General features: G+C 36.8%; 4 protein-coding genes across 4 annotated transcripts; 1 reads left to right on the plus strand and 3 right to left on the minus strand.

The window, feature by feature from the left end:
• The first annotated feature begins 1192 nt into the window (after positions 1 to 1192).
• On the plus strand, positions 1193 to 35089 carry LOC149416424 (trypsin-10-like). The gene is made up of 9 exons (XM_089641667.1): positions 1193 to 1280; positions 4472 to 4575; positions 17185 to 17299; positions 19605 to 19741; positions 19885 to 19994; positions 28634 to 28783; positions 30657 to 30768; positions 33771 to 33893; positions 34923 to 35089. Exons 1-9 carry the CDS (start codon positions 1211 to 1213, stop codon positions 35085 to 35087), a joined length of 1086 nt encoding a protein of 361 aa, XP_089497793.1. The 5' UTR covers positions 1193 to 1210; the 3' UTR covers positions 35088 to 35089.
• Positions 35087 to 36493, minus strand: LOC149416425 (uncharacterized). Its single transcript, XM_089641665.1, has 2 exons — positions 35319 to 36493; positions 35087 to 35203 (listed from the first exon to the last, which is right to left on the minus strand). Exons 1-2 carry the CDS (start codon positions 36491 to 36493, stop codon positions 35143 to 35145), a joined length of 1236 nt encoding a protein of 411 aa, XP_089497791.1. The 3' UTR covers positions 35087 to 35142.
• Positions 36494 to 37153: 660 nt separating this feature from the next.
• LOC149416426 (uncharacterized) lies at positions 37154 to 38669 on the minus strand. Its single transcript, XM_089641666.1, has 2 exons — positions 37512 to 38669; positions 37154 to 37379 (listed from the first exon to the last, which is right to left on the minus strand). The coding sequence occupies exon 1, from the start codon at positions 38667 to 38669 to the stop codon at positions 37515 to 37517; it is 1155 nt and encodes a 384-aa protein (XP_089497792.1). The 3' UTR covers positions 37154 to 37379; positions 37512 to 37514.
• A 14142-nt stretch (positions 38670 to 52811) lies between these two features.
• On the minus strand, positions 52812 to 64822 carry LOC149416427 (uncharacterized). Its single transcript, XM_089641999.1, has 4 exons — positions 64386 to 64822; positions 63824 to 63926; positions 54514 to 60585; positions 52812 to 52817 (listed from the first exon to the last, which is right to left on the minus strand). The coding sequence occupies exons 3-4, from the start codon at positions 60574 to 60576 to the stop codon at positions 52812 to 52814; spliced, it is 6069 nt and encodes a 2022-aa protein (XP_089498125.1). The 5' UTR covers positions 60577 to 60585; positions 63824 to 63926; positions 64386 to 64822.
• Between the last annotated feature and the right edge of the window lie 7267 nt (positions 64823 to 72089).

Raw genomic sequence — 72089 nt, forward strand, 5'->3', positions numbered from 1 at the left:
AGCTTTTATAGCGTGGTATTGGTAGTGTCTTTGTCCAAAGCTTGAATTTACTGTCGGAGTTTTTATGTTTTCTTTGTATGCTTGTCTAACTGGTCTGTTGGTGTTATTTTGTGTATGTTGAAATTTATTTATTTTTTGTCAAAAATGTAGTTTAGTAGTGTTTTAACGTATAATTGGCGTATATCTTTTTTTTATTTTATATTTACTCCACACAGGAGGCCCTGAAGAAAATAATTTCCCTCAGGGCCTATGTCATCTTTGGGGATGCTGTGTGGAGGGTCTTTTTGTGGAGAGGAAGGAGTGAACATGGGTCTTGAAGAGTCCCATGTTGTAGGAGGGAGGAAACACAGAGGCCGGCAGTTCGTTCCACAGCCGAGCTGTTGAACTTAAGAACGAGTCGTAGAAGCGACCCGTTCTCATGTGACAAATGTCAACCGTGTACAAATGTTGGGCGAGCGTTTGGCGTGTATTCCGACTACGCACCGGTGCCGAAGGGATCAATGACGCTAGTTCCTCAGAGCATCTTCCATTGTAATACCGATAGAACAAGGACAGCATACCTACCTGACGCCTGTGCTCTAAAGATTGCAGTCCGTCTGTTAAGATTGGGGAATCTTGATAGATTCATCATCAAAAACGGACCGCCCGTTTTTGCACAGAGTCAAGGGTTTTTTTCCAGTATTTAGGGGCTCCGGACCAGAGATGGCTGCCAAATTCGACAGTAGGGCGCACTTGCGATTTGTACAGGGTCAGCAGTTGTGTATTATTAAAGTATCTGCGGGCCCTGTACAGTACGCCCAGCTTCTGAGAGGCCAACTTTACTCTGGCTTCGATGGAGCCCCCGTACCTGAGCTGGTCACTTATAGTTACACCAAGCATATCAATGGAAGGCCTGTTCGGAAGATTGCTTCCGTTGAAGGAGACCAGATTATCATTTAGATCCTTTTTAGACGTAATCAGACAGGATTGGGTCTTTGAAACATTAAATTCGACGAGATTAGTACGTCATTACAGTTATTACCAGAATTTTTGCAATGAAACAAATACAGACTTTTAGTAATCTTGTGTTAGTGGAAACGTAACAGTAACCAAAATTAAAGTTTAATGAAATTGTATTATTTTCCAATACATCCCTTTATCTCGTGTGCTTACACTCAAATGTTTATTTGCACTGAATCAGTGTTGATGTAGTCAAACGACGAGGAGCGACATGTTTTCCTATCTGTGCATATTTGTCTGTGTTTTTATCATAATCGTAGAATTCTCCAGTGCCCAAGAAGGTATGAGTGCTTTTTATAACTGTTTTATGTGAGTGACAACTTCCCGGAGCTGGTGGGACTATCACATCCCCCATGTTTGGTGTATTTTGTTCTGCAGAAGAAAAATTAATGGGGGGAGGTTGTAAAGTACTTGGTTTCTAAGAACTGATCGCTTAACCCATTCGACCGTGCGTATTTTCTTATTTCCAATAAGAGGTGTAATTTGGATATTTAATCGTAAAAGATCAATGGTTTCGTTGCTTGTGTGGCACGTAGCGCCGTCTTGTTGAAATTAAACGTTGTCCAGATCAATACCATCCAATTCCGGCCATAAAAAATCATTAATCATCTCTCGATAGCGATCCATTCACCGTAACTGTTGCTCCAGCCTCATTTTCGAAATAGTAATGTCCAATAACTCCGCCGGAACATAAACCGCACCAAACAGTCAAAAGTTGAAGATAGAAAGGCTTTTCAACAATAACTCTTGAGTTTTCCGAGCCCTATTGCGACAATTTTGCTTGTTGACGAAGCCAACGAGGTGGAAATGGACCTCATCACTCAAGATGATTTGCATTTGATTCACTCAAGTGAATTTCAATGCTTTGTTGAAGCGTGTATCGTTCCATTTTTATTAATGGCGTAGTTTTTACTTGTCAAATGTCAAAAAATGACAGCTTCAAAAGTGACATCTACCGAAATAGCGGGCTATTCAAAATAACACCTCTTATTGGAAAACCCTATAGATTCAATTTTTTTTCCTCACAATCTGAAGCGAATAAAAACAGGTATTATTATTACAATTACTGGTATAACTGGTTTTGTACGCGAATTTTTAAATTATTTCAGGCTGTAGTCATTTTTATGTTTTGAAATGTGATATCATTATTATGATATTACTTATTTTTTTTAAATTTAACAAAAATGTTTTAACAGTAAGATTTTTTTATTTTATGTAAAACTTTCCCTCTGAGATGTACTGTTCTTTCAAATTAAATTTTACTGTACCCTGCCACGCGTTGCTGTGGCTCAGTCTGTCTCTGCAGATAGAGAAACAATAGCGCGTGTTGCTTTTTCGTCCAACAGATGGCGCTGTTTAAAAAATGTTTTTTTTTATCGATACACTTTAGGTGTATAACAAATATACGCGCATTTGAATGCAACGTGGTACCAAAATTTCAAAGCAACAATTGCACAAACGAATAATTACATCTTTATTTATATAGATTTTCATTGTACGGTGGAGTGGTTTATGTAAGATTGTACATTTACCCTGATGAAGAAACCATTGATTTATATGCAAAGTTATTTATTTAATTTATGTTTAAGGCGAAACTTAATGCCAAATCACTATTTTGATTAATCCTTATAACGAATTGGTGTACATTATGAATACAAAAAATATGCTTTAGATAAATTGAAGGTTTTCCTATCGTTTCGCTTGAGTAGAATACAAATAAATACCTAAATTACTCAATAAAAAATATAAAAACAAACTACTAAAAAAAATATTTTTTCAATAGAAATGTATGAACGCGTAAAGAAGCTTCGATTATCTGTGACAGTTTCACTTGATTAACTTTTTTGCTTTCTTATAAAATTATTTACAAAATAAAGAATAACCAGTTTTTTGCTTGAAATCGAACGTTTCTAGACTCCGTTTGTCAAGCGATTTTAATGCCTATTACCTACGATATAAGGTATACCAAGAATATACACATTTTTGGCTTGTAGCTTCCTCTTAAGATAATAAAAAAAATGTTTATTAATGTTGTCGAATTCCCATCCACGGTTATTGTGCACAAACAATATAAATAGCACTTGGTTTCAACTTAATCTCTTCAAGAAATAACTAATTTTATGATGGGAGATGGTAATCAAAGTTATGTTGAAGGTTGAAATACGCATAAATCATTAAAATAATCCAAACTATTTAGTACATGTTTAGTTGTCTCCATTATATAGAGAGTGTTGTTTGACTTGAATGCATCTTTTGCCATCTCCCACTAAATAATTAGTTATCTCTTGTATGAATTAAGTTGAACCCATGTGCTATTTATATATTTCAGCGAATTTCGACAAGTTGACCATATAATATTATACATTTTCCTAAACATAAGAAACATATTTAAAAAATAAAACAATTGAAAAGAATACATTTTGGACTTTGCCAATCAATAATAGAATATGGAATATATTGCTTGGGGAGGAGCAACAAACTCGGCTATCAATTACATAGAAACCGCACAGAAAACGATCTTAAAGGTAAACATAGACTGACTGATACAGACCAAATATTCAACAGCTGTGACGTACTAGATATACGCCAATTATACGTTAAAACACTACTAAACTACATTTTTGACAAAAAAAAAATTTCAACATACACAAAACAACACTAACAGACCAGTTAGACAAGCGTACAAAGAAAACATAAAAACTCCGACAGTAAATTCAAGCTTTGGACAAAGTCACTACCAATACCATGCTATAAAAGCTTTAATCAATGTAAAACTTGAAATAAAAATTGAGGAAAATAAAAATAAATTCACACACAAAATTACAAAATGGATTAAAGAACAAAAAAGACAATATTACCAAAATGTCATAGCATAAAATAAACATAAAACCTACACGTAACACACAAAACCAATATAAACACACATCACTCACAAACACACAAGATTACATTTTAAATGTATTATTTTCTTATTATTTTTTTTGGTAAACTAATGTTTTTAAGACAAGATTTTTTATGCATAGCACAAAGGGTAACTAAAGGGTAATTGTTCGCCTGAAACACTCATCCACATTGAAAAATCTCCTGATAAAAGATACATGACGCCAACGGGACTCGAACCCGTGTGAGCTATGGCGGCTTATAAGCCGCCATAGCTCAGTGGTCAGAGCTGTCGACCGGAAATCGAAGGGACACGGGTTCGAGTCCCGTTGGCGTCATGTATCTTTTATCAGGAGATTTTTCAATGTGGATGAGTGTTTCAGGCGAACAATTATTGCTTGTAAAATAATTGTATTATTTTCTCTTTAAATGTATTATGTAGATTATATTTTCATATTATAAAATGAAGGCCTCAGCACGGGCAAGCCACCCAGTGAGGCCAACATTACTGGAAAACTTTGAAATGTAAAAAAAGAATATTGTATTCTATAAACATCGTAACTAATAGTAATTATTTGATGGTGTTGTTCAGGAGACGGTTGCGTGTTTGAGTCAGAATGGAGCCCGGGAGTTTGCGCACCCTTCGACGCTTGCGCTTCTGCAAGAGCTGCAGCCGGCAGAGGGTTGCTTCCTAAGGTATGGATTTATTTTATAATATTAATTATTTACTAGCTCACGTGTTCCCGGCTTTGCTCGGGTGCTGAATGCTTTAGACCAAATTTTGAGGTTATGATTGTTAGTGTACCGGAAAACTGTGTGTATAAGGTGGAAATAATATTATAATAAACAATTCCTCATAGATCTATCAACTCAAATCTTTTGGAATTATGTCTGTAATTCATTTAATGAAAGATTACAAGTAGACGCAATTTATACTGATTTCCAAAAAGCTTTTGATAAAGTTAACCATTCCATCTTACTAAAGAAACTAGAACAAATAGGAATAGAAGGAAACTTATTGGCTTATTAACGGATACAAATCATCCCCTATAGTTGTAACTTCTGGAGTACCACAGGGGTCAAATCTTGGCCCACTGCTTTTTCTTATAGTCATAAATGACCTTGGCTCGAAATTAAAATGTGATTATGCTTTTTTCGCCGATGATCTTAAAATGTTTCGTAAAATTAAGTCTGTTACCGATCAAAAGGTTCTCGATACACTAAATAACTGCTGTACTTTCAATGATATGCACTTAAGGCGATCCCATACGTAGTAATGAAAAATCATGTGTTTTTGATTTGAAAATTTGGTCGCCTAGAAATGTTTCAGATGCTTTAATTAAATACTGCGAGTAGAATACATCTTGGTCTTTGAAATAATCGAGTATTTTATAGATAAGTCTTTTTATAAGCCCAGAAAAAAATAATGTATAAGGCCTATGAAAACTGCTTTAAAGTTCAAAATCTCCTACTTAGGAACCCATTTTCGGTTATTATTTTATTGTATAATGTGGCAAATTAAGTAATTTATAAAATGATAAAAAAAAAATATTTATGGCTGAACATCTACAAAATAAAATAAAAGGCACTTTTTGGTCATGTTTTTTTCTTGCATAAATCAAAACAGGCGGATGGTGTTAAGCGGGAATTTAAACCTTATCGCCATCTACGTAAGGGTTGTTATTGATAGCGGCTCAATTTATAATATTACACGACGTAGTGCATTGCCTTAAATGTTGACAAATGTTTCATTTTAAACTTCACTCGAAATAAGGTTATAAATTTTTTTCTTATGTCATTAATAAGATTATTCTTTAAAAAGTGTCTTCCATAAGAGTTCTAGGAATTACTCTTGATTCTAAATTCATATTTGATTTACACATTAATGACATTAAGTCCAGATCACTTAACATTATGGGCTCACTAACCCTTTACTATGCCTTAATTAGAAGTAAACTTGAACATGGAAGCATTATTTGGAATCCACATTATTGCAAGTGTGAAAACATTATAGAATCGGTTAAAAAAAATAGGTTTGACTATTATTTTTCATACCATCTTAGATCATACGACGCACGTCGTGAATACTTTAAGAATAATACACTTAAAATAAGAAGGCAATTGACTGACCTAATATGTTTGCATAAAATTATCCACGGCCATCTTGATACCTCATTATGTCTTAGCAATATTGAAATAAATGTCCCCAATTCCCATTGTTTAAGACACCATAGTATTTTTCACCTGAATATTTAAAAAAATAATATCACCTATTTTAGCCCTCTGACCCAAATGTGTCGACTGTATAATAAGATTGAGTGTGCTGAAGTAGATATGGATTCAGAAAAAAATTTGCTATTGTTAAATAATATGTTGCACTGATTATATTATGTATTACTTGCGTCTCTTAATTTTCTGTAATATTTGTATTTCATATATATTTTTAATTTTCAATTTTTATTTTTATTTGTTTTATATTTTAATCTTTATTTAGGTATATGAAAATTAATGTGTCTTTGTATGTGTATTTGTATGTTAACTGAGTTTTTATAACTGGATTGTTCTCACGTAAGTGAGATCGTCTATAAAAACCCAGTATAAATAAATTAAAAAATTACGAGCGTCCTCGAATTTTTCCACCATTCACTTCCACGTCATACATTCTCCTTGCATCTCTTATTTCGTTCATGACGTCATATTACCACGCGTATTTGGTTAATTTCATCATGCCATGTCTTTCTCGAGCTTCCCCGACTTCTTGTATCATTCACTTTATGTAGTATCATGAAATCCACATTGTTATTGTTGAAAAGTTACATCATTTTGACTAGGTCTAGGTCGTTCAGTGTAGCTCGGGCGTCTCCGACTTCTTCCACCATGCAAACCACTCTTTAAACATTCCTGACACTAATAAGAACAAACTTTGAGATTTTTAGCGAAATCGGTCCAGTAGTTTTGGAGTCTTTAGGGGACAAACAAAGCAACGTTAATTTAAATATACAAAGAAATCAGAATATTTGTTTGCATACGGACCATTGTCAAAATCCCATCGGGTACTTATTTTGAGAACAAATCATTTATCACCTGTCACACTCAAGATCTATTTAGAAATATTCCCGGATGATATTACATATTATACTACCTACCTACTACCGAACTGACGTTTGTCTATCATCTCCTAGTTTACTGAATATAAAAGTATTAAAATTTCAAGTAATAACAAGTGTAAAGTGCTAAATTCACTAAAACGACGATAGCGCTTCGCCTGTGGTTGGAGTTTTCTCGAAATAAAGTGTCTTTCCGGCATTATCTGCCATAAAAAAAAACATACATTCAGTTACTAATCAAGAGAATAAACAGACTTATGGTTCTCTCAATCACAAGGAAACCAACAACAAATATTAGTGAAATAGTGAATACATCACATAAGTGAAACTTTGTGCTTAATTCTATTTTTAAAGAATATCACCTTCCGGCACTATCTGCATTTAAAAATATACATTCAGTGACAAAACAAAGTGATTGTTCAATCTTATGATTCTACAAAAAACAATTTAACTCATATCAGTGAAGTACCTAGTGGACATACCATTTCAGTAGAACACATTATTCAAAAAAGAGTGCTCAAATCGATAAAATAATTAAAATTATCAAACATTTAAATTTCGAAGCGTATCAAGGCGTCATTGTTTTTGTCAACACGCAAAGTACCTCTATACGTATCTCCAGGCTGACCGATAAGTTAGCCATATTGCCTACTTGCCAGTTGACAGGCGTAAAATTTCTAAACAAAAAACTGCCCACCAGAGTTTTAATAAATACTAAATAAAGTTCATCAAAAATCAAAACAAAGTGATCAATATTGAATAATTTACAATATTCGGTGATTAAATTCACATTTTTCACCATAAAATATGGAGAAAACACGCAGTACGACCAGATCTACTTCTACTTCTAACAAAGAGAACTCTGCAATTGCAGACAGCGGTAGTAAACCAGGCTCACCTCCAGGAGATAAACAGTACTCACTCATTATGGAAGAACTCCGTTCAATTAAATCCGATCTTCAAGGATTTAAGAACATACAAACTAAAGTGGCAGCATTATTCGATGAGTTTAAAGAATTTAAGACCTCGATAATTTTTTTTAATACAAAAATGGAGGATTTTGAGGCAAATCTGAAAAAAACAATGGAAAAAATTAAAAATATTGATGTAGTCCAAAAAAAAAATTCGGAACTTGAGGCTAAAATAATGATGCTCGAGGCTAAAATGGATGACCAAGAACGACAACAAAAAAAAATTGATATCGAAATAAGAGGTGTACCAGAGATTGAAGGTGAAAATTTGCAAAATATATTATTCAACATAAGCAAAGAGATTAACACAACCACCACGACAAATGACATCGAAACCAGTTTCAGGGCTCCGGGCAGAACCATTCCAACAAAAACTAGACCAGTAATCGTAAGGTTCAAACACGTACATTTAAGAAACGATTTTTTAAACTGCACAAAAAAGTATAACATGAATGCAGTATTGAAGGAAGATAAACTTAATACCAGCTCCATTGGCCTCTCTGGACCTCGAACCCCTGTATTTATCTCGGAACACCTAACATCTACCAATAAACGATTATTCTACCTAGCGAAGAAGACGGCCACAGAGAAAAAGCTCGCATACGTATGGATAAAAACGGGACGTGTATACATTCGTCAAACCCCAGAATCGAGAGCTATACTCATCACATCAGAAAACACCCTTCTAACTCTATGACTCAATATGAAAACTAGAGAAAAACAAACAAATGGCCGATACAATTGCAAAAAAGGAAGATACTGCTCCAAAAATAGGCGACAAACTGTATCCTTTAATACTCTACTCTACCTTACAATTACCTTACCACCTTTTACCATTAAATTTAACCCTTCTGCATTTTGCTGGTACTCATGTAGGACTGTCTATGCAACTACTTGGGAATATGTATTTAAACATATATTATTCACATGCATTCATATTTCACATTCTTTTAACTTATATATAATTATGATTATGTCTTACACTCCTGTCAAAAAAATATATTATTATTTGTTCTACATACCAGTTGAATTTATTTTTAATCTGTTTTATATAGGTACTTTATTTTTTTTATTACGGTCTCTATATATATATAAAAAAAAAATTATTAACGGTCTTACCTATCAAATAAAGTTATTTTTTATTCATTCTTTACACCAGTTAAGTTTACATTCAATCAGTTTTCAATTATTGTTAAAATTAAATTTTATCTGTTATCTACTTCTACTATATTATCTTATTATCTCATGTTATTTATTAAAACTATTGATTTTCTATTCTCTATACCATATTGAATTATTTGTTACTTATTTTATATTTTATCTATTTTTTTTACTAGTTATACTTAATTATTATCTGATATACTTTCAAAACTACTCTATTAAAAAAACTTGTTATATATTTTATACACCTGCTAAAATTATTCTTCATATCATGTTACGTATAAATTATTCTTCAAACCTATTGTATTTACCTTTCAAAATTGTTGAGTATCTATCTCACATACCCTATTGTATTACATCTTATGCACTTATTTCAATCTATTTTAGTTGTTGTGCGTGTTTTCTGACAATACGGCAACTATTTAATATTATTAACTAACTGTCAAGCTTTAGTAATGAGTTCTAACTATATATATTTATTTTATTTTATTATAACCTTATGTTTCTATATGCAACAATATTTCCTGTTAACAAATTATGCTCTTGATATTCTCTTCTTACGCGCAAAAAAAACGATGTATTATTTATTATTCCCAGAATATTTAATTCTCGTGCTGTAATTGCTTAATATTCTATGGATTCTTTAATATAATATGGATTCTTTATTGGATCAAGAACTAAATGACGACAAGGAAATCAATATCAACATAGATGACCCATCAGTATGTAATGAATTTCTTAACGATTCTGCTCTCTCTATATATTGTATGAATATAAGATGCATAAAAAAAAATTTCGATGATACTATAGCTGTTCTCGACGCAATACAACATAGATTTGGCATTATCATTTTTAGTGAGGCTTGGTTGAAAGATTCAATCTATATCCCAAGTATTACTGGATATTCATCACATAGCACCAAAAAAAATTATTTACAAAATGATGGAGTTGTCGTTTACACTCGGAATGATGTCATAGTTTCTGTTGAAGAAATAACTATTCCACATGCCAATTGTCTTAAATTACAACTACCTTATAATGTGTGTGTTTTAGCAGTTTATAGATCTCCTTCTCAAGCACACATTGATACCTTTCTTGACCACCTAAATGACTTACTACGTTCTGTATCAACACATAACCATGAAGTGATTTTATGTGGTGATATAAATATAAATATTTTGGATATGAACAACATAAAAAGTGAACAATATCTTTCACTTTTGATTTACCACGGTCTAAAACCATTTATTATTACACCGACTAGAGTAACATCAAGTACTGAGAGTTGTATTGATCACATTATGGTTAAGTCAAAAGACGATCCTCAGAGTGCTGTATTCAGGACCAGTATTACAGACCATTTTGCTACATTATTGAAATATCCTAAATCCAGAGTAACAAAATCAAAAAAAATAGACGTAAAGCTTAGACTAACTGTGGATAATGACCTACTAAATTCGACACTGAAAGAGGAAACATGGGATACAGTCTTATCTACCAGTGATGTCAATACTGCAGCTGATAATTTCATAAGGCGTCTAAAATTACATATTGGAAATTGCTCATATACTAAGAGAATCCATTGTAATAAAAAGCACTTGAAACCATGGATAACTTCTGGAATTGTTAACTGCCTCATTAAACGTGACAAATTACACAAGAGTTGTCGTAAAGAACCAAATAATATCGAACTGTTTGCACATTATAAAAGATACAGAAATTGGTGTTCTAAAATTATAAAAACGACCAAACAGACATATTATAAAGGGAAGCTTCACGAGGTAAAAGGAAACATAAAGCAAGAATGGAAAATAATAAAACAAGCATTGGATTTGCAAAAGGAATCAGTGCCCATAAATAAACTGAAAGTAAATAATAACATTGTATCCATAAATGATAATCCAACAGTCATTACTAACCATGTGAATAATTTTTTTAGTGATATAGGTCAAAATTTTGCTGATCTTTTGTGTAGTGCAAATAACACCAGTCAAGAATCTTTAGTAAAAAATTATAATCCAACACAATCTATTCAAAATGCCTGCTTTGAATTCAAACCAACGAATTGTAATGAAGTTTTAAATGTGATTAATGAACTAAAATCAGGTTTTTCGAGTGGAAATGACAGTATAAGTGCAATGGTCTACAAACAAAATGCTTCTGAACTAGTTATACCTATTACACACATTGTAAATGTTAGTTTTGAGAATGGCTTGTTCCCTAATCATTGCAAAAATGCCAAAGTTATTCCTTTATTTAAAGAAGGAGATAACAAAGATGTAAATAACTATCGACCTATCTCCTTGCTAAATACGTTATCAAAAATAATAGAAAAATTAGCTAAAATTAGGTTGATGTCTTATGTAAAAAGATATGAAATTCTCTCAGATAATCAATTTGGCTTCCGAGAGAACATGGGAACAAGTGATGCTGCATTAAAAATGATCACCACAGTCGTAGAAGCTCTTGATACTGGCAATAAAGCAATGGCCGTCTTTTTAGACTTGTCTAAGGCATTTGATACCGTATCCCACGGTTTACTCTTAAAAAAACTCAGTTCAATGGGTATTGTTAATAAATCTTTAGATTGGTTCAGAACATATCTTGAAAATAGAACACAGAGAGTAATAATTAATGATCACATTAGCTCAAATAAATCAATTGTATATGGTGTTCCTCAAGGTAGTGTTCTGGGTCCAATTCTATTTTTGTTATATATTAACGACCTCTGTAAATTGAAATTTTCTGGATCTTCAATTGTATTTGCAGATGACACTGTCTTGGTGTTTGCTGCTGACACATGGAATGAAACGTATGCTAAGTGCGAGGCAGGATAAAGGGCAGTCAAAAATTGGCTTGATCAAAACTTGTTAACCTTAAACATGAACAAAACTAAATATATTACTTTTAGCATTTCCTCTGTAAATCAACCATCTTTGGAACGTTCATTAAAAATACATTGTTGTGTGCAGGAGTGTAACTGTCAATCTTTGGAAAGAGTAGACAACATCAAATACCTGGGTTTAATTATTGATAAAAATTTAAAATGGAACAATCACATTACTATATTAAGAAACAAAATAAGAAGGCTAGCCTACATTTTCAAAAATTTAAGAAACATTTTGGACAAAGTTACATTAAAAACTGTATATTATGCTCTTGTTCAATCAATGCTTTCATATAATGTTGTCTGTTGGGGTTCTTGTAACAAGACTACCTTAGAGCCTTTGAATGTTACGCAAAAATTAATTTTAAAAATTATGTATAAGAGAAATTTTATGTATTCATCAAAGTTATTATATAGTGAAAGCAAAATTATGACAATAAGGCAGTTGTACATAATACAGGCTCTCTGTAAATTTTTCAATAACACTTTTACTGCTAAAAGATCTCAACAAGTGCGCAGCACTAGAATGGGTTCTTCTTTAATGTATCAGCCGGTGTATACCAGAACATCCTTCGGACAAAGGAGTTTTTCATATAAAGCTCCGTTGCTATATAATATGCTTGGAGAAAATATAAAAACTATAGGTACGTTAAATTCATTCAAGAAAATGGTCAAAATCTCCGTACTAGCTGAGAGTGATGATTCTGGATCACCCATGTTGTCGCTTATATCATAATTCCTTGTGGAAGCTCTGTTTCGATACAATCCTTATTTACTTACTGCGCATGTACTTATATACTTCTAAAATAACTTTTGGTTATTTATTATTATGTTACTTATTATTATTATTATCTACTTAATTCTCGTATTATTATTTACTTTAATTATTGTCTAGCTAATTTATTTACTTACTTACTTTTTATTATAATATTATTTACTTACCTATCGGTTATTATTTACCTAGTTTTATTTAGTTATTTTATTTTTTCTCATAATTTATTATTCATACTATCCATGTTGTAATTGTTAGTATGGTTACCCTATGCTTGTGTCTGATAAGCCAGCACAGGTACCTTGTACTTTAGTTAACAGAAGAATATTATTGTTGCCAACTTACTTACCAATGCTTCTTTTGTTGACATTTTTGTTTTTATTTTTTCAACATTTTTTCAACATTTTTTCAACATTTGTTACTAAAATTTTGTTTATTTTGTCTACCGGTCTCGAAACGAACGTGTCATAAACTTTTCTTTTTTTAGTTTAAATTTAATGTTGTTATTATTTCAAGTTTACATATATGTATTTTTTTAAATGATATTATTGTAAAGCTGCACATCTTGATACAGGAATGCCCTAATGAGATGTGCAGAGTATGTTTTTTTTATGTAAAAACTGTTTTTTGAATAAATAAATAAAAAAAAAAAAAAAAAAATATTCATTTTTGAACGCATCCCAAAATAAAATTTAAACACAGATGTTTTCGAAGGCAGAAAGACGCTTTCAGATTTTAATATTATGAACGAAATATATTGAAATTTTTTTAAATTAATCAATTCTACGGTATGGAATAACCACTTGGGAACATTCTTGTAAAACTACCTACTATCAGCTCAAAATTCTATGATTAAATTACTAGTTAAAAAAATATTTTTACGTAACATTTCATTGTTGTATCGAAAGTTAAATATCTTGCCTGTGCAGACCTTACTATGGGACACAATATTGCCGCATAGTGACGCATAGTAAGGTCTGGACAGGAAAGTTAAATATCTTGCCTGTGCAGACCTTACTATGGGACACAATATTGCCGCATAGTGACGCATAGTAAGGTCTGGACAGGAAAGTTAAATATCTTGCCTGTGCAGACCTTACTATGGGACACAATATTGCCGCATAGTGACGCATAGTAAGGTCTGGACAGGAAAGTTAAATATCTTGCCTGTGCAGACCTTACTATGGGACACAATATTGCCGCATAGTGACGCATAGTAAGGTCTGGACAGGAAAGTTAAATATCTTGCCTGTGCAGACCTTACTATGGGACACAATATTGTCCCATAGTAAGGTCTGCACAGGAAAGTTAAATATCTTGCCTGTGCAGACCTTACTATGGGACACAATATTGCCGCATAGTGACGCATAGTAAGGTCTGGACAGGAAAGTTAAATATCTTGCCTGTGCAGACCTTACTATGGGACACAATATTGCCGCATAGTGACGCATAGTAAGGTCTGGACAGGAAAGTTAAATATCTTGCCTGTGCAGACCTTACTATGGGACACAATATTGTCCCATAGTAAGGTCTGCACAGGAAAGTTAAATATCTTGCCTGTGCAGACCTTACTATGGGACACAATATTGCCGCATAGTGACGCATAGTAAGGTCTGGACAGGAAAGTTAAACATCTTGCCTGTGCAGACCTTACTATGGGACACAATATTGCCGCATAGTGACGCATAGTAAGGTCTGGACAGGAAAGTTAAATATCTTGCCTGTGCAGACCTTACTATGGGACACAATATTGTCCCATAGTAAGGTCTGGACAGGAAAGTTAAATATCTTGCCTGTGCAGACCTTACTATGGGACACAATATTGCCGCATAGTGACGCATAGTAAGGTCTGGACAGGAAAGTTAAATATCTTGCCTGTGCAGACCTTACTATGGGACACAATATTGTCCCATAGTAAGGTCTGGACAGGAAAGTTAAATATCTTGCCTGTGCAGACCTTACTATGGGACACAATATTGCCGCATAGTGACGCATAGTAAGGTCTGGACAGGAAAGTTAAATATCTTGCCTGTGCAGACCTTACTATGGGACACAATATTGTCCCATAGTAAGGTCTGGACAGGAAAGTTAAATATCTTGCCTGTGCAGACCTTACTATGGGACACAATATTGTCCCATAGTAAGGTCTGCACAGGAAAGTTAAATATCTTGCCTGTGCAGACCTTACTATGGGACACAATATTGTCCCATAGTAAGGTCTGGACAGGAAAGTTAAATATCTTGCCTGTGCAGACCTTACTATGGGACACAATATTGCCGCATAGTGACGCATAGTAAGGTCTGGACAGGAAAGTTAAATATCTTGCCTGTGCAGACCTTACTATGGGACACAATATTGTCCCATAGTAAGGTCTGCACAGGAAAGTTAAATATCTTGCCTGTGCAGACCTTACTATGGGACACAATATTGTCCCATAGTAAGGTCTGCACAGGAAAGTTAAATATCTTGCCTGTGCAGACCTTACTATGGGACACAATATTGTCCCATAGTAAGGTCTGCACAGGAAAGTTAAATATCTTGCCTGTGCAGACCTTACTATGGGACACAATATTGTCCCATAGTAAGGTCTGCACAGGAAAGTTAAATATCTTGCCTGTGCAGACCTTACTATGGGACACAATATTGCCGCATAGTGACGCATAGTAAGGTCTGGACAGGAAAGTTAAATATCTTGCCTGTGCAGACCTTACTATGGGACACAATATTGTCCCATAGTAAGGTCTGCACAGGAAAGTTAAATATCTTGCCTGTGCAGACCTTACTATGGGACACAATATTGTCCCATAGTAAGGTCTGCACAGGAAAGTTAAATATCTTGCCTGTGCAGACCTTACTATGGGACACAATATTGTCCCATAGTAAGGTCTGCACAGGAAAGTTAAATATCTTGCCTGTGCAGACCTTACTATGGGACACAATATTGTCCCATAGTAAGGTCTGCACAGGAAAGTTAAATATCTTGCCTGTGCAGACCTTACTGTAGGACAAAATATTGATTCAACATATATCTGACTCTGAATATAAAAAAATAAATTGTAACATGAACACAACACTAGATTCACAAAGAATTAAGGTATGCTTGTTCCAAAATACAATAATAAATACCAACTACGAACCCTAGAATATAACGTGCCCAAAATATTTAAAATGTTGCCAAGTAACATTAAACATTGTACATTCATAAATAGATTGAGATTTATACTGAAAACATGGCTCATAAGTAGAAATACTTTATACTAATCATCACTATCAATCAATAGGTGTTATTTATTAGCAAGTAGATTTAGTGTTATTTTAAATTACGTGTGCCAATAATAATAATCTGAATATCTAATAAGTAACAACAACATTATGTATATATATAATCAGTAGTAATATTATGTATAAATATTAACATTGTAATTAAACATGTAAATTTTGTTGACAAACTGAATAATTGTGGTTTAACGGAACTATGATTTTTTCTTATAAACAGTAAAAATAAAAATAAATATATGCCAAATTGAATTTTGTATTTTCCTAAAACAATTAACGTCCCATGTGATAATCATTTCTTTTTTTAGTAAAAAGATTCCCTTCCCTTGCCTGCCCAACAACCGGGTGGCGGTATAGTTCCTCTGTCTTTACATTGTGCAGACAGGGGCACCCTTGTGAGGTATTACACCAAATGAAAATGAAGCAGGATAAGCAACGGGAATTTCTTTCTGTAGCTGGCTCTACAGAACTGCCCCTTAAGTTCTTTGTCAGTGCTTATTCCGGTCAGTTCTTCTTGTCACATGTTTTCCGATTCTTCAACGTTCCATTTCCATAGTCTAAATGTCCTCAAACTTAGTTTTGAAGTCTGTGTGAAGTGCATTTAAATGTTGAACGTCATTATTAGCCTGGACGTTTTTCAAACACAAGTTCGCGGCTTCCAATGTGCAATGTTTTGATTGAATATATTAATTCTGGCGAGAAAATGAACGTAGACTCTATCTATATACCTACCTCAATTAACAACTTTACGAAATATAAAAATGCAAATATCAAATAAGTAATTTCTCAGTCTATTATATTTGTGTAAGGTCTATTGTGTCATTTACGGAACTCCTAAATGTTGACTTGAGGTAAATGGAGGTCCCCTCGGATGTACCCCCGTTTGAATCTCGTGGACCCCCAAATATTTTTTCTCGCTGACATAGACCCCCAGCAAGCCGATATGTACCTCTGGGGGTTCATATAGACCTCTTTGGGAACCTCTGATGTAAAGCGATCGTAATCCATTTCCCTTGTTTCTCGTCACATCCAGAATATCGTTATGTTATTATAAACTTGTTCAGTTTTATCATTTTGTAAGTAATTCATTGCGTTTCACTGTCGCTAAAAATCAATACATTTGTTTGCAGTTATGTTCCTACAATGGATTGAAGAATCCGCTGGTGTGCTGCAAGGGCTTCACATGCCCCGCTCTACCCTACGGAACTGTCAACGTCAACAAGACCGGGAGTAAGGCCATGGATTGTAAGTTGATATTTGACGGTTGACAGTCGATAGAAAATAGGTAACAAGCTTAAAATCGCTTGGCAAATTGATTTTTTTTAAACATTAACCCTACACAGAAGACTTTCCCTTAGGGCCTATGTCAAATTTTGACAAGGTGCATGGCTGCAAAGGGTCTCCCCAAACTAGCCAATCCCCAACCGGTGGGAAGGCACATCCTGAACACACCTCGCCCGATGAACCCGGACACCCCTGCTAAGTCACCAAACGAAGCGAACCACTCGGGGTGACCTATAGCAGAAGTGTTGGTTATCCAATGAATGGTTCAGAATCATAATTATTTTTAATTTTTTTAATCGCAAAACTTTCACAAAATGAGTGAGGTGGGTAAATTATAACACTTTTGTAAAAGTGTCTAACTAAATAGTGTAACAAATATTCAGTTTTGGAAACAAGCCCGAACTTTTGCTCACCCGATTTGTGATTTATAGTTAAGGCCCCGTAGTAAGCGTTCAAAGATGGTTTGAAAGGGAAATTAGTAAATACGAATGTTAGAGGGAGCGCGCTTATATTAAACAAAAAAATAATAAAAGCGAAAATGGTGAAAATATTTAATAAAACACGATTCCTTTGAAATAGAGCAAAAATCTCTTAACAAATGTTTTAGTTGCATTTAAAGATACACTTTGAATGCCAATAACATATTAAATAACAGAAAAAAGCGTGTTTTTAAGAATTTTCGGAGCTTACTTTACGATTTTTTTCTACCGATGGAATTTCATAAAATTAACGTTTCGGCGTAACAAATGTATAGATATTATCTTCAAAAATAACAAATATATTTTTTGGAACTTAAAAACTTAATGAGTTAATGATATACTTATTATCAGGGGGTTAAGTTTTTTGTACGCCATTGTATTCGCAAGCATATTTTGTTATCTGAACTAAATAATAATAATACAATGCGAGGTTCCTGTATACTCTCAGATTCATTTAATAACAAAATAATGAATGGAACACGCTCACGTCACTCCCACTTTGTTTATGGGCAGGTCTGTCTCTTCCTTACTTCAATGTTTAACTAAAACACCGTTTAACGGTTGAGTAGTGTTTTTTTTCAATACACCTTTTTGACGAGAGATCTTGGGTTCGATTCCTAGCTGTAACCGTTATCTTCTTATTCAATTATATACGTTACATGTATTCGAGTTCACTTTTGTTCTCGGAAATGAATTAATGCAAATCTTAACCCGCTTTCCGACATCCGATCTTGCTGAAACTCGGCAGATAGGCTCGTTGTCGATGACAATACAAAGTTTTAACCAATGAATTATGATAATTATTTCGTTAGTAAAGCTGCACTAATTAATTCAAGTACCAACAGATGGCACTGATTGCTACATTGCGATATATATCAAAAGGCACAGCCTTTTCAAATATATCTATTTAAATTTCTAAAATATTTTGAAGTGGAAATTTACCCCCTTCCCGATATCCGATATAGCTGAAACTTGGCAGATAGACTCGTTGTCGATTACAATGCATACGTTTAAGTTTTGGTGGAAATCACGTGCGCACACGCAGACATATACGCATTTCTGTGAAATTGAATGACATTGCAGCTATTTATATGTAAAATAAATATCGGTCCTACCCGATCGGCATTTGGCGAAGTTGGTAGAATTGTCGACTCTAGTACATGGGGTTTTAAGATTTAACTTTTAAGACTTTTTTAAATATTATGATTGTAAAATACTGTTTTTTACAAGTTGATTGTTTTTATTAGCAAGTCTGTAGGTGCATAATAATATTGGTGCTAAGTTTGGGGCTTTATCTTCAGCCAGCAATGACTATTTAGCTTCCGGGGAATTAGTTCCGACACAAAACCTTAATTGATTGGGCTACTAGGATTCTTGCTGCAGAGTCTCCATCTTCTATGTTTGTTTGAACGTCACAGCGGTGCTGCCAAGGTCTGTTATCTATGTGAGGATATGGTGTCAGCGCTCTATTAGCAGCAGACACATACCTGGATGGATGACGAACACCGCGCTGGCACTGTTGGTGGACGCGGTGCACTCTCTCGCTGCAGCAGCTGGTCCAGTTTCTTCACAACCAAAGATTCTTGCTGCAGAGTCTCCATCTTCTATTTTCATGTCACCTGTTCCTTTTCATTATTAACTTAACTTTACTTTAATTTTGTAATATTCATATTTTTGTAATACCTGCATTAACTGTTAAGCGCCCTGAGATGATATCTCACAAAAGCGGCGTTATACAAATTGTCCAATATTGTTAATATATTATTATAACATGGTTTTTATTGCAGACTGTTTGGGTCTTGCGGTCTTGGCGTATCCCTGTGTGGAGACGGTGGAAGGGTGGACCAGGGGAGATATGTGTCCCACAGACCCCAGAAGGAAGCCAGCTGATGGGCAGATATCCAAGGGAGACTTTCCTCACTTAGTACGTACATTTTACTCCCTTTGCCTTGCAGCGCCTACTATACCTTTTCATTTTATAAAAGCTAGAAGCTAAAAATGCACAATGTTCTATTATTAACAAATGTCAAACTCTAGTAAATTACTAATAATTTCTTTATTTTCCAGGCTGTTGTTGGTTTCGGTGAATATGAATCTACAAAATGGGATACCATTGGTGCACTTATCACCAATCGTTGGGTCATTTCTGATGCATTCTCCATATCGGTACACAAAGGGTGAGTGCCAACCTCCGATAAGCAACTAAAACAGGCACCTAAACACTTTTGTAAATATTTTATACATTTGTTTATAACCGTATACGTGAAAAGCTTACTAATAGAAGATATACATTGTTTATACAGCCAGAGAGGATTGTTTATCTGTCGTATAAACTATTAATAATTATAATAATTCCTCACAGAATTTCGGAATTTTTCCAATGTATTTTAAATATTATATGTATTTCTTCTTTTTGAAGATTTAAAAAAATACGATTGTTGTTTTTGAAATGTAATTTGCTATACTTTAATTTCAAATATGAAAAAGTTGAATAAAAGCATTTTTAATCTCAACTTCATTGAATTTTGGAGAATACACAATTAAAATAAGGAATTTGCAAGAATGCTGTAACTTCACTTTTTATCTCGTTCATACAATAAAAAAAAAACAATTTTTTAAAGTTTGCGCATGCGGCAGTACCATACTTGGTAAAGTTTGCGCATGCGGCAGTACCATACTTTGTAAAGTTTGCGCATGCGGCAGTACCATACTTTGTAAAGTTTGCGCATGCGGCAGTACCATACTTTGTAAAGTTTGCGCATGCGGCAGTACCATACTTTGTAAAGTTTGCGCATGCGGCAGTACCATACTTGGTAAAGTTTGCGCATGCGGCAGTACCATACTTTGTAAAGTTTGCGCATGCGGCAGTACCATACTTTGTAAAGTTTGCGCATGCGGCAGTACCATACTTTGTAAAGTTTGCGCATGCGGCAGTACCATACTTTGTAAAGTTTGCGCATGCGGCAGTACCATACTTTGTAAAGTTTGCGCATGCGGCAGTACCATACTTTGTAAAGTTTGCGCATGCGGCAGTACCATACTTTGTAAAGTTTGCGCATGCGGCAGTACCATACTTTGTAAAGTTTGCGCATGCGGCAGTACCATACTTTGTAAAGTTTGCGCATGCGGCAGTACCATACTTTGTAAAGTTTGCGCATGCGGCAGTACCATACTTTGTAAAGTTTGCGCATGCGGCAGTACCATACTTTGTAAAGTTTGCGCATGCGGCAGTACCATACTTTGTAAAGTTTGCGCATGCGGCAGTACCATACTTTGTAAAGTTTGCGCATGCGGCAGTACCATACTTTGTAAAGTTTGCGCATGCGGCAGTACCATACTTTGTAAAGTTTGCGCATGCGGCAGTACCATAGTTTGTAAAGTTCGCGCATGCGGCAGTACCATACTTTCTAAAGTTTGCGCATGCGGCAGTACCATACTTTGTAAAGTTTGCGCATGCGGCAGTACCATGCTTTGAATGAGAGCTACCAACATTATCTTTAATTATTAATTCATTTGCTTTATTATTCTTTTTTTCATTTCAATTCTGTTTAAGATTTATTTTCAAAAGAATTAATTAATTTATCTTTATTTTCATCTTTTTCTTATTTTCAGTTAAACCTATTAAACCTATATGTATTTTAAAAATACATTGCATTTCACAAAATAATATAATAATAATAATAATAATTCGATGACTTGTATAGCGCCTTTTTTGTGCAAAATCACCTCAAGGGCGCTGTACAAACTTATAATACATTTCTACAGTGATCTATGTTATAAATTAACTATTTATGGAGATAATATACAGTACAATACTTACCTGGTAGGTCACTTGAGATTAACACTTATTTAACATTAGCTAATTGTTTATTAGCGAAATTTAGATACAGGATTTAGGACATAATTGGAAAATTGAATATAACTGGACTTTCTCTTAGGAATGGTATATTTAATTTAAGGGTACGACAGCTTAAAAAGGTAAGTTTTTAGTTTAGACCTGAATTCTGTTGGACTTGTTATGGATCTTGTAATGGACCTGTTTGGGGTAAAAGAACGTAAAGAATTTTTTTTTATATAAATTAAAATACGTTCAGAGAATAGGGAGAAACGAACAGACTATGGACATCTTTGGGACATCCTAGAAGCTTTATTATAGAAACCTACGTCGGTAATAGGTGTTAACCACGTAATAATTGAAAAGGGGCGCGTTGGGTTTCAACGAATCAGACCATTCCCAAAATCAATTAAATAATTTTTCGCCAATCACGGAGACTAAGGGCGGTCTAAAGACACGAAACACTCTAGGTTGATTTACTGTTGAGCTAACCTTGGGATCCGGTCTCACGATGCGTGTAAAGGCACTTGGAATTCGACGATAAATTTGCATTCTAAGGCAGAAACGAAGCGATACCCAACCATCGATAACGAAAAAGGGGGGTGACGGTTTGGTGGGAGAAGAGGGGGTTTTTAGAATGTTTTGGTCCAGAAGACATATTACAAGTTGATCCTCGTAGAGAGAATTGTTTACGTTCGCTGAACTTCTGAGTGCTCTTTCAAGTGGCCACAGTGAACACAAATTTTAACTTAAGATAGGACGTTTGGCCGAAATTGCCTAATTATATTAACACGGGGGAGATGCAAGTTGGGTAATTAAGAAAAGACATAAAAGTTAATGGGTCACGAAGTCTTTGATTAACGATCAAAATTTTACGACCTTTTTTGCGCGTAAACAAAGTTACGAGGATAATATATTGAAATTCCTGGATGAAGCGAGAAAAGAGTATATGGGTTGGGCTAAAACAAGACGCAAAAAACTGTAAAAACAGGGATGTACTGGGCGTAGATCACCGAAAAGAAAGGACCAGGAATCGAAAAGAAACCCGAAAGGTAGTTTAGCTCATGATGGAAGAGGTTTCAACGACTCGGGTAGTGGACAGCGATGGGTTACGAAAGATTACCAGAAGATATGCGGCGGATATCACGAAAAGAGTCAAAACAGGTAGGCGAAATTACAAAAACGTGTCGAGTCCAATTTCGGAACGAATGCCTACGTATGTCATCACCGAGAGGAAGGTATATGTGTCCTGGGATCACCCACGGATCGTGTAGACACCAATCAAATGCTAGAAGGCAGCACACAAGGAAGGATACTGTATTGCGCAAGCGCTGGACATAATAGGTGAAAAGCTTCCGTTAGTTGGGATAATTTATTGATTATATTATCCATATCAATAGCGCATTTCTCGGAAAGATTTCAAAAACAACGATATAGAAATGAGCTACACTTAGTCTAAAGGCCGGAAATCAACCAATATTACGGGCACAACACGTGTACGAGGAAAAATAATCTAATAATTTTACGCAATAATCTACATCGCCGTATATCATTTACGAGGGGGCGCTCGGAGGTCAGGACACCGAGTGCGGGCCTGCACCCGCCTCGACAGGTTGTTAGGTGTCTATCTCAAATCGGGAGGCGGGAACAAAAAACCCTGAAACGGGATTATGCAATTCTAAACTTAACAGGAAGTGAAACCTCGAATGCATAAAGGCGAAAGTCGCACAAATTTTAAGTCGATTTATTCGAAAAAACATTATTAAATAGCGTTGTTTGGAGAAAATCGGGGCTTTTTTCGTTTTAACTTGGTTGGAGTCGGTCTTCGAGAACTTAACGTCGCGACAGTTTGGTGTGCTATCTTTAAACTAAACTGATAGAGTTTTAAATATAGTGAAGTTGTGGTTTTAATATTAATTGAAATAATTGAAGTGTTTTAAAATTTAATTAGATTCAACCAAAAAAAAAGGGTAAACTCATAATTAGACGATACTAAATTCACGGGTTGGAGTCTCTTGGTTCAGACTAATATAAAACGATGAAACTCGACTGCGGTAATGTTTAATAATAACGCGTGTGCCATTAGAGGAGGAAAAAATAGAGAACCATAATAATTATCAAATGACCAGACGAAAACGGCTAAGTCAGAGTTCCAAATTTATTGTGAAATTGAAGAGACAGTGTTTTCCTTGCGAGCACGGGAAGGGATTTTAACGGTTTACACGATATAATAATTTAGTGAAAAAACCGAAGTGAACGTGGCAAATAATATATGAAAGGTTCTAGGGAGGGGGAGGGGGTCGGTGACTCTCCATAGGAGAACGGCGCTATATAGATTACCGATAGTTCGCAATAAAACACGGCTGAAGCTACTCCCGTGTTTTACACGCTCATACTCAAAGGGGTAATGAAAGGCTAGCTAATAACCTTCGAGAGTTGCTTACGGGAAATAAAGACAGGATAGATCTCGGCAAATACTTACTTAGATACTCTGAAATACAGATAGGGAGAGATATCTAGACTAGGTACAGTGGAGGCCAACAAATACCTATGCATGTCAACTATCAACTTACGGTTAGGGAGGAAGAGATCTTCTATTGAAAGAAATGATCCGCTTAAACATTCCGAATTCTAGTATCCGGTAATTTATGTGCTATCTACGGGGCGGCGTATGAAAGTAGAAATTTAGCTAGAAAAATTAGATCCAATATGGTTATAGTCTCTACTGGCGAGTAGACGGGTGACATAGAGAATCGATTTCGAATTTAATACGAACCCTTAACGGCTTAGGGGCTTCTACTCATACCTACAGTTCCTGGACGCGGATTAATGTACATGTCGTCGATATCCCGACTGGATTGGTAATATTACGCTTTTGGGGTAAGTGAAATTGCATGTATATATATTTCCAGAACATTAAAATTGCGACGAAGATGGGGCTGCAACCAGCAGCTCGGACAGGGCTGCGATACTGGTAAAATAGTATCACATTTAGAACTGTTTGCTTGCTTCTAACAGCTGTGTTTAGCACGAGGCCAATGACCTACTTATTTGTAAGCAGTTAGGGTCGACGCACGGCCCAAAAGGAAGAAAAGGGACCCCATAAATCACTTGACGTCCGTGTCTGACGACAAAAGTCGTACACTCTACTGAGTTGGCAGCCGCGCAGGGGCACCCCAAATCAACATGGAAGCGACTAGCTGCAACCAACTCATGCTCAAAACAAATAAAAAAATCAAATTAATAATATTTGTATAACCTTATATGTTCACTAACAAATTCCCAAATACCTTTGGCCTCGGCTTAGAACTCGCCGTTGGAGTATGTTGTCCGTAAGCTGTCTTGGGAAAGCACACAACTTCCTCAGCTCAGAAGATTCTCTACTTTCCTCATCACGCGATTTCGGGGCGTCAACGTTGTATGGAGAATCACGAAGAGTTCGGGAGGTCATCCCTTTTCGCGGAGCCGGGTCGGGTGAGAGGACACGAGAGGCAGTATGAAAATTAATGTCAAGTTGGAATGTTTGGGCCTTGGTTCGCTGCGAAGGCGTTTAATTGAACGGGCTCCAAGTCTTTCAAAATCGCGTGGAGGGGACGTCGGCGTGATGAACGAGGGTTCAAAATCGGAGGACGAACACATACTAAAGCGGGGTTTACCCGGAGGTTGATGCAACTCGACTGGAAAACCCTCGAGATCCTTTGCAGCAACCTTCGTGAGGTGGATAGTAGGCCTGGCGGCTAGTGGACGTTGAAAGCCTCACCAGAACAAACCTATTTGAAACATGCACGCGTTTAGCATCATGACAAGGGAAGCAATGAAAATTCCCCTTTTACAGTCAGTAAAGTAGTCCGTCGGAGGAAGCGGGGCGGGGTGATTTGGGATATTCCAACAGGTGCATTACCTCTCCCTCTGACGTGAGCGGTCCGGAGGTGTCAAGGCGACTATAAGAAGAAGTTAGACCAGACCTCGGGGAAAGCCAGACACGTATTGGTTCTTGGGGTTGTGCATTTGGAAGAATAGCGACCATTTCATTTGGGGCAGTGAGGTGCCGACCCAGTTTGAAAAAAAAACCTTTTCTCGTCATTCAATCCGTTCCCATCTCCTTTTCTCTCTCGTTTCCACTTTCCATTCGCAACACCCAAAGTTTACTAACCACAGCTAAATCCATCTATCTAGTTTCAGTACACCATTACAGAGGTCGACGAGGGAGTCCCAGTACTTATGCGGAAACAACACCCCACTCAACGAAGGGTTTAGTAGCACGTACACAAAGGGAGGGGGGGGGTACGGTTCTATGTCACAATCTAGAATTTATAAACACGGGGACATTAGGTAAGGGCGGGGATACAAGGAAATTGTAGAGATATGATAGAAACTACTAGGTCAATTAGCAATAGGGTCCAGTATTCGAAAGTTAGGTGAGACACGTACTCGTTTCTTGTAGTACTCGCTGAGGGTCGATGGACGTTTTCCCCACACTTTTGGCTAAAAAGAACCGGGAGTTACCATGGAAAGGAGACATTAAATACCTACCACCCCATAACGGTGGGCTTCGAATTAACAAATCACACAACGTGAAGTTAAGGGATTTATTGTAGATCAACCCCAAAGCGAAGGCCTTATTTTACTGTGTGCAATCACAGGGGCGGGGGATGTTCAGAGTTAGCTAGGCTCAGCACGATATCATTTTGCAAAAGCGAACTGAACGCTGGGGATAAAGAGGTATAAAAACCTCATTCAAGCGAGTTAGGACAATTAGGAGGTCGAGTCAACACAATCTTAGTTCCGGAGGGAGTTTATTCCAAGCCTTCGGCCCAGATACTCCGAAAGCGCGATCACCAAACATAGTATTTGGCTTGCGCTTAGGTTCCATCAGTCTGCCTACAGCTGATGATGTTGCTGATCTAAGAGTTGACTGCCTCAGACCAGTGTTTTCCGGGACGCATAGTTCAGAGATGTAGGGTGGGGCCATTTCATTGATGGATTTAAACACCATCCAGCACAGTTTGTACTGGATTCTTTCAGGGCACTTGAGCCAGTGAAGGTTACGAAGGTGTTCTGAAATATGCGAATATTTTGAAACCCCGGTTATGAGCCGTGCTGCTGCATTAAACACTGATTGAAGCTTGTCAATTTGATATTTTGGAAGACTGGCATAAATGCCGTTGCAGTAATCGAGACGTGAGACTACGTAAGAGTTGATAAGTAGTTTTTTGTTGCTTCTGTAGGAAGGTTTCTTCGGACAGACTTGAGTTGTCTTAGGTGAAAAAAACCGGTGCTTACAGTCCTATTTATTTGACTTTTAAACGAAAAGTCTGAATCTAAATGAATCATGTATTACATTTATATAATTGTACACAAATTTTGACTACCATAAATACGGAAATGTGTCTAGTGTGGTAGTCGAAAAGCATGTTAAAACCTGTACTCAAATATATTTTATGAATAAAGAAAAAAAAAAAAAAAAACTTTCTTAGCGCATATTTTTTAGCTGCCATCTTTAGGTATAAATTAAGAATGTTAAATTGAATTTAAATATCCCTTGTCAATTTCAGACATTAAAGTAAAATACAATTTACAAAAGGGCATTAATTAAATTAATAATTATTTTACTAAAAGTGACCAAAAGGACATTATTGTATAATTATTTTACTAAAAGTGATCAAAAGGACATTATTGTACAATTATTTTACTAAAAGTGATCAAAAGGACATTATTGTATAATTATTTTACTAAAAGTGACCAAAAGGACATTATTGTATAATTATTTTACTAAAAGTGACCAAAGGACATTATTGTATAATTATTTTACTAAAAGTGACCAAAAGGAAATTATTGTATGATTTTTTTTCTAAAAGTGACCAAGAGGACATAATGGTATAATAATTTTACTAAAAGTGACCAAAGGGATATTATTGTATAGTTATTTTACTAAAAATGGCCAAAAGGACATTATTGTATGATTATTTTACTAAAAGTGAAAAAAATAAAGTAAATAAGAATCGAGTGTATCGCAAATTAGACAAATATAATAGTTAATTAGTCCTTTTTAAAGAAATTTTGATCAAAAAAACGAATTACGAAGAGAACCCAAAACTGAATGAAATACAAATGATAAAGAACCTAGGAATAATATTGATCAAAACCTAAATTGGAAATCCCAAGTTGAAAATATCAACATTTAATTAAAAAACTAACCTATTTTTTTCAATACAATAAGAAACATTTTAGATAAAGAACAACTACTTAAAATTTATTACGCCTTAGGCCAATCTTATCTACAATATGGTCTTATCGGATGGGGAAGTTCATGCGATTACAAAATTATATTTACAGCCCCCATCAGAACCTCTCCAGACTATGTTTCCAATTCTCTGAATGTAATGTCGCTAAAACAATTATATTTAAAAGATATTTTAATTTATGCATTAAAAAACCAGGATAACTTTGCACACACAAACTCCTGTCAATTCCCAAGATCCTCAATACAACATACATTTCACCAACCTACAACAAAAACGAATTTTGGCCAAAGAAATTGCAAAATATTTCTCTATAAAAAACTATTTGACATCCTCATTCTTGCAATAAAAACCATTACAAGAAGTATTAATATATGGATTGTGGACACATGAAGGAAGAATATAGATTAAATGTTGCAACATAACAAAGATTAATGTTATGTTTTTCTTCTGTATATGTTTTTCCACACCCAAACAACGCGCGTGCGCTGCGACGCCCAAAGCGACGATGCCAGGATAGAATTTATTTCAACAGCCCAGTCAAAGAACTGATTTTATTAGTACAATTTCATAACAGAACTATATAGTCTTTATTCAAGGTTAGGTTATATTAGGTCATAAAGCACGATGCATGTTCAGTTTTCTGTTATTTCTGAAGCCATGGTGGTAGTTGACAGTAAACGATAATTTCTAGATAAAATTGAAGTTGTTGTTTTAATTATGGTATTTTATTTTGCAGTGGAGCGAAGCGCGTGAGGCTGGGCGGGTTTGATGATAGTGTTCATGAGGACACGAGGAATATCTATAACATTGTCTCCACGAAGGTACCTCCGGATTATATCAGCTCCAAGATCTACAACAACGTAGGACTGGCCCAACTTGACCGAGTGTAACTAATCTTCACTACTTTCTACACTTGTGTTCAGATTGCAATGTTTTCTGTGTATTTTAAATGCGCTATACAGGATGTATCGGCAAGTACCCGACAAACTTTAACCAGCTATTCCTCAGCACATTTGGAGTAAAAAATGTTATGGGCGCTTTGCTGTCCGGTAACATTTTTTTTTATTAAAAACAAAAAATAAATAAAAAATCCACACTCCGTCACTGTCATTTGCATTGAATCTCGTGTTCAACAGCTGTTATTAGCAAGTGTGTCAAAAAGTGTCCTCGCTCTTTCGTACACACTAAATAATAATAGTAAAAAATGAGACGAATGGTGTCGTGCCATTTCGTTGTGATTGTAAAAGCGCGCCAACGTAGGTACGTACGTACATTATTCAACGAAACTCGAACAAAATATTGCCAGACGGGTTTTCAAACTTTGACAAAGGATAAAACATTGGTGACATGTGGTGAAAATATGAATAATACATTTTTTATTAAAAAAAATGTTACCGGACAGCAAAGTGCCCATAACATTTTTCACTCCAAATGTGCTAAAGAATAGCTGGTTAAAGTTTGTCGGGTACGTGCCGATACACCCTGTATACATCTAATTTTTTAATTTTTTGTAAAATACTGTTTGTTTGTTTAAATACTGTTTTAGAAAGTAGATAAAATTATCTTTCCGATTTAAGCATTAAAAATAAGTAAAATAAACATTACTATTTCTAAATAAAAAATTTTTAATATCAAACTTGAAGAATGTTGTCAAAAACACTAAACTTAATTTTTTACTCCAATCGTAGAGAAATTGAGAGAATTATATCAGATATTTCACATAACACATTCGTTTTGTTTGGAAATTGTTTTAAGTAACTGTACCTTCATTTTTATCTCGTTTATATAATAAAAAAATCATTTTTAAAGTCAAACCGATTGTTACGATAGCAAAATATTAATTTGTGATTTTTTATGATTTTATTAATGGCATCCAGTACATATATATTTTATGCACATGAAAGAATTATAAGTCAAAAAATACTCATACATCTAATTTTTTAATTTTTTGTAAAATACTGTTTGTTTGTTTAAATACTGTTTTAGAAAGTAGATAAAATTATCTTTCCGATTTAAGCATTAAAAATAAGTAAAATAAACATTACTATTTCTAAATAAAAAATTTTTAATATCAAACTTGAAGAATGTTGTCAAAAACACTAAACTTAATTTTTTACTCCAATCGTAGAGAAATTGAGAGAATTATATCAGATATTTCACATAACACATTCGTTTTGTTTGGAAATTGTTTTAAGTAACTGTACCTTCATTTTTATCTCGTTTATATAATAAAAAAATCATTTTTAAAGTCAAACCGATTGTTACGATAGCAAAATATTAATTTGTGATTTTTTATGATTTTATTAATGGCATCCAGTACATATATATTTTATGCACATGAAAGAATTATAAGTTCTCTTTCTAAAGTCAAAAAATTTACGTATTTCCGCATGATAGAAAAAAATATAAAAAAACTTTTATGATATATGGACGCCCGGTTATATATGACCCTAAAATGCTGGAGAGGTTAACGTAACTACAAATACCCAGTAATCTAATGGAACAAGTCGAAGGATTGCTACACAGAATAAGTAAGAGAAAGAACAGCCCATAGAGGCATTGAATCTTCCAACAGGTTAACACCTTTCCATCAAGGAAAGGGGAACAAACAAAGTTGCGCAGAGCGTGGAGGGGGCGCTACCGTATCCATTTCAGTAATTTGTCAATAAATTAATCTGACAGTGTACAAACAACTCGCAGTAATTAGTACATATTATCTTCTTCTTCCATGGTAGATTTTAATTTAATTATAATTTCAGGGTAATTTTCTCAAAGCTGATTTTCCCCGTGTGTCTTCATGTCTACGCAGGAAGTTCTCTACCAGTAGACAACCTCACCTATCTGTTCAGAGATGGACTATTTTATCAAAAAGTGAGTATTTCACTAGGGTTTTTGTAAAAGATTTGTGATTCACTCAAGCGATGGATGTTTGCTTTTTGATTTGGCCATTCGATTTAATTAATATCATTTTTCAAAATATGAATATTGAAATGTATGAACTGTCCACTGCGGTTAAAAGCCAATGAATCCACCTACAAATCAACGTTCATCGCATATTTTGATAAGTTCTATAAATTTGGAACATTATGGTAAGCCATCGCTCAAGACATTTTGTAAAACTTCCATAATGCGCCTAAAAACCGTTCAAGTGGTTATATTATAAGGGGGTAAATTTCAACTTCCTAGATTTTTAGAAATTCTATTAGATGTATTTGAAAATGCAGTGCCTTTTGGTATAAATCAGAAATGTAGCAATCAGTGCCATCTATTGGTACCTGAATTAATTGGTACAAATTTACTAATGATGATCACTTGCCCCGCTACCCTTGGGCCGAGTTTGTTGTTCTGGGGGACTTCAATGTTCAAAACGAACCATGGTTGAAGTTCTCAGGCCCAACGGACTCGGCTGGCCGACAGGCGGAATCCTTTGCCGTTTGCTACGGATTAGAGCAATTGGTTCAGGAGCCTACAAGGTTCCTGATGTCCAGACTCACCGCTCCAATCTGTTAGACCTATTCTTAACTACTGTGCCACACGGTTATAAGATTGACGTCACAGCGCCTCTGGGATCATCTGACCACTGCCTAGTGACGACATCAATCCCCGTTAGCCTCAGACCAACCAATAGAGGGTGAGGAGAAAATTGTGGCACTATAAGTCAGCAGATTGGTTCGGTATGCGGGCCCATTTCAACGCTTTTCCGTGATCAGCTGTTTGTTTTCGGACTTCGGACCCTTCAAGATGTGCCCAGGAGATTGGTGAAGTCATCAAATCGGCGATGGATGGCTTCATACAATCGACTACTAAAGAAACTGGTGTGGGCTCAAAGCCGTGGTTCAGTCGACAATGCTCCGAAGCAGTTCGACGAAAAACTACGCGGGATAGGTCGATTCAGGCGGTTGCTGACGGTTTCACCTCTTCCTCGCACTCCATAAATGCTGGTGTCCCACAGGGATCGGTTCTATCTCCGACTTTGTTTTTGTTGCACATCAGTGACCTTTTGAAATGTGCACCGATTCATTGTTACGCGGATGACAGTACAGTTCATGATAGCTTTTTGTTTGACAAGCCCCCAAAGGGCACCCAAACTCCAACGGCTCGGAGGGCTTTGAAGCAGAGAATGGACGGTTATCTCGAGAGTATTTCCTCCTGGGGTAAAAATAATCTCGTCGAATTTAATGTTTCAAAGACCCAATCCTGTCTGATTGCGTCTAAAAGGGATCCAAATGATAATCCAGTCTCGCTCTACGGAAGCAATCTTCCGAACAGGCCTTCCATTGATATGCTTGGTGTAACTATAAGTGACCAGCTCAGGTATGGGGGCTCCATCGAAGCCAGAGTAAAGTTGGCCTCTCAGAAGCTGGGCGTACTGTACAGCGCCCGCAGATACTTTAATAGTACACAACTGCTGACCCTGTACAAATCGCAAGTGCGCCCTACTGTCGAATTTGGCAGCCATCTCTGGTCCGGAGCCCCTAAATACCTGAAAAAACCCTTGACTCTGTGCAGAAACGGGCGGTCCGTTTGATAGATTCCCCAATCTTAACAAACGGACTGCAATCTTTAGAGCACAGGCGTCAGGTAGGTATGCCGTCCTTGTTCTATCGGTATTACAATGGAAGATGCTCTGAGGAACTAGCGTCATTGATCCCTTCGGCACCGGTGCGTAGTCGGGATACACGCCAAACGCGTGCCCAACATTTGTACACAGTTGACACTTGTCACATAAGAACGGGTCGCTTCTACGATTCGTTCTTAAGTTCAACAGCTCGGCTGTGGAACGAACTGCCGGCCTCTGTGTTTCCTCCCTCCTACAACATGGGACTCTTCAAGACCCATGTTCACTCCTTCCTCTCCACAAAAAGACCCTCCACACAGCATCCCCAAAGATGACATAGGCCCTGAGGGAAATTATTTTCTTCAGGGCCTCCTGTGTGGAGTCAATATAAAAAAAATAATAATGAAATAAATATCACATGATGTTGGTTTTCTTTCATGCAATATTGTTCGGTCGAAAAGTTGTGGAAATTTTACAATATTTAGTATTTGGTTTCTAATGCTGTAATGTCATCCAATTTCAGAGATATGTATATTTCCGCGTGTGTATGCGTGATTGCCATCAAAATTTGACAGAATCCATTGTCATCGACAACGAGTCTATCTGTCGAGTTTCAGTTTCGGTTTTTGTATTTGGTACTAACCTAGATCATTTAACACGCTGTCTGTCGCTCTTACACTCGCTTGAACTTGTATATCGTTATCTCATTCGAATTTCGTAATCTTGTTTTGCATGGAAATGTAGTCCGAAATTGGGCCTCTAATTGGATCAGGAAACACGCCCACAAGGCACTTTTAGTGTTATTACTTTTTCTATGGTTTCTTGAAAAATTTTATAATTTTTAATATGTTTAATAGAGTTAGGTAGGTTAGGCAGTTCTTGTGCCTATATAGACATACCGTATTAAATTACTAAATTTGTTTTATATTACTACTACTGGAAGTAAACCAAAGGTAGGTATAGAGATAGAAGATATTTACAATAAAAAGCGTTGAGCGCTGGAGATTTTTGGTTTTTAATTCGTCGCGCTCATTATAAAAATGATTCCTCCGAATATTAATACAAATCAGAAAAACTGTTAGCTGTCGTTTAAAGCCAATGAATTTACCTATATTTCGTAATTATCTTAAGTTTGTAGGTTTCATAAAAAAATATTAAAAAATCATACTACAAATTGGGTACATTTTGGCCAGCGTTATCTGTAAGTCGGGGGTTTGCAAATTGGCCTAAATGTGGTCAAATAAGCTCCAGTGGTTAAATAATATAACAAGGTATTGTAAACTAAATCAAATGTTATAAATATAGAGTTTTTTAGGTAAACGTGAAGGTTCTGCCGCATGCAGAGTGTGATAACGTCTATAAACCTACTTTCCCAGGAGGAATCAGGATTGATTCACAGCTGTGCGTCCAACGGACCAACGACTCTTATTCACTCAAGGTATGTCCTCAATCACTGCACAATCAGCATTATCTCAATATAATGGTTCATTTCCTATTATTAATTCATACATTATTAGATGAGTGGGTCAGTGTGTCCAGAAGTGACGGACCTATAAATCCAACCTCCCAATGCGATGGGTCGAGGGAATGGTGCAGGAATGTTAATAATTCATTGAGAGATGCGCCAGTGTTCCCAGTGTATATCGATTCTGATTTATTGCGTTACCAACACCGGTCTGTATATCAATCATCACGACCATGCTCGGGAAATTGATATAAAATCGTTGGTAGTTACGCCTATCGATCCGAAATAGTAAAGTAATCGATTTTACTGTTTACTCGATGGTGAGTAACGTGAAATCCGCTTCAGTTTCCGTGGTGGACAAGCCTCCTCCACTCTATAAAAATACCTACTACCCAACCGTTAAACGGTATTTTAGTTACACATTGAATAATGACTCTGTGTTGAATTCTTTCCAATAAAAAATGTCTTTAACCTTGCTGTTGTTTGGCAGACTGACGCATGAGATTCCCGCCTTGAAAAAGTGAGGATATTTCTGACATATTCTTTTTTAATTGACGGGTTTTTGTAATAAAATAAAATGCCTTAAAAGATAAAAAGTAAAGTGACAGTTTTCTTGCAGATTCCCTAAATAAAGGGAATGTGTTTTGAAAATTTCGTATTTTGTTCAATTTTTCGACATTTTAAGTAAAAATATAAATTTTTTCGTCAATATTTAAACCAGTCTGTAAAATGATTTTTGATGATAAAGAACATTTAAATTCCTTGGAAATATTCCGAAATTCGAGTAAAAATGCCAAGTTTATACAACAGATAAACTACCGTCTTCCGCTGTATAAACAATATGTATAACTATTTATGAGTGTCAGTTTTAGTTTATTAGTAAGTAGTAAGGTTGTACGCGGTTACATGTTTTTATGTACACGGTTGTTTATCAATTGTATAAAATTAACATTTATTATAAGGCTCTTGCTGTGTCATTAATTGAGTGTTTTCCATTTGCAGGATGGTTTAGGAACCCCGCTGCAGGTGCCTAACGGGGGCCAGGTTGCTTGCACTCAACTGCTGGTCGCTATCCACTCCGTACATCATGAAGACACCAGCAGATACTCGCTGGCTGCAAAAGTAGTCCCCTTCATACCGTGGATAGAGAGCGTGGTCTGGCCGTAGAGTGGATGTGCTGCATTACTTCCGGCATCTCTTGTAGATACCACCAAATACCCTATTATATAATTATACCTCCGACTATTCTCATACATTCTGATGGTAACATGTTACACTGGCACCTTCTAGCAGCATGAGTCAGTAGCAGTGTCTTTCTCGGGCGTGTCGGACTTCTTCCACCATTCACTACTGTGTACCACAATGTTACTGTCCATTAACAACATGTTACACTGGCACCTTCTAGCAGCATGAGTCAGTAGCAATGCTTCGCTATTGCTAGTGTCTTTCTCGGGCGTGTCGGACTTCTTCCACCATTCACTACTGTGTACCACAATGTTACTGTCCATTAACAACATGTTACACTGGCACCTTCTAGCAGCATGAGTCAGTAGCAATGCTTCGCTATTGCTAGTGTCTTTCTCGGGCGTGTCGGACTTCTTCCACCATTTACTACTGTGTACCACAATGTTACTGTCCATTAACAACATCTTACACTGGCACCTTCTAGCAGCATGAGTCAGTAGCAATGCTTCGCTATTGCTAGTGTCTTTCTCGGGCGTGTCGGACTTCTTCCACCATTCACTACTGTGTACCACAATGTTACTGTCCATTAACAACATGTTACACTGGCACCTTCTAGCAGCATGAGTCAGTAGCAATGCTTCGCTATTGCTAGTGTCTTTCTCGGGCGTGTCGGACTTCTTCCACCATTTACTACTGTGTACCACAATGTTACTGTCCATTAACAACATCTTACACTGGCACCTTCTAGCAGCATGAGTCAGTAGCAATGCTTCGCTATTGCTAGTGTCTTTCTCGGGCGTGTCGGACTTCTTCCACCATTCACTACTGTGTACCACAATGTTACTGTCCATTAACAACATGTTACACTGGCACCTTCTAGCAGCATGAGTCAGTAGCAATGCTTCGCTATTGCTAGTGTCTTTCTCGGGCGTGTCGGACTTCTTCCACCATTTACTACTGTGTACCACAATGTTACTGTCCATTAACAACATCTTACACTGGCACCTTCTAGCAGCATGAGTCAGTAGCAATGCTTCGCTATTGCTAGTGTCTTTCTCGGGCGTGTCGGACTTCTTCCACCATTCACTACTGTGTACCACAATGTTACTGTCCATTAACAACATGTTACACTGGCACCTTCTAGCAGCATGAGTCAGTAGCAATGCTTCGCTATTGCTAGTGTCTTTCTCGGGCGTGTCGGACTTCTTCCACCATTCACTACTGTGTACCACAATGTTACTGTCCATTAACAACATGTTACACTGGCACCTTCTAGCAGCATGAGTCAGTAGCAATGCTTCGCTGTTGCTAGTGTCTTTCTCGGGCGTGTCGGACTTCTTCCACCATTCACTACTGTGTACCACAATGTTACTGTCCATTAACAACATGTTACACTGGCACCTTCTAGCAGCATGAGTCAGTAGCAGTGTCTTTCTCGGGCGTGTCGGACTTCTTCCACCATTCACTACTGTGTACCACAATGTTACTGTCCATTAACAACATGTTACACTGGCACCTTCTAGCAGCATGAGTCAGTAGCAATGCTTCGCTATTGCTAGTGTCTTTCTCGGGCGTGTCGGACTTCTTCCACCATTCACTACTGTGTACCACAATGTTACTGTCCATTAACAACATGTTACACTGGCACCTTCTAGCAGCATGAGTCAGTAGCAATGCTTCGCTGTTGCTAGTGTCTTTCTCGGGCGTGTCGGACTTCTTCCACCATTCACTACTGTGTACCACAATGTTACTGTCCATTAACAACATGTTACACTGGCACCTTCTAGCAGCATGAGTCAGTAGCAGTGTCTTTCTCGGGCGTGTCGGACTTCTTCCACCATTCACTACTGTGTAACACAATGTTACTGTCCATTAACAACATGTTACACTGGCACCTTCTAGCAGCATGAGTCAGTAGCAATGCTTCGCTGTTGCTAGTGTCTTTCTCGGGCGTGTCGGACTTCTTCCACCATTCACTACTGTGTACCACAATGTTACTGTCCATTAACAACATCTTACACTGGCACCTTCTAGCAGCATGAGTCAGTAGCAATGCTTCGCTATTGCTAGTGTCTTTCTCGGGCGTGTCGGACTTCTTCCACCATTCACTACTGTGTACCACAATGTTACTGTCCATTAACAACATGTTACACTGGCACCTTCTAGCAGCATGAGTCAGTAGCAGTGTCTTTCTCGGGCGTGTCGGACTTCTTCCACCATTCACTACTGTGTACCACAATGTTACTGTCCATTAACAACATGTTACACTGGCACCTTCTAGCAGCATGAGTCAGTAGCAATGCTTCGCTATTGCTAGTGTCTTTCTCGGGCGTGTCGGACTTCTTCCACCATTCACTACTGTGTACCACAATGTTACTGTCCATTAACAACATGTTACACTGGCACCTTCTAGCAGCATGAGTCAGTAGCAGTGTCTTTCTCGGGCGTGTCGGACTTCTTCCACCATTCACTACTGTGTACCACAATGTTACTGTCCATTAACAACATGTTACACTGGCACCTTCTAGCAGCATGAGTCAGTAGCAATGCTTCGCTATTGCTAGTGTCTTTCTCGGGCGTGTCGGACTTCTTCCACCATTCACTACTGTGTACCACAATGTTACTGTCCATTAACAACATCTTACACTGGCACCTTCTAGCAGCATGAGTCAGTAGCAATGCTTCGCTATTGCTAGTGTCTTTCTCGGGCGTGTCGGACTTCTTCCACCATTTACTACTGTGTACCACAACGTTACTGTCCATTAACAACATGTTACACTGGCACCTTCTAGCAGCATGAGTCAGTATCAATGCTTCGCTATTGCTAGTGTCTTTCTCGGGCGTGTCGGACTTCTTCCACCATTCACTACTGTGTACCACAATGTTACTGTCCATTAACAACATGTTACACTGGCACCTTCTAGCAGCATGAGTCAGTAGCAATGCTTCGCTATTGCTAGTGTCTTTCTCGGGCGTGTCGGACTTCTTCCACCATTCACTACTGTGTACCACAATGTTACTGTCCATTAACAACATGTTACACTGGCACCTTCTAGCAGCATGAGTCAGTATCAATGCTTCGCTATTGCTAGTGTCTTTCTCGGGCGTGTCGGACTTCTTCCACCATTCACTACTGTGTACCACAATGTTACTGTCCATTAACAACATGTTACACTGGCACCTTCTAGCAGCATGAGTCAGTAGCAATGCTTCGCTATTGCTAGTGTCTTTCTCGGGCGTGTCGGACTTCTTCCACCATTCACTACTGTGTACCACAATGTTACTGTCCATTAACAACATGTTACACTGGCACCTTCTAGCAGCATGAGTCAGTAGCAATGCTTCGCTGTTGCTAGTGTCTTTCTCGGGCGTGTCGGACTTCTTCCACCATTCACTACTGTGTACCACAATGTTACTGTCCATTAACAACATCTTACACTGGCACCTTCTAGCAGCATGAGTCAGTAGCAATGCTTCGCTATTGCTAGTGTCTTTCTCGGGCGTGTCGGACTTCTTCCACCATTCACTACTGTGTACCACAATGTTACTGTCCATTAACAACATGTTACACTGGCACCTTCTAGCAGCATGAGTCAGTAGCAGTGTCTTTCTCGGGCGTGTCGGACTTCTTCCACCATTCACTACTGTGTACCACAATGTTACTGTCCATTAACAACATGTTACACTGGCACCTTCTAGCAGCATGAGTCAGTAGCAATGCTTCGCTGTTGCTAGTGTCTTTCTCGGGCGTGTCGGACTTCTTCCACCATTCACTTCTGTGTACCACAATGTTACTGTCCATTAACAACATGTTACACTGGCACCTTCTAGCAGCATGAGTCAGTAGCAGTGTCTTTCTCGGGCGTGTCGGACTTCTTCCACCATTCACTACTGTGTACCACAATGTTACTGTCCATTAACAACATGTTACACTGGCACCTTCTAGCAGCATGAGTCAGTAGCAATGCTTCGCTATTGCTAGTGTCTTTCTCGGGCGTGTCGGACTTCTTCCACCATTCACTACTGTGTACCACAATGTTACTGTCCATTAACAACATGTTACACTGGCACCTTCTAGCAGCATGAGTCAGTAGCAGTGTCTTTCTCGGGCGTGTCGGACTTCTTCCACCATTCACTACTGTGTACCACAATGTTACTGTCCATTAACAACATGTTACACTGGCACCTTCTAGCAGCATGAGTCAGTAGCAATGCTTCGCTATTGCTAGTGTCTTTCTCGGGCGTGTCGGACTTCTTCCACCATTCACTACTGTGTACCACAATGTTACTGTCCATTAACAACATCTTACACTGGCACCTTCTAGCAGCATGAGTCAGTAGCAATGCTTCGCTATTGCTAGTGTCTTTCTCGGGCGTGTCGGACTTCTTCCACCATTTACTACTGTGTACCACAACGTTACTGTCCATTAACAACATGTTACACTGGCACCTTCTAGCAGCATGAGTCAGTAGCAATGCTTCGCTATTGCTAGTGTCTTTCTCGGGCGTGTCGGACTTCTTCCACCATTCACTACTGTGTACCACAATGTTACTGTCCATTAACAACATGTTACACTGGCACCTTCTAGCAGCATGAGTCAGTAGCAATGCTTCGCTATTGCTAGTGTCTTTCTCGGGCGTGTCGGACTTCTTCCACCATTCACTACTGTGTACCACAATGTTACTGTCCATTAACAACATGTTACACTGGCACCTTCTAGCAGCATGAGTCAGTATCAATGCTTCGCTATTGCTAGTGTCTTTCTCGGGCGTGTCGGACTTCTTCCACCATTCACTACTGTGTACCACAATGTTACTGTCCATTAACAACATGTTACACTGGCACCTTCTAGCAGCATGAGTCAGTAGCAATGCTTCGCTATTGCTAGTGTCTTTCTCGGGCGTGTCGGACTTCTTCCACCATTCACTACTGTGTACCACAATGTTACTGTCCATTAACAACATGTTACACTGGCACCTTCTAGCAGCATGAGTCAGTATCAATGCTTCGCTATTGCTAGTGTCTTTCTCGGGCGTGTCGGACTTCTTCCACCATTCACTACTGTGTACCACAATGTTACTGTCCATTAACAACATGTTACACTGGCACCTTCTAGCAGCATGAGTCAGTAGCAATGCTTCGCTATTGCTAGTGTCTTTCTCGGGCGTGTCGGACTTCTTCCACCATTCACTACTGTGTACCACAATGTTACTGTCCATTAACAACATGTTACACTGGCACCTTCTAGCAGCATGAGTCAGTAGCAATGCTTCGCTGTTGCTAGTGTCTTTCTCGGGCGTGTCGGACTTCTTCCACCATTCACTACTGTGTACCACAATGTTACTGTCCATTAACAACATCTTACACTGGCACCTTCTAGCAGCATGAGTCAGTAGCAATGCTTCGCTATTGCTAGTGTCTTTCTCGGGCGTGTCGGACTTCTTCCACCATTCACTACTGTGTACCACAATGTTACTGTCCATTAACAACATGTTACACTGGCACCTTCTAGCAGCATGAGTCAGTAGCAGTGTCTTTCTCGGGCGTGTCGGACTTCTTCCACCATTCACTACTGTGTACCACAATGTTACTGTCCATTAACAACATGTTACACTGGCACCTTCTAGCAGCATGAGTCAGTAGCAGTGTCTTTCTCGGGCGTGTCGGACTTCTTCCACCATTCACTACTGTGTAACACAATGTTACTGTCCATTAACAACATGTTACACTGGCACCTTCTAGCAGCATGAGTCAGTAGCAATGCTTCGCTGTTGCTAGTGTCTTTCTCGGGCGTGTCGGACTTCTTCCACCATTCACTACTGTGTACCACAATGTTACTGTCCATTAACAACATCTTACACTGGCACCTTCTAGCAGCATGAGTCAGTAGCAATGCTTCGCTATTGCTAGTGTCTTTCTCGGGCGTGTCGGACTTCTTCCACCATTCACTACTGTGTACCACAATGTTACTGTCCATTAACAACATGTTACACTGGCACCTTCTAGCAGCATGAGTCAGTAGCAGTGTCTTTCTCGGGCGTGTCGGACTTCTTCCACCATTCACTACTGTGTACCACAATGTTACTGTCCATTAACAACATGTTACACTGGCACCTTCTAGCAGCATGAGTCAGTAGCAATGCTTCGCTATTGCTAGTGTCTTTCTCGGGCGTGTCGGACTTCTTCCACCATTCACTACTGTGTACCACAATGTTACTGTCCATTAACAACATGTTACACTGGCACCTTCTAGCAGCATGAGTCAGTAGCAGTGTCTTTCTCGGGCGTGTCGGACTTCTTCCACCATTCACTACTGTGTACCACAATGTTACTGTCCATTAACAACATGTTACACTGGCACCTTCTAGCAGCATGAGTCAGTAGCAATGCTTCGCTATTGCTAGTGTCTTTCTCGGGCGTGTCGGACTTCTTCCACCATTCACTACTGTGTACCACAATGTTACTGTCCATTAACAACATGTTACACTGGCACCTTCTAGCAGCATGAGTCAGTAGCAATGCTTCGCTATTGCTAGTGTCTTTCTCGGGCGTGTCGGACTTCTTCCACCATTCACTACTGTGTACCACAATGTTACTGTCCATTAACAACATGTTACACTGGCACCTTCTAGCAGCATGAGTCAGTAGCAATGCTTCGCTATTGCTAGTGTCTTTCTCGGGCGTGTCGGACTTCTTCCACCATTCACTACTGTGTACCACAATGTTACTGTCCATTAACAACATGTTACACTGGCACCTTCTAGCAGCATGAGTCAGTAGCAATGCTTCGCTATTGCTAGTGTCTTTCTCGGGCGTGTCGGACTTCTTCCACCATTCACTACTGTGTACCACAATGTTACTGTCCATTAACAACATGTTACACTGGCACCTTCTAGCAGCATGAGTCAGTAGCAATGCTTCGCTATTGCTAGTGTCTTTCTCGGGCGTGTCGGACTTCTTCCACCATTCACTACTGTGTACCACAATGTTACTGTCCATTAACAACATGTTAAACTGGCACCTTCTAGCAGCATGAGTCAGTAGCAATGCTTCGCTATTGCTAGTGTCTTTCTCGGGCGTGTCGGACTTCTTCCACCATTCACTACTGTGTACCACAACGTTACTGTCCATTAACAACATGTTACACTGGCACCTTCTAGCAGCATGAGTCAGTATCAATGCTTCGCTATTGCTAGTGTCTTTCTCGGGCGTGTCGGACTTCTTCCACCATTCACTACTGTGTACCACAATGTTACTGTCCATTAACAACATGTTACACTGGCACCTTCTAGCAGCATGAGTCAGTAGCAATGCTTCGCTATTGCTAGTGTCTTTCTCGGGCGTGTCGGACTTCTTCCACCATTCACTACTGTGTACCACAATGTTACTGTCCATTAACAACATGTTACACTGGCACCTTCTAGCAGCATGAGTCAGTAGCAATGCTTCGCTATTGCTAGTGTCTTTCTCGGGCGTGTCGGACTTCTTCCACCATTCACTACTGTGTACCACAATGTTACTGTCCATTAACAACATGTTACACTGGCACCTTCTAGCAGCATGAGTCAGTAGCAGTGTCTTTCTCGGGCGTGTCGGACTTCTTCCACCATTCACTACTGTGTACCACAATGTTACTGTCCATTAACAACATGTTACACTGGCACCTTCTAGCAGCATGAGTCAGTAGCAATGCTTCGCTGTTGCTAGTGTCTTTCTCGGGCGTGTCGGACTTCTTCCACCATTCACTTCTGTGTACCACAATGTTACTGTCCATTAACAACATGTTACACTGGCACCTTCTAGCAGCATGAGTCAGTAGCAATGCTTCGCTGTTGCTAGTGTCTTTCTCGGGCGTGTCGGAAGCACCATTGCGGAAGCACCATTCACTACTGTGTACCACAATGTTACTGTCCATTAACAAGTCAAGTCTGAGAGTTTTAATAATTTTAATTCTCATCAAGTGGTTGTAATTTATAGTTTCTATAGGTGGACCAAGTTTGTAATTTTTATATGAATATAATACTTAAGCAGAGTTCGTATGATTTTCCCTACTAATATTATTGTATTGAACCAAAGTGCAAAAATACATTCATGAGCTTATAAACAATTTAGGTGTATCAACACTAACATATAATCTATACAAGGTGTACCAACACTAACATATAATCTATACAAAGTATACCATCACTAACATATAATCTAAATCTATAAGGTGTACAAACACCAACATAATATAATCTATACAAGGTGTACCAACACTAACATATAATTAATACAAGGTGTACCAACACTAACATATAATATATACAAGGTGTACCAACACTAACATATAATTAATACAAGGTGTACCAACACTAACATATAATCTATACAAGGTGTACCAACACTAACATATAATTAATACAAGGTGTACCAACACTAACATATAATCTATACAAGTTGTACCAACACTAAAATATAATCTGTACAAGGTGAACCAACACGTACTTGAAAGATTTTAACCAGTGATTCCTAAGCACATTTGAAAAAAAAAATTATAAAATAAAGTCGCTCTCCGCGTCTGTCTGTTTGTGCGCTTAGTTCTTCTAAACTCCGCAACAGATTAGAAAGAGTTTTCACTATCATTTAGAGAATTTCTTCCGGAATGTTTATATATATAATACATGCATAATGTGTTTATAGAAAGTAGAGAAAAGACGATGTTTATAATCCTAGAATTCTCAAACTCATAACTTTACTCCAAATCATTTACAACCCCGAGCAACTCCGGGGACATGTCAGCTAGATTGAAATAAAAATGAATTCAATTTAATGAATGAAGTGGAAATTAACCCACTTCCCGACATCAAATCGAGCTGAAACTTGGCAAATAAACTCGTTGTCGATGACAATGCATTCTATCAAATTTTGATAACATTCGACAAGTATTTTTTTTTTTTAATTGGATGACATTATATTTAAAAACTTACACCAGTCAATATACGAAGGCTTAAGTGTTAGCAGTGTGGAGTCTCCCTGGGGAGGAAGATTCAATCCTCAGTCAAAAAGAGAAGAAAAAAAATCGTTGAAATTTGCTTTGAGATTGCCCAACTAGATCGAAAGTTGAAAATAGATTTATTATATTTAAAAAAACAGTTTTTTACACTTTGATATTTTAAAAATAAAAACGACATCAAACAATTTTCAATATCACACTTCGCCACTGGGTACAGCCTAACGTATTAAGTGACACGCACTCTGTCTCATTTCAGCAGAACTGCACAGACGAGACAGAGCGCGTATCACATGATCCGATAGACGTGAAAAATGTAACTAATTTTAAAAAAAAATGTTCTTTTAAATGACAGAGAACGTCAACAGTTGTTGAACCTACTGTTACTATGCCAGCTGCTCTAAACTGTTTATGTTAGTCACTTTTCTAGAATCGTCTGTTTATTTGCTTGCTCTCTTTTACTGTATGTCTATAAACAAGTCTTTTTTAAAAAAAAATTATATTAACTCCACACAGGAGGCTCTGAAGAAAATAATTTCCCTCAGGGCCTATGTCATCTTTGGGGATGCTGTGTGGAGGGTCTTTTTGTGGAGAGGAAGGAGTGAACATGGGTCTTGAAGAGTCCCATGTTGTAGAAGGGAGGAAACACAGAGGCCGGCAGTTCGTTCCACAGCCGAGCTGTTGAACTTAAGAACGAATCGTAGAAGCGACCCGTTCTCATGTGACAAATGTCAACCGTGTAAAATAGTTGGGCGCGCGTTTGGCGTGTATCCCGACTACGCACCGGTGCCGAAGGGATCAATGACGCTAGTTCCTCAGAGCATCTTCCATTGTAATACCGATAGAACAAGGACAGCATACCTACCTGACGCCTGTGCTCTAAAGATTGCAGTCCGTTTGTTAAGATTGGGGAATCTATCAAACGGACCGCCCGTTTCTGCACAGAGTCAAGGGTTTTTTCAGGTATTTAGGGGCTCCGGACCAGAGATGGCTGCCAAATTCGACAGTAGGGCGCACTTGCGATTTGTACAGGGTCAGCAGTTGTGTACTATTAAAGTATCTGCGGGCGCTGTACAGTACGCCCAGCTTCTGAGAGGCCAACTTTACTCTGGCTTCGATGGAGCCCCCATACCTGAGCTGGTCACTTATAGTTACACCAAGCATATCAATGGAAGGCCTGTTCGGAAGATTGCTTCAGTTGAAGGAGACTAGATTTTATCATTTAGATCCCTTTTAGACGTAACCAGACAGGATTGGGTCTTTGAAACATTAAATTCGACGAGATTATTTTTACCCCAGGAGGAAATACTCTCGAGATAACCGTCCATTCTCTGCTTCAAAGCCCTCCGAGCCGTTGGAGTTTGTGTGCCCTTTGGGGGCTTGTCAAACAAAAAGCTATCACGAACTGTACTGTCATCCGCGTAACAATGAATCGGTGCACATGTCAAAAGGTCATTGATGTGCAACAAAAACAAAGTCGGAGACAGAACCGATCCCTGTCTAAGTCTGTCTCTTCGATGTGTTCTTTTTTACAGAAAATGAAAACTTCGTATGGCCAATTTATACCAAAAATAAAACTCCATGTGTGCTCAGAAATCACAAGTATATAATGATATACAGAGTGTTATGTTTAAACTTTATGGCACTTATTGAATCAGTTGTTTGCGCTGAGAACTGTGGCAGTTGGGATGTAAGACAGATTGAACTATCAACTCGATACACTTCATACTGTCTAATTGAGCACACAGTATTGTAGGAGTCAAAGATATTAGAAGAACGAGATATGCTATGTTGGCCGCCGGACCGTAGCCGGAGTACTACCTAATTAGGGTACTTTGAACGGTATCGGGACGTGTACGCACAGAAATCTGTTCTATGTATTAGTGCGGATACCTTAGCGTAAGCGAAGGTGTGCAGTAGTATTGGTGAACAAAACCGGCGACACTCGGCAAAACAATTCCACACAGTATGAACTGCTCATAGCACATCTCGTTCTTCTAATATCTTTGGTAGGAGTCAACTTCTGTTATTATCCTACAGGCAAGTACTTGATTTACTTTAACCAGTAATTTTTGACATTATTTGGTGTAAAAACCAATGACTTTTTTGTGTGTGTGTTTTTTTAACCAAGCAAAAACAACTGGTCACTGTAATAAATATGCCTAGGAACCGAGCAACCTCTCAACCAGATCCCAACTGTCCAATACATGATTTTTAATGTTTTAAGTTGAAAAAATAATAATTTTAAAAGTCACCAAATAATGTCAGGAATCGCTGGTTTAAATTAGTAAGTCAAGCACCCTGTATGTACAGTGGCGGATCCAGGGGGGGGGTCACGGTGGTCATGACCCCCCCCCTGGGCCCCAGCCCAGGGGGGGTCATGACTACCTAGGTCCTTGGCCCATCCAGGACCTAGGTGGACCACTAATTAAAATTGTTAAACATAATGTTTTTATATATTTTTTGTCACAATAAAAATTTTATTTAAGTACTTTCAATATTTAATTAATTTAATATAATACTTTGTTTGACAGCAAACGCATTATTCGGGAACGAACGCATCGAAAATTCGAATGTTACCGCGTCACCGCGCACCGCCACCGGCGCGCGCTTCGGCCGCCACCTTTCATATTATTATGACACATTTTGTGTAACCACGTGTGACGCTTGCGCGCGCTTTGTTTCGACTAACGTCTAGCGTCTAGCAAAACCTAACCTCAATCGGAACGACTAAACTTTATTAATAAAGTGTTTACTTTTATTTGTTTACTAAGTTAAAAAAAATAAGTTCCAATATAAGTAATAGTGTTCTTAAAAATTGTTGCTGCAAATTCAATTCATTACAAGAAATGGTAAGTAATCTAATCAGTTTCTTCATTATGCCAGTGTATGTGTGTTTAAACTCAAATGTTATTTGTTAATGTTCTAAGGCTGGGGTTAGACTCGTAAGTTTTTTTCCTGTAAATCGCTCTTGAAGGCGAGTTTGGCCAAATTCCCAATGTAAACGACACCAAAAGTCACTTAACGTAATTTTAGTAAGTTACAGAACTTATTCTTTCGGAAGTTCATTTGAGAAATTTTAGGTTGACGAATATAATGCTTAAATTCAGTATTGGTAGATCAGAGTTAATATTTTATAAGAATAATTTTTAAATATATGTAGCTGTGAGATGTTCCTTGAAAATGTCTAATACTGAGATTTGTTTGCCGGGGTTCGAACCCGCGATATCTATTGTATTTGTTTTAATTATGCTCTTTTAGGATAAATTCAGAATAGCTAGATGCAAGTTATTTATTTTAACCTTTTTTTTTAAGTGTATGTATCCATAAATTGATGCATCTATTGTAGAATATATTTAAACCTAGCTGTGAGTTGTTCCATCATCATTTCTAATATTGAGATTGGTTTGTTGATTTGTTTCCAAAAAATTTATTTGTAAATAAATTTTACAAAAATTTTAGATGTGGAAATTTGATAAAGTGTATGTAAATTTGATAAAAGTACATATACCTAGTTTTGTAAAAGAACGTATTAGTTACATTTTGTTAATATATATACATATTATATTTAACTTAATCAAGTTTCTTTTTATTAATATTTATATGTACCTATTAATAATTCACTTTCAGAATATTTTTGTTTGGATTATAAATAAATAAAATCAATTCAAATTTTATAAATATTTACTTTTATTAGCGTTCCCCATAGTTTGAGGATTGTCGATAATATTGACTACGCTGCCAGCTCGGCCGCTGCTGGCAAAATAGAATGGACGGTATTCATCCACCAAGTAACAAGGTATTAACAAGCGTATGGAAGCATCGGCGAACGGAGATCTCGCTGGGCGCTTCTTACGTATTGCAAGCACCGCGTCATGGCAACAATATTTATTTCAAATTACTTGCCTCGTGCAAATCAGGCCAAAATATGACGGTGCAAGGCGCTCGGTTTTAAAATTTATAAAGCACAAGAATCAAAATATTTCCAGCGTTTATATTCCTCTTAAATATGGAAGTACAGTACTTACATTTATTAATAACATTTGCTGCACACGATTGGTCCTAAAGGAGTTCAAATTTTTAATTCATTCGGCCTCACTATTGAGAAGAGCACGCTGGAAGGCATTATTCTACTCTTCGATAGACTGGATAGACACTTCATACCTACAGTGAATATTACAGTGGAACGATTCAAATTCTTTACCAGGAAGCAAAGAAATAACGGTCAACAAGCTGTTATTATTTGTCTATTTTGTCGTGACAAGCAAAGTGTTACAATAATAATGTCGAGTCAAATTCTGCAAATGCAGAATGCTACGGATATGGTTGGCGAGTGGAAACGTTTTAAGCAATCATTTCTTTTATATATGATGGCGAATAACTACAACGAGGAAAAGGAAATTCAAAAAGTTGCAAGATTCCTACACACAATACTATGTTGAAGACACACCTGACACCATGATATAGTGTGGTGAAATAAGAACACGATTAATAATTGTAATCTGTACTGTATTGGTTGACAATTGACATTACACGAGCCTACGCCGCCCGGGCTTGCGGAGCAAAAGACAATCTTAATGATATACCTAGTGTTACCATATCCAACAATACCTACTTTTTACTTGTATATATTATACAAGTAAAAAGTAGGTAACTGACCGGACCTAAGTCCTCCATCACAACACAAGCAAGCATTTTCGGCTTTCTGTGGTGGTGGTAGGAGTTATTGTTGGGTTATTCGTAACCCGGGAATGTTTGTCTTTCTTTAAAAAAAAAAAAAAAAAACTTGACCACGACTACGTGACCCCCCCCTGGCGCCAAAGCTGGATCCGCCCTTGTGTATGTACCTTTTTGATTAAATAAAAAATATTAAATAAGATTTTTTTAATTTCTTTTTATCATCTGATTGACCGCCTGCGCGGTCGAGGGGAAAGGCTCTCGACTAGCAAGCTCAAGGTTGCGGGTTCGAATCCCGACGTGCGCAAGTAAATTTTATTTTGATTTATTTGTGTTACTCCACAATTTATTCATTTAAAATAATATATAGTATACTTGCAGCACATTCCATAATGGAAGATACTCTCAGTATCGCCCTGGTGTAATTGCATTGTTGCTTGAAACGGTTTCAGCCTTGTTTGGTGACCAGATCTGAATAGCCAGGTACCTCCCCACCTTCCTCTTTCCCATCACCTTCTCTCCCCACTACCTTCAGCATCACAACATACCCCAGTTGGAGATGCCATAGCCTCACTGGCTCCAGACGGTTGAGAGCTGTTGGGACTCTTGTGTGAATACATTATTTTATTAATTTTAATTTGCTGTAGATATTCAATTATTTGGTTATCATTATCAGAAAGCTGATATCAGTTATCAGTGTTATTGTGAAAAATACAAACGAAAATGTGAATTAATAATACTACAAGTAATTAATAATACAAGTAATATGAAAAATATACTAAGAAAATAAAAGTATTTTTTTAATTAATTAACTATAATCACATCTAATTTAAAACTAAAGAAATATATAAATTGGTTTATCCGACGATTGAATCGTCCTATTCAAGAACTGCAGTCGAGAACTCTACTGACCTCTCCAAATCCCAATCGGGTAGGACCTATATATATTTAGTACATTAACTACTGTAATGTCATCCGATATCAGAGTAATGCGTATATGTCCGTGTGTCTGTACGTGATTGCCACCAAAATGAATAAATACTTTTGTCTGTATAAAAACTCAATCCAATATTGTATTTATATGCCTTGTAGAATTCATTTTTTTTACGAACAAAACTATTTATTCATATTCATATTGCGTATGTACGTACGGGTGCAAAGAAATAATTTGTCTTAATACTTAAATCATAACGTGCAATCAAACTGTAATTATTATTAAGTTTATACTTAAAAGAATCCATAGATGGCGCTAATGTAATTATTTTAGTAAAAAGCACTTTTTGCAAGTTATGCTTTAAAATAAAGATATATTGTTCATAAAGATACATCAGGTCCGCTCGATAGATTCCCTTTATTAACAAACAGATTGCAATCTTTAGAGCACAGGTGCCAGGTGGGCGTGCTGTCTTGTTCTGCCGGTATTTCAATGGAAGATGCTCTGAGGAACTAGCGTCATTGATCCCCTCGGTACCAATGAATAGTCGGGAAACATTTGTACACCGTTGACATTTGTCACATGATAATGGGTCGTTTTTATGGCTGATTCTCAAGTTCGACAGTTCGGTAGTGGAACGTTTTGCCGGCCTCTATGTTCCCTCCCTCCTACAACACGGGTCTCCTCGAAAATACCCTCCCAAAGATGGCAAAGACTTTCTTCAAGACCGTCGGTGCGGAGTTAATGGAACCTGTGAAGTCTGCATCCTTACCAGCTCCATCACGAAGGAAGTCAAATCAGGTTGGTACTATAATTGAGGTAGGTCAAACGATCTCGAAGTAGAAATTGGATTTATAAAACACATAGTTCACCATTTCAAATCCTCAACCAGAGCTGCAGGGAGTCATTAGCAATAAGGAAAACTTTTTGTTGTTGAAAAATACAATTTATTAAAATAAATTCTCATTTAGTCAATCAATAAGTTATACAACATCTTTAATAAATGTTTTCCTTTTGAATATGGTAAGAGATATAATATTGTATTACATTGATAAATGTTAATTAAAATCTACTGATACGCAAGAATAGGAAAAGCAAAACAAATAAATTAGTTTTTAACACATTAACGGACACTTGCCTTCATCACATGACATGTTCCGTGAAATTGATGAAAACCATCTTTGGGCGTGATACTATCACGTATAGAAGTGTTTGGGTTGAGACCCAAATAAACAGGTACATACTACACCATTGCGTAACACTACTTCCCAGTCCATTGTGTAGTATCGCGTCCCAGAATAAAAGACGCATACATTGTACATTGTTTCTATCACATTTTTTCTAAAACAACATCAATAGACGTTGTGTCATATCACATCTCCTCTAAAACAAAGTTGTTTCTATCACATCTCTTCTAAGATGACATAAATAGACATATCAAACAACTTCAAGAGATCTTGTATCATATCACATCTCTAAAACCACGAAAATTGTTGTTATGTCAAATCACATCACCTATAAAACAACATCAATAGACAATGTATTATATCACATCTCATATAAAACGACATCAATAGACAATGTATCATATCACATCTCATATAAAAGAACATCAATAGACAATGTATCATATCACATCTCATATAAGACGACATCAATAGACAATGTATCATATCACATCTCATATAAAACAACATCAATAGACATTGTATCATATCACATCTCCTCTAAAACAAAGTTGTTTCTATCACATCTCTAAAACAGCGTCAATAGTCTTTATGTCATATTATATCTCATTTAAAACAACGTCAATAGATGTTGTGTTACATCACATCTCTAAAACCATGTTAATAGATGTTATGACATATCAAATCTCATATAAAATGACGTTAATAGACATTATATCATATCACATCTCCTATAAAACAACGTCAATAGACATTGTGTTACATCACATCTCTAAAACCATGTTAATAGACGTTATGTCATTTCACATCTTCTTTAAAATTATTTCAATAGACATTATATATCACATCACCTTAAAAACTAAGCAGTTTACATATTCAATGAAAATGTAAATATGTGTACATAATATTATTAACCTAACCTAACCTAACATTGTACCTAGCTCTCTCATTAAAAATTAAGGCGTATTAGATCTATCAAAAAATTTATATATAAAGATGCAAAAGTTGGTCATTTTGAATACATGTAGGATAACGAAAGATTTTTAAAATATTTATGTTGAGGGATCAGTAGGATTTATAGGCCCTGTTAGAAGTTCTACCGAGCCGAACCCTCCTGATATGAAAATATCTGGAGTCGGTGAATTATTTTCGTATTTGATCTCTGGTGAGTTGACGTGTTGTTCTTGTATTGTTTTGTATTTACTTTGCTTATATAATGCACTTGCATAATGTTGATTGACTAGATGATTATTTGTGGAAAAGTGTGTGGAAGGGTTTAGTTTTTACTTTGGGGAAGATTTAACCCGGACATACAATTGGAAAAAAGATATACAGAATATTGTTGCTACTTTCAGAAATTCAGATTATTATTATTGTTACACATAATATAAAATAACACTAAATCTACATGCTAATAGCTAAAACTAGTGATTGATAGTGATTCATTCAAGTTTTTATTAATTGACGGTTATCTTTAAAGCATTCAAGCCAGATACAACGTAAACACACAATAAACGTTGACTTAAATTAGATTAAAACTAAAATAGGCACATTTAAAATAAATTACGGATCCTTAATATACATGGTGTCCGAAAACTCGTGAAACAAACAGCAAGTTGATGAATCTATATCACATTTGGAGTCACTTTGTAGTATAGCTTTTTTTTATTTGAGCTTTCGTTTTTGAGTTGAAGTTGGAATTGTTTAGGTCAAAAATTTAAAAAATCCAAAGTGGACCAAAGTTTTTTGAACCATTTGGTTTCTGAAAAAGAAAATTTTTTGGGTTGTATGAGACATGTATGGATATTGGGAGGTAGATTCGCAAGTTGCCCGCTTGTACTACGAGTTTCCAGACTCTGTGTAGCTATTTTGATATAAGCCTATCTAATTACATACAATACAAAATGGAACTCATTTAAACCTAGAATTAATCAAAAAAACTCAATTGGAAAATAGCATAAACAATGGGTACATTTAAAACAAATAGTACAATAATATAAATCAATATACAGTTACAATAAGCGTTTGAAAAATATTCACTTACCTATTATAATAAATGGAATTTTTTATAAAGAATAAAAGACTAAACAATGTTCCTTCAGGCCTCTGGCATTTTGACCAGAAGTCAGAGAGTCAGAAAGTCAGAGAATTTGTATGTATTTCCGCTTCCCAATAAAATTTAAATAAATGGGATATTTCTAAAAGTATCTGAAAACTAAACATCGGTTTTAAAAGGCGTTTAAATGCATTTAGACATTTTTGAAATTGACATTTTATCGTCTAAACACTGAACTAAAATTACTGTTAACGAAAAAGAACCACATATTCAATTAGACAAATGTATTATAAACATTACTGTAACTTCACTTTTTGTCATTTCATATAAAAATTATTAATAAAAGAATTCTCAAAATTAGCATAAATCTTTCTCCGATTGCGGTTGGAACTTTTGGTTACATAGAGGTGCATATTAAAATGATTCTGTGGTAAGCTTCTATATTTGAATACATATGAAGCTTGGTGTTTTCTCTTTCTAACACCGTTTGGTTTATATTTCTAACTGTGGGGGTGAGGGAGACACAATGATTTCTATGCGACCACATGAACTGTTCCTAAAAGAGAACAAATTGTCTCTACAGGTAATAACCGTTTGTTCCCAAAACCGTACAAATTAGCCTGAAAAGTTAATAATAAACTGCAAAACAAATTATAAAAAGGTTGGTATGATAACTACAGACAATTAATATATACATGTCATTGTCTCACAAAGTTTGATAAGTAACTTTGTTCATGTATGACAAAGAAAGACAAACGTAGTAAATATATTTGGCCACATGGCGGGGCAGCGTTTTTGTACCTAGAAGTTGCTGTGAATACAACATTCTAAATCGCCAGTGTGATTAAGATGAAAACTAGGATTATGCGCTTGCTCTAAGACGAATACGGAACGCTGTTTTCCTTGGTACAATTTTTTATAATATTATTTATTTATAATAATAAAGAATTTGCATGTATTTACTTCATTATTTATACAGAAAAAAAACAAAGTTTATTCTTTCTGGTAGGCAATAGAAACGTGTATTCTCTCCGACTTCTTGTTTCAAAGTGATGAGATCGTAGACATCGCGAGGGTCTCCGTTATATGAACAAGGACTTCCGTTTCGCACCGGCCTGTTATCCGGTAAAATAAACAACTTAAACAATGATGTCACAATGACAAGAGGTTAGAGCTGCCAATAGGTCATCAAGTTTTGATCGGATGTTTAGATAGTAAATTTTTAAAGTTCTGATTGCTTTAGAATTTTTGTAACTTCTTAGCTTTCAGGCTGATTTGGAACAATTGTGGGGGTGGAATTTATGAATTTTATGGTGAAGTTTTCGCCAGTTTCATTCCGTTTCTCTAGTGCAACCCTTAGATCGTTTTCGAAACTAAGAAAATTTTGTTCAGGATAAATACTAACATTGTTCTTAAGAACACCTTTTTTGCTTAGAATCTTTTTTGATTGTGTTGAATTTTGTAGTTCTATCGGCTTATTGTTGAAGTTTGTAGTTCTATCGGCTTCTATTGCCTCTGCACTTTCAGGCAGATCGCACATAATAATATTTTTAGATTTCACTTGTTGCTCATTCCTTTCGCCAGTTTCATTCTGTTTCTCTAGTGCAACCCTTAGATCGTTTTCGAACCTTAGAAATTTTTGTTCAGGGTAAATACTAACATTGTTCTTAAGAACACCTTTTTTGCTTAGAATCTTTCTTGATTTTGTTGAATTTTGTAGTTCTATCGGCTTATTGTTGAAGTTTGTAGTTTTATCGATTTCTATTGCCTCTGCACTTTCAGGCAGATCGCATATAATAATATTTTTAGATTTCACTTGTTGCTTGTTCCTTTCCGAAGTTGCCTTGCAAATTCTAAGGTTATTTTGTGTTTTTAAATATTTATATTTTGGGAATCTTCCTTTAAACTCTGTTAAATTTCGTTCAATGTCACATTCAAGAACAGATGCTCCCTTGCGTACAAGAGAATTCACTATTCCCCATTTCTTCCATCGTATAGCCTCTATAAGAGCTTGACCACCGTCAGCGTTAGCATCAGCTGCCCCCTCTAGCAGAACCCTCACCACCTCCCACTTCCTCCCAAGCGTTGCCATGGTTAGTGCTGTCCTCCCCAGCCTAGCCACCCTGTCAGGGTCCGCCCCCTGTTGCAGGAGAAACTCTACTAATTGGTGACGGCCCTCGCACGCCGCTATGTACAGTGCGCTCCTACCACTATTATCCATACAATCAATCTCAACACCGCTTTCAATGAGATATTTTACTACCGATCCTCGTAAAATGCTATTATCTGCCGATATATGTAATGCAGTCCTACCATCATTATTTACAGAGTTTATCTTAGCGCCACTTTCAATGAGATATTTTATTATTGGTAAATTGTTGTTACCTGCCGCTATATGAAGTGCATTAGTGCCGTCCTTTTGTTTGGAGTTGATCTCAGCACCACTTTTAACGAGATATTTTACCATTGGTAAATTATCTTTACTTACCGCCATATACAGTGCATTACTGCCTTTTTTATTAGAGTTGATCTCGGCACCATTTTCAACGAGATATTGTACTATTTGTATATTGTCTTTACTAACTGCTACACATAGTGCATTACTGCCTTTTTTATTAGAGTTGATCTCGGCACCATTTTCAACGAGATATTGTACTATTGATAAATTGTTTTTACTTGCCGCTATATGTAGCGCTGTACTGCCTTTTTTTTTCGAGTTGATCTCAGCACCACTTTCAACGAGATATTGTACTATTTGTAAATTATCTTTGCTTACTGCTATATGAAGTGCAGTACTTCCGTCTTTTTGTTTGGAGTTGATCTCAGCTCCACTTTCAAGGAGATATTTGACAGTGGTGGGGTGTCGATTGTAAGTAGCATACATCAGAGCAGTCTTGCCTTCGTCACAGCGTGCATTAATGTCTGCGCCGTGCTGCATTAAGAACTTGACAATATCCAAATGACCGCATTCAACAGCTATATGTAAAGGAGTTTTCTTATCATCATCGGGCCGTGTAATCATTACAGTAAAGAGATCAGATGTTTGCTCTGCAAGTAGTTTAACGACTTCAAGATGGCCGCGCTGTGCCGACAGGTGAAGGGCGGTCTTCATTCCATGTTTTTTTTGTTTCGTCAATAGTAAACAGTAAGATTCGATACTATTTTTTAACTGTTGTGATAACATCTTTTTTGCAAGTTTAACATTATTTTTAAATAAAGCCCGTTCAAAGCGACTAATTTCTGATTCAACTATTTTTACTCTGGTTATAACATTTGTCAAAACTGTTGAAGTGTCACCATTTATATTATTACCTGATATCAAAAAAATATTTGAAATATACGATTCTGAAATATTCCGATTAAATAAACATGCGAATAAGATTTTTTCCCTAGATTCATAAGAAAATGATTCAATGCGTTTTAAAATATTTCCAATCATTCTGGCAGGTAGTAAGTCATCTTCAGTTTTACTATAAAACGTCTGCTTATCCATTAAATGCAGTGCTGTGTCATTATTAACGTCATACTGTGTGACAAAAGAGACAAAGGCTTCCTGCGTACTTTCTATGTTTAATCCACTTAGTAAAAGTGTGACGATGTGTTCATTTTTTTCCTGGATTGCGATGTGCAGAGCCGTTTGGTGTTTCTCATTTCTAAAAATGACATTGTCTTCAACCCACAGTTGCCTAATGTATCCGGCGATTAAATCAATTGCAGTCTTTGACATTGGTTTTTCATTTAATTCATGATTCATGAATAACCTAATCAGTTTACTGTCCGGGTGTAGAAGTATTTTTGGCAGAAGTATGTCTTTGATCAGTTGATACGTGATTGGATGCTGTGTACTGAGCCAGTGGATGACCATTTGTCCACAGAATAACTCTGCATATGTTCGGTGAACAAATCGGAAATCTCCATTTCTCTGTGATTCTATTAAACCGAGTCTATTCAATTTAACTAGCTTTTTTACCGAAATGCTTTTAAAGTACTTCAGATTTGAATTAAAAAAGAAAGGAAAGAAGCATTTGAATCCGAGTTCACCGTGTGCGTTGGTCATTGGTTCAAGGAAATTGTCGTTAATATCATCTTCATCCAACGTCTGTCCGATTTTATCATGTAAATAAATTTCATATTTCTGACTTATAAACCTCTGATAGAGATTCGGTCCACTGACTATATTGATACGCTCAAGTAAAATTTCCGGTGACTGGAGCAACAGACCACTTTGTGGCCTGAATACTTCAGCCAGCATCCTTAGTTGCATGGGTATCCCCATGAAACAGTGGATGTCTGGCCCCAGCACTTGCTTCGCTTGCCGGAGCACCTCTCCCGCATATTTCTGGAGTCGCATCTCCTCTTGCTTTGGGTTAATTCCCAGCTCGAGGGGAAGGAAGGACCGCCAAAACAAAAATAAAAAATGTTGTTGCTCTTGTGTGTCGATCGATACGAATGATGTAGAGAATTGACTTAAATTTATCTCCAATGATTTCTTCAAATATTTTCGAGCCGTCAGAAATACTTGTATCGTTGGTTTACTTTTCAAAAAAGCAAAAAGCTTTACAAGTTTATCTTTAGAACTATCTTTATTTTTACTATAATCGTCAATCTCGTCAAAACCGTCAAACATTAAAACGACCCTCTTGGAACACTTTTTACTCTGTAGTAAATACTCTAACAACCCATGAGCCAGACTGTCATCGGCAATAGAGCAACACTCACTTAATAGAAAATTTGTCACGTTTTTAGGCGTGAAATCATCCGATAAACTATCTATATGTGTTTTGAATTGTTTTAACTCTATGTATATGACCCACGCTGTTTCAATGAGCCTTGACAATCTTGCTAAAGTCGTCGTCTTCCCCATCCCGGGCTCGTCTATTATGATTACCAAGTTGCGCTCTGTTCGGCTCAAGGTTAGTTCGTTTATCGGCTCAAACGAGTCCGTGGACATAAATGGGATCAGGCTCTTTACAGACCCATGGGAAAATCGCCACTCTAATTTAAAGCTTTTATCGCTTTGCTCAATCTCTAAAAAATGAATATTTTTATAAAAATGTTTCTGAATAACATCTGCTTCCTCCTTTTTGGTAGCCGCAATGTGTAGATTTTTCGAAAAATCTTCTCTTTTCTCACAATTCCCGATCAATTCCAAAAGTGACACTTTATGTTCCTCACTGCAAATAACAAAGACGTCATCAGAATGCAAAGCTTCCATTAATTCTTGAAAGTTAATACACGCTCGATGGATAAAAGTCCTGGGTACATATAAGCCTCGACTAAATATTTGTTTACAGTGGACGTCTGTCCTTGCGTCCCCGGACACCTCAAGAAGGTAAATAGTTTTATGTTGGTTCTTATCGCAGATGTCCTTAAAGAACAATTCTACTTCTCCCTCGACGAGGATGATCCTCCCATTAAGCTGCTCCCAGCCGGCCCCGGTCTCCAGATCCCCGCGGTTCAACCCGCTCATCACCACAAGGGTATTAGGTAAATCTATACAATTTAAGACATATTCCATGCTCGTCGTGATATTTGTTTTAATTAATGGCATTTGAAGATCGCTAATCATTGGACGCGTGTCTTTTACTGTAACAACACAGTCTTCATTAGTCGTGATTTTCTTAAATAAATCCGAACAAAGGAATTGATTGATATCTGGAATCGAACTGCTCTCTCCCAAAAAATCTTTAAAGCTATTCAAATTATTGCCTGTTAAAATGAATTTTCTTCGAAATACAGTTTCTTGAGACTCGGCGGATAAGTCCATGAGACTAATGCTTCCATCGACTTTAACTTCTTTTACATTTTCCAAGGAGTTACATATGCCATCGCTTGGCTCTGAGGAGATAAAAACAAGTTTTTTCAAGTTGGGAGGAGAGCATTGCATGTAATTATTTAAAAAAGTGCAGATTTCAGAACTTAAAGTTGAGGTTGAACTGCCATCAACTATCATCAAGTTATTTTGGTTGACGGGTGAACCGTAAATATTATAAAGTTTCTGTAGCCGTGGCAAATCTAAGAAAATATAATGACTTTCGGTTGTATATTTATTAATTGGATCAGACACGTTAAGGTCTTTTATTTGGGAGAAAACATTCTGAAGTCTGATCATCTCAAATGCAATGTCTTGTGTTACTACCCAGAGAATTCGATCTGTAGCCGAAAGCAAGAATTCTCGGAGGCCTAGAGAATCTTTGAAATTTAAATTTGTCTTTTGTAACGAGTCCAAATAGGTCTGACCCTCAGCGCGGTAAATCAAATCAGCAGTTCTGCTCTGTTCCTGCACTACCGAGGAGAACTCTGGGCCCAGCCACCGAAGCAGCTGCTTTACAAACTTTGTAAGTTCTCCAAGCAGTTGTTTAGACTTGCAGATTATAATTCCATCATTAAGATTGATTTCAAAATCGGGAAATAATTTAGCATCTTTGATTTTAAGTTTCTTGCCTAAAAGATATTCGTTTAAAAACCTACCGTCTGTTTGCGTTTGAATGACATTCAAGAACTCAAGAATTTTTACTTCATCATCCGAAAAGGCGTTTAAATTACCTTTGACGGTAAATTCATCGCCCAGTTGAGGCTTGAAGGATAAGGTACGATACCTTTTTTTTAATTCTTCGAAGTAAACTTGTCTTTTCTCTTTTTCCAAATCTACATAGTAATTATTGGCCTGGTTCAACATTTGATTCATAAAAAGGGAAACATATTCATTGCAGTCCTCAACCCAGTTCAACACTTCACTTATGTTTGGTGAACTTTTTTTAAAAGCTTCAACAAAATTACAGATTGCGTGAGTTTGAACATTATATAAACCAGTTTCCACATCTTCCCATTTGTATTTAGATAGATCAATTAAAACACGATAAACCGTCCGGAGATGCGCTCCATAAGTGTTAATACAATTAGGCACCAAAATATAAATCATAACGTCCAACCTGTCCAAAAAATTGGTCCCACATCTGGTGTAATGTTTATCCTGAATTTTGTACAAAATGTCCATTGCTCCCGGGCTGTCGAACGCCACAGTCTTAGCGTGGGCTCCACCACTGGTGTTCTTGATTAGTGCCCCGTCAGACACCTTCACATATTTAATTGTAAATGCTGTTATCTGGGCAAGCCAGCCCCCGAGGGAATGGCCTGTTATGGCAAGGTTATAACATCTTTTATGCGGTTCAGAATTAACAACATCCATGACCCGCCTAACGTGGTCCACGAAAGTGACTGCGGAGTTAACGCAACTGGTGTGTTTATTCATGAATATTACAATAAAATCTGTATTCAGCGGTTCTACCTTGGTTGCAATGGTCCCACGGTGGGCAACCACCATCTGCTGCGACTTAGTGTTAATAAATGTAGCACCGAAGTACCCGTTGGTCAGGTCCGGGTTGTACCCAGTCAGCAGGAGACGCCAGCCCTCGGGAAGATCCAACCTCTCTCCATAAGCTGCGTCGGTTTCTCCTGGCTTTTTTACAGCGTACACAGTGGCTGAAAACAGCGCCAGGAGGAGGTCGCTGGGGTGAGGGTCTGTATCCAGGATGTCCAAGGGATGCTCTGCTGAGGATTCCAGAAGGGTGTCAATCAATTGTGCCTCCGAATGCTCCAACAGTAATCCATGGTCGACATCCATGGTTGGAAACTGAAACAATTGTACCAAATAAATACACAGCAACATATCATAGGAATTATACAGGAGTGTGGACTGGTAATCACAAAACTACAAATAATACACACAGAAATGTTCACATTGCGACTGTCAGAATTTCCTTAAAATTGGATATTGAGGAAAGAAAGCATCAAAACTGTTTTCGGAACAATGATAAAAATACAAGACCTTCTAGGGCCCGCAAAAACCAAGTTTCCTCTTGAGACAGATGGAGTTTAAAATCTCAGCCATTGCGGATGTGTTAAGGTGTATGTAAGCCAGATAGAATTGACCATCTCCAAAAGGATATCAGAACATCAGTTTCACGGTACTGACGGTGCTGGTAGCACGCTACAGACTGCGCTGGTAGTTCGCCACTGAATCTGCTGGTAGTACGCTTCTGACGGTGCTGGTAGCATGCCACTGACGGTGCTGGTCGTACGCTTCTGACGGTGCTGGTAGCATGCCACTGACGGTGCTGGTAGCATGCCACTGACGGTGCTGGTCGTACGCTTCTGACGGTGCTGGTAGCATGCCACTGACGGTGCTGGTAGCACGCTACTGGTAGCGCGCTACTGATGGTGCTGTTACATATGTATACCGGTGCGAGTTACATATGCATCTACTACGAGTTTAACAGAAATGATGTTCGAACATGATTTTAATATTAATTTTTTTCTGGAGGAGGGAAAATTTCCATGTTTAAATAACTATAATTTACTTAAATACGTTAGAAAGGATTTAGCGGAGAAGGCGTAGATTGAGGTTGAAAAGAAAGGTCAATTTGACATCATTCTTTTCTTTTTTCGTCGCTAGTATCACTTGACATGGTATTAATTCCACGGCTGCACTTACTGCAAATGAAGTTCAGTATAATTCAGGTAGCGCCGTGTACCAGTGTTACCGAAGCTCCCGATTTTTCGGGAGATCTACCGATTTTTCACTTCATCTCCCGATCTACCGAAATGGCACCAAAATCTACCGATTTTTTGGTGTTCTCAGCGATTTATCGTTTCTCGTCGATTCTTTGTTTATGGTCCGCACAACAGGCAAATAATTGTCTATGGTTAAAAAAAAAAAAACTAAAAAAATCCCCGGATTCGGGAATTGACCAGAATATTTACAAAATACTGCAATCTAAGCATATCTCTATTATACGCGGTTCACACGGGGCGACTTTTGTCGGTCAACTTTTGTTGGTTGGACAATTGAAAGCTAATCGCCACGTGTGAACACTCTGTCAACAAAGTTATCAACTTTTTTTGTTGCCTAGCAAAAGTTGAAAGCCCGTCTACTTTTGACGTTCGAGTACGACCATCGCCATTTTGGTTTTACTTGTCGTTCGAGTTTTTCACCGAATCGCCCCGTGTGAACACATGTTTCAACTCGCTTGTCTTTTTTAGTTACTCGCGGGAAAAAGTAAAATTTGAAACGGACCTCCTTCGGCGAGGAGTATTTTTATTGTAATTAAATTTAATCTAATAAAATATAACAGGAGGAACAAATTGAAAGAAGCTATGAACGTTATTAATTAGGCATTTATTCTATAGTTCCGATTAGAATGGGTTAATTAATTAATTTTCTTATTTATAATCTTTCTAATTAATTAATTCCTTATAGTTATGATATTGTTTTGTAATATGTTTTCATTATCATTATTATTTTGGTAACACATTGTTTATTATTTTTTTTTTTGTATAAATATTATTGTTTTTGATATCTTTGTTTTACTTTGTACATCGTACAAAAAAAAGGATTGTTGAGCAGTGATAGAAATGCGGAGTTGTATACTGCGCTCACAGCTTTTTGGGATAATTTTTGAAGGATTCTTCCCAGATAAGAGATTCTACTGCCCAATTGTCTTTTGTATACACTCAGCATGCTTGTAAAGGTTTAATTTTAATCTAATATAACTCCATTTATAACAATTTCTGTATAATTTCATTAACAATTTTAATTTGTCCCATGCACTTTCTTTTTGTTTTTGATGATTCAACTAAGATATTTGTAGATATTTCTTAATAAAGGATTAAGGATTACTAAACAGTGTACCTACCGTTATCAAGCATCTGTCGCCAGGTGACAGGTGTTTTGAAAAAGCCCATGAGGTGGTTGATTGGTTCCTAAATAAAATTAAAATTCATAAATTTTTTCGTTTCATTTAATTGTACACATCCCGATGACGAAGGTCGTTACTTGTATGAATGTCGCTCACTTTTAAAAGTAAGTAGGTATTACATGATTTTTGACGTCTCGCAAAGTGACAGGTGACAGTCCAAGGTCGATGTTTCACAAAAATTTGCGCCGAGTTGCCAGACGTAAAATAAGTCCCCGTTAAACGTTAGGGCAAATTGCGTTATTCCACGGGCAACATCTACAATAATCATATTGACGGCGCTGCTTATGGGTTTTTTCGTTAATTGTTAAGGTTATGCTTCGGAATAATAAAAGGGATTCGTATTATTGACAAAGGAGAAATTTTGTTAAAATAATTCTAGTGATCTCCCGATTTCTAAGAAAATCTCCCGATTTCTCCCGATTTTTAGGTGTAAATTCTCCCGATTTTGAATTTTTGAGTTCGGGAACACTGCCGTGTACAGAAACCAGCTTTATAGAGTAGCATATCGGTAGGCTACTGTGGTTGCGTCACAGTCACGCAGCTTGTTAGTATCTTGTAATTTGTATAGAAGACACTTCTAGTGTTATATTAGTGTTGATTATAAGAATAAATAAATAAAATACTATCATTATTTGATGGTACGTACTGCCAAATAGAAGAAACTTCTTCCAATATATATAAATATAAAGAAGAAAGTCTGTGGCGGACGGACGGGTGGTGTGGATGTGATTTGTATGCAAATCTAGTTTTATTTTGAGGTTGACAATATTTAGCGCACATGACCTTTAAAACAACAGGACGGTCACTGTTTATATAAGATTTTAACAAACAATCCCCTTTTCACGACTGTAAAAGCTCTATTTAGATATTTTTTGATGAAATTTTGCACACTTGATATTAAAAAAAGGAAAATTACTGTCTATATTTTAAAACAAATTTCTATTTTTTAAGCCTTGATGAAAGATAAAATCCAAAAATGACCAAATAATGATTAAAAAAATGCTAATACAAGAGATGGAAGGTTGACAGAGATATTGAAAGAAGAGTAATGAAGGATACTCCATTAATGGAGGACTGAACACTAGCAGTCCACAATGGAATGCTGGTACCAACCTGGCAGAGGAAGGATGAAAGTAGCTGAATGCTGTTGAATGAGATCCCTGAGGCGTATGTGCGGTAGAACCATGTATATGTCTGTAGGTAGAAATGTGGATATCTGCAAAAAATGAACGGAAGACGTAAGCGTAATGAGTTAGATATAAGAAAGGGCCCCTTTGATGGTTTGGGCATATAGAGCGAATGAACGAAGAAAGGAGTGTCAGAAAAATATACGAAGCAAGTGTGAATGGTAGACGAAGTCGGGTTAACCCAGAGAAGACATGGCAAGATTAAGTGAATCAGATACTTGAGTCGGACCATGTCGAGAGTCAGAATAATAGAAGAGAATGAATGTGAATGAGGCAAGGAGTGTGTGGTGTGACCGAGCTGTTTGGCAGTCTGTCCTCTCTGCCTACCCGTGCGGGAAAACGGCGTTATGATTATTTAGTTAGTTGATTTCAATAGAATTATTATTAAGGGAACTTGTTATTTTGTTCTCTCCAATTTGGAGATTTTGAACATCATCTATTGTGGGTACGTATGTTAGAATAAACTCTAAACACTCCTAATCACTAACCACTGACGGGTAGCAGAAGCTGTTAAACTCCTCGGACGACTGCGGACGCTAGGTTCACCATCCATCAGCAGGAGTTGGGGCCGAGAAGTATTCCGAGCACAGAGATAACGCGACAGGTTGTTTGATGGATTTGGACTTAAATATCAACAATCCCAGGTAACAAAACTCCGAGGATCGAATCACAACGATCATTTCCAATTAACGACCGCTAACCGCACAGTAAGTCCAGATGTAACTTAGAGATAGGTACAATATCAATGCGATTTAACAAACTCGACGGATCATTGCCAATAATAAACGTCCCGTAACACTTTGAAACTAAGCACCAACAGCCATTATTACAAAATGGCAAATTATTCGCTGCAAAACAAAGAAAATTACTTTGAAAACTGTAGATACGGTTATCAGTCGATCTTTATTGAGTGTCTGTTATTTATTATGACTTATAACACAAGATGGCGGCGCTCATAGCTAGAGATGTCCATACTCATGTCAGTTCTGTCCCAGTAACAAGGAACCGGTATCTTTTCAGTCGATTTATTATTTTTATTTGTAACCGGTTATTTTGAGAACTGGTTACTTTAAAATATATTTAAAAAGTGAAAACAAACTAACCATCACTCCGTGTCCCTCAGGGGTAGGCAGAGAGAACGGACCGCCAAGCAACTCGGTCTTACACACTACTTGCCTCATTCACATTCATACATCATCTCATGCATACTCTTATATTATTCTGACTCTTCACATGGCCCGACCCAAGTATTTGGTTCAATTGATCGTGCCATGTCTTCCTGTGTGGTTAAGGAAAGGAAGGAGAGGGTTTTCTGGGAAGGAATAAGGGATGAGAGGTGGGTGGGAACCTGGAGATCTGTGTGTCCAAGAGTAACGGACGTGTTGGATGGTAATCCAGATAAGGTTGGGAACCTCTGGTTTAAATAAACAAAGAATAAGCTCACCTCAAGTAATGTCTCACAAAGTCACTGAACTGGCACAGAATTGTCACCAAGTTTTGTTTGTGAACATGTTTAAACACAGATTCAGAACAGACGTGATTTGGATTGATTAAATAATGTAATTAGCACTCGCCGGGTGTAAGGATCAAGGAGTCAAGAATCTCTGTCACAGAATATGTTGAATAACAAGACGCGACAGGTCAGTGCGGAGGATTGGAAACCGTCTTGGTCTGATGCATAAATAAACCACTCACTAGATCGATAACTTCGAGCTTTTGTAGGTAGAAATTTTGTCCACTATTTAACCGATGACGTTATTACAGTCCTATAGACAAGTTACGCGAAACAATAAAAAAAGGCGCAGCCATAGACAATATGATCTTCCCTCAGGGAACTCGATGTAACATGTGGGTAGAATAATAATTGTGAGCATCAGTAATAAAAACTCTATTAACAACTTTAACATTAATTTATCATATAAAATTCTGTTACTACACATATTGCTCTAGGAAGTTAATATTAAGCAAGAGACTCATTATATAGATTTAACTCTCAAGGCGTTTCGAGTTAGATATTCTCAATAGTTGACAAAATGCAAGTCATGACAGTTGAATTTACGAATGGATAAAATGATACTATAATGAATTTAATGGGCGCCAGCTCAGAATTACATAATTCTGAACAAATTTATATAATTATCAGAGTAATCCCTATGATACTAAAGTATAAAAAATCAATCTCAATTGACAACAACAAACAGGGAAGATCATATTGTGCCATTTATCAGCCTAAAATATTATTTTAAAAATAAACGTTAGAAAAGTTAACAGATTCTCTCAGGACGACAAGGCTCCAACTCACAAAGTGCGGTCCTGCGAAAATGAGATCTAAGGTATATTTCCTTACAGCACATTTTTTCAGGACGGCGCTTTAACCCTCCACCCGTCGCGCCTTTTTTCTAACGCGAGGAGTCGCGCGGGGTCGCTAAAGACCCTTCAAATAAATATGATAAAATTGTGGTTATAGCAAATATTTTATATTTTATTTTGACTGATTATAGTCAGGTGATAGGGGCAGGATAATATGAAAGCCAAAAAATCAAGAAGGCACATTTTTTTTATAATTTTGAATAATACTTATTTTAATAGTAAACTTTTTAAACAAATCTTAACCATTTCTAGAAAAATTATAACTATTTCAGTTCAATATAGACTTACTATTACAACAAAAAAGAAATCAACAAAATACATTGATAAAAAATATAAACTTTTCCTTCTCTAATTAGTCTTAGTTTTCTCTTAGAACGCAGTCTGTGCATATAGTTTTGGTATGAATCGGACAAATGTTGCCCTTACAAAAATGACAAATAGATTTAAATTTTATGTCTATTTATCTTGGACAGTGAATACAGCGCTTTCTCATTGGTACGAACTTATTATAGTCATCAGGTGGATGATCTTGAAGGGGGGGTTCAAACCGTCTTATGCACTGTTTGAATTCACGTGGCAAAGACAAAATAGTTGCTCGTGATTGCAATTGAGGTGCACATAGTGCAAATGCCAATGATTTCAAGTAAATTTTACGCTGCATATGTTTATATGACTGGCCGTGTCCATTATTATATGTGCATTGAGTGCTCCAACATCCAAAAAGGTAAATGACAGACGCAGTGGCCATCGTCGGCAAACTCGCGCAACAGAGTAGGTACCAATATGTTTGTCCACTACATCAACGCCCCCTTTGGTTTTATTATAAAAACTCATCATTTCTGGAAGCTCGTCTTGGGGAAGATCTTCATCGCATTCTTGCTCTGACTCTGTCATGCTAACTAATTTCGTCAGGGTTATCCACATTCTCATCTTCATCCTCTTCACCACCAACTTCTTCAACAATTTCCTCTTCTATCCATCTGAAAATTTGTTGATTTTGTCTCGCGTTTTAAAAAAGTAATCTAAAAAAAAAAAAAAACAGAATTGTAAAATAAAAATTAACAAGAAATAAAAACAAAGCACAAGTGTAATTTTACTTACGTCAGTCGTTGCGCGGGGTCCCTCAGAGCCTCACGCCGAAACACACGTCTATATCTTACATCCCACATGCGCAGACTAAATGTCGGTGGCGCTATAATAATAAATTTCTTTATTGTGACAAAGTTTCAAACTATAACTATAGAAATACATGAAAGACTGTTTTGTGTACATTGGTTTAGAAATTAGATGAGTATATAATTTTATCATCGGTAAGTAATATATAAACAGTAGGTAAAATAAATGTAAATAATAGAAATGTTAATGTAGTTATGTATTAAGGTTTATCATAGCCCGCCTCACTAGGCTTAGCCTGTGTTGAGGCAGCTATCTACCAAGTTTATTTATAGTACTATAACGTACCTACAATTATATAACAATACGAACACTCAATAGTTAGGTAGCATTAATAGCAATTCATCATTTACCAAGTTCGTTTATAGTCCTAATAATATACCTGCAATTATATGAAAATACATACAATAATTAGGTTGCATCAATAACTGCGAATTTGGATGAGTGCACCGGTAAAGGCCCTATCATTACGTTTGATCCAAATTTTTTCGCTATCTTCTATCGTCAAGTTTACTCCCTTTTAGGAAGCTACCTATAGTAAGGCATCAATGGGAACAATTAAACTGTACATAATTAGCATTTCTGTAAAACCTGGGCTTTTAAAGACCCCACGCGACGGATCCAGGGTTAAGTTGAAAATCTTTCGTCCCGAGACCGTCGTAAAAATAGCTTAAAATTACTTGAAATTTGAATTCTTTTACTTTAAATGGAAAAACATTTTCATACAATGATTGTGCTTTTCTACGACAGCATTGAATGTTAACATTTCTCTGTTTATCAGAAAAATTAAAAACTTTGTTACATGTTTTGAAGTATTTTTATTTTATTTCTCTAAGATAACAGAAACAGGAAGTACAAATAATTTTATAAGCACAAAACACATTTTAAATGTTTACATTGATGTATTATACTAGATTAGCCCTGTCTAGTTGAATTCACTTAAAAAATAACCCCACATAGGAGTAATTTCACGATACAACTCTCCATCGAATTCCACCGCCTCGCTTAGAAAGCCTAGATAATATAAACAAATGTTCCATACAATATAAAACACAGCACAGTTATTCCTCAAATCTCATCTCATGTAGTTTGTCCATTTGTCAGCCAATTGAGAAACCCCTACAGCGTACGTCACAAATATGGAGATGAACTTAACAACCCAACTCTGTTTAAACTCCTTGTACAAGCGTTCAAACTCTTAAGCGAAACCACGGAGAATTTGTTGTCAGAGGTGTTGTAATTTATTTATTTATTTAAATACAAACGGCACGACAAACAGTGTGCTGAAAATCGCCTTTCATAGACATACAGACTTGAATTTTCAAGGGTATTTTTTGGCTAGAAATGGATTCTGCTGATCATTACTATGCTATAAAATTTCGTACGAAGCAATTGCGTGTACAAATGAAGAAGTTATCAATTTTTTAAGAAAAAATTGTAAGGCACTGACATTAAAAATGAGGATATCTCTGGAATCATAAAGTTGGCCATTCTTTCCTTACACACAGTGTTAGTCAAACCAGTTTCTGTTTATTTAAAAAAAACATTAAATCATTAAGTATTCGTCTATTTTTTAACGATACGAGTTGCAATGTTTGTAATAGAAAATCATAATCACTGTCATCCGCAGGAATATCTAATTTAAAATTAATTGATCGGAGAAATTTTCGTTGGATTCTATCAATGGAATTTATATGGCTGTTGTAGGACGGGTTCCATATAGAGGAGTTGTACTCTAAGCGGCTTCTAACAGAAGTTGTATAAAGTATTTTGCACGTAAGGATGTTTTTGAATTCCTTAGATATTCTTAGGATGAAGCCCAACATTTAATTGCTTTACTGGTAATAATATTAATGTGATTGGTAAATGTTAATTTAGTATCACAGGTTATTCCAAGGTCCCTTATTTCAGGTACAGACAATAAACTATGGTTTTTCAGTGTATAACTATATTTGATAGGGTTTTTTATTCTGAAAAAACTCACGATAAGACTATTTAAAGATTTAGTGTGAGTTTGTTATTGCTACACCACTCAGAAAAAATTTCTAAATTCGATTTTAAGGACAAACAGTCATTGACATTTTTTAAGATTTTATATATTTTCATGTCATCAGCAAATAATAATATGTTAACATCAGAGAATATGGAAGTGACATCGTTTATGAATAATATAAAAAATATTGGACCAATGTGCGAGCCTTGTGACACATCGCTAGTAGCTTTAAATTTGTAAGACAAGTGTTCTTTGATACGGACAGTTAATACACGTTTTGATAAATAATTGTTAATCGAGCATAGTAATTTACCACTTATTCCTAGTAATTTTCAACAAAAAACTTTCCTCCGTTTTTAAATATTGGAGTAAAAAAGCTGTTTTTCCATATTTGCGGAAACCTACCTTGAAAGTGATTGATTAAAGAGTAGGTATAGTGGATAAGCGACACCATCTGCACAGTTTTCAAGGAATATGGGGGGGAATTTTATCTGGCCCTGAACAAGATTTAGGTTCCAGAAGTTTAATACACACTGCAATGTCTTTAATCTCAATATGAATCTGAGATAGTTGTAAATTAAAATCTGACTCAAAATTTGGAATGTTTTCGTCTGGAATGTCGGCTTCATACACATCCTTAAAAAAGGTCAGCAAACAAATTGACAATTTTTTTTAATTTTAGAGGAAGTTTTCTGCGTGTGGCACATAGTTTTAGGAAAGTTGAGATTATCATTCGTTGAAATTTTTTTTTACATTACTAAAAATTAGAAACTCAACATTCTTAATATAAGTATTATAACAAGTATTTGATAATCTATTACAATCTTTACGTAACTTACTGAAAATTGTAAAATCAGAAATATTTTTAGTATCTTTGTAAATTTTATGAGCTGTTTTCTTTTCAATTACTAGGTTAATGAGGTCCTTGTTAAACCAGCTAGGGAAATTTGAAGAAAAATTTAACTAATTGGAACAAAATTTTCAATAGCTTTGTACAAATGTTCATAAAAGGCTTCAATATTTCCATCGAGGTTCCTTTCCTTCCAATATAGACCAGTCGATTTCATGTTGATAATCGTCAATTGCGATATAATTGGCTTTATCAAAGGTGGGATATTGCGTTTTAATTTAAGTATGGTATTTCATAGGGTTACATAATGGTGACCGGATAAATCATCAAAATGATAATTCATCACATTTTGAAAAAGTTATATAAAGTCATGGAAAGTGATAAAACAAAAACTTTTTTAACTGGGTTAAGTAGGTTAGGTTAGGTTAAAAAAAATTCATCGTTTTTAATGACTTTATATCACTTTTTAAATGTTTGTTGAATAATCACTGTGTTGAGTTATCATGGAACCTACATAATATAGTAATGTCTAAAGGTGGATGGTGAGAATCAGGAGTAAGAATTGAATCAAGTGACTCATCAACCGCAGTTTTGAGATTTTTGAGTTTTGAGATTCACCGGAATTATCGGTGATGCAGCCAGTTAATTTTGGGTTAATTGTAGTCACCGATGATAGTGATTTTACTTTTTGGAAATTTGTACGATAATTGTTTAATATTCTCAAAATGACTTTTGCATACACTTATAACCGATGACGGCGGAATATAAACACTGCCTAAGATGTTTTTTTGATTTTTACCGCTTAATAAGGTAAAAACTTGTTTAGTTTACAGAAGTTTTCAAGAATGTACGTTGTTGACAGCTATCATTACGTCACCCCGTCTAAATTTAGAGCTGTTAAGTTGACTTCTGTCAGCCCGGTAAACATGATGGTATGGTAGACCGAGTTCAGCAGTATTGATGGATGGTTCCAGCCAGGTTTCTGTTATGATAATAATGTCTTGCCGCAGAGTCAGGGCATGTATTTTGAAGTCTTTAAGTTTAGTTTTCATGCCTCTGACATTTTGGTAATAGCATTTCAGTTTGTTTAAGTTGTGTCGTTTTTTGGTAACTTTGAAACAGTTGTTGGTTTTGAGTTTATCTATTTAATTATGAGGTTTGGTTCACTACTCTCTTGACGTGACAATATTTCTTTTCTTAGGTTCACTAGTTGATTAAGTTAAGTCATTACTAGCTTTGATGCCATCTTTAAATTTGATGCTGTGTCGTAACACAATAAAGTTTTCATATTGTTTAGATTGAGTGAAGGGTCAATACTTTTTATGGCGGAGGAGACTTTATTTCTGTCTTCAGTAATTGAGACAGCTCTTTCTTCTGACGCTTTCGGGCATGTTGTACAAGATCACGTTTTTGGATCGCGTTGCTCTCTCTTCCATTTCATAAACTGTTTCGCACATGTTTATTTCCATTTGCTGATGAGTCCCGATTGCCGTTATGAGAAGCATACTATTTTTTGGAACTTAATTCACCTGTCATCACACTGAAATCACCAACCACTTCTCCAATAGTAACCATAAGTTCAGTAGTTTTTGGTAAAATTTTTACAATATTTTTTTTTTGAAAATTTATTGTTAGGGTCATGAACAATCGATATCAACCCATTAATTATTTTGTTAATTTTTGTGATGTGATGGGAAGCTTTATCACTTAGAGCCATTTTCTATATTATTTTTATATAACCTTTTTTTTGTAAAAGTTGTATACCCCTGGATTTTGGTAAGGCAAGTAATGTGGACTACCGCGGCG

Source organism: Hesperophylax consimilis, chromosome 17 (assembly GCF_061612785.1).
Source record: "Hesperophylax consimilis isolate HC1 chromosome 17, BYU_Hcon_1.0, whole genome shotgun sequence".
Lineage (NCBI taxonomy): Eukaryota > Metazoa > Arthropoda > Insecta > Trichoptera > Limnephilidae > Hesperophylax > Hesperophylax consimilis.

Excerpts from the sequence above, each read along its gene's own strand:
- LOC149416427 (XM_089641999.1), bottom strand. The coding sequence starts at position 60,576 with ATGGATGTCGACCATGGATTACTGTTGGAGCATTCGGAGGCACAATTG.
- LOC149416424 (XM_089641667.1), top strand. The coding sequence starts at position 1,211 with ATGTTTTCCTATCTGTGCATATTTGTCTGTGTTTTTATCATAATCGTA. Across the intron at positions 19,742-19,884 it reads AGGGAGACTTTCCTCACTTA|GCTGTTGTTGGTTTCGGTGA; the intron begins GTACGTACATTT and ends TTTATTTTCCAG. Across the intron at positions 30,769-33,770 it reads ATGGACTATTTTATCAAAAA|GTAAACGTGAAGGTTCTGCC; the intron begins GTGAGTATTTCA and ends AGAGTTTTTTAG.
- LOC149416425 (XM_089641665.1), bottom strand. The coding sequence starts at position 36,493 with ATGTTGTTAATGGACAGTAACATTGTGGTACACAGTAGTGAATGGTGG. Across the intron at positions 35,204-35,318 it reads CTGACTCATGCTGCTAGAAG|GTGCCAGTGTAACATGTTAC; the intron begins GTGCCAGTGTAA and ends TGCTGCTAGAAG.
- LOC149416426 (XM_089641666.1), bottom strand. The coding sequence starts at position 38,669 with ATGTTGTTAATGGACAGTAACATTGTGGTACACAGTAGTGAATGGTGG.